The 72,089-nt window shown below is 32.1% G+C and overlaps 3 protein-coding genes and 1 long non-coding RNA gene across 4 annotated transcripts; all 4 read left to right on the plus strand.

Moving 5' to 3' along the window:
- The first annotated feature begins 9,964 nt into the window (after window positions 1–9,964).
- LOC111401722 (zinc finger CCCH domain-containing protein 43) lies at window positions 9,965–17,062 on the plus strand. Its single transcript, XM_023029589.1, has 6 exons — window positions 9,965–11,057; window positions 12,219–12,284; window positions 14,765–14,887; window positions 15,263–15,538; window positions 16,206–16,484; window positions 16,570–17,062. The coding sequence occupies exons 1-6, from the start codon at window positions 10,260–10,262 to the stop codon at window positions 16,696–16,698; spliced, it is 1,671 nt and encodes a 556-aa protein (XP_022885357.1). The 5' UTR covers window positions 9,965–10,259; the 3' UTR covers window positions 16,699–17,062.
- A 19,020-nt stretch (window positions 17,063–36,082) lies between these two features.
- On the plus strand, window positions 36,083–36,794 carry LOC111400491. Its single transcript, XM_023027904.1, has 2 exons — window positions 36,083–36,697; window positions 36,744–36,794. Exons 1-2 carry the CDS (start codon window positions 36,083–36,085, stop codon window positions 36,792–36,794), a joined length of 666 nt encoding a protein of 221 aa, XP_022883672.1.
- Window positions 36,795–48,036: 11,242 nt separating this feature from the next.
- LOC111400492 lies at window positions 48,037–49,492 on the plus strand. The gene is made up of 4 exons (XM_023027905.1): window positions 48,037–48,264; window positions 48,346–48,492; window positions 48,592–49,275; window positions 49,475–49,492. Exons 1-4 carry the CDS (start codon window positions 48,037–48,039, stop codon window positions 49,490–49,492), a joined length of 1,077 nt encoding a protein of 358 aa, XP_022883673.1.
- Window positions 49,493–49,810: 318 nt separating this feature from the next.
- On the plus strand, window positions 49,811–50,775 carry LOC111402711. Its single transcript, XR_002704338.1, has 3 exons — window positions 49,811–50,125; window positions 50,227–50,397; window positions 50,573–50,775. It is a non-coding gene; the product is annotated as an uncharacterized LOC111402711 (long non-coding RNA).
- The last annotated feature ends 21,314 nt before the right edge of the window (window positions 50,776–72,089 follow it).

The raw sequence follows: 72,089 nt of genomic DNA on the forward strand, positions 1-72,089 counted from the left end.
ACAAAATCAAAGTTAACATGAAATGGAACGATATGGAGTTATGAGATGAGTTTCTTTCATTGATAAAATTCAAACACATAGGGTCTATATACAGTAGTTGGAAAGGTATGCCAAATGATACAACCATACCAAGAGACACATCTTTTGAAATTTATTTTTATACATTAAGAGACACAATTATTGGTAATTAATCATACTCATACCAACTAGAATATTTTACAATATTCTATACAATTTTTCAACTCCAATTGGCCCCTATTATTTGAGAACATTATTTTTAGATTAGAGTTTTGTGTTATTTTATTTTATTTATTTTAAGGATGCATAGTTTATAAAAGAAGAATTTTTTTTAATTTACGTATAATATTATTTTATTAAAAAATATGTATTTAAAAAGAAGTGGATAAAAATGTATTATAATTTTAAGAGGAAATTAGGTTAAGTACGGCCCTAATCAAAGAGAATTGATTACTACCCTAAATTACAAATTTATTCAGTATTATCTTAATTAGCCGTAACTTCCATGTGAGATTAAAAGAAATCATATACAACCCCAACTAAGCATATACAACCCCAACTAAGCCCTTCTCAGTTTCGTATTTCCTTCAAGCTTGAGGACCTTTTCGTTTACTCGCCTTTGGAATCGATGTCGCCTCTAATTCTCTTAAGTGTGTTTGGACGTTGCTTGTTGCTGTTTGAGCGCCACCTGCTAAGATTGTGGTGCGGTTGTGTGCCGCCTTTACTTCTCTTAGGTTGTGGTGCGTAGTGCCTGTTGGTGTTTGGGTTGTGGGAGGGGGGGGTGTTGTTTGTGCGCTGCCTATACTTCAAAAAAAAAAAAGGTTGGGGGGGGGGGGGGTGTTTGTGCGCTGCCTATACTTTAAAAAAAATAAAAAAATAAAAATAAAAAAGGTTGAATCTCAATCTTGAGGGCTCCCACCGCCCCGTCTCTAGAGCTTTGTGAGAGAGGTAAATCGCGGGAGGTGCCCCAACAGGTCAGAGAACAAGAGCTGTCTGTACACTGCGCCTAGAATAAATTTAATTCCATGTCTCAGGAATCGAACTCCCACACTGTGGCTGCAAGCAAGGAGTCACTCCTGTCGTTTGCACCACTGGGCTATGCTCCAGGGAGCAACGCTGCCTATACTTCTCCTAGGCTGTTGGTGGTGTCAGGGGAGAATCTAGGACTTGGAGTGAGCACGGGTGGGCGGCCGGTTATCGTTGGTCACAATAAAATATTTCAAATTTAATATAACAATTATTTGTGCTAAAAATGAATATATATTATTTAGAGAAAAAAAACCTTTAAAGAAAAAGATTTAATCGAACAATCAATAACTAAAACACAATATGCAAAATATTAATTTAACTATTTATTGTTTAGAGAAATTACACTGATATTGTTCATATTATATTCACAAAAATCATGTCGTTTATTTGTGTGAAATCGAAACGTAATTTCAACTTACCGGAATGGATTTGAGAAGACAAATCAATAATTTACCGAGTCTGAATGTATGAATATGGATTCATTCATTTTTTACTTTTAAATAAAAGTAGAACGAACCTTGTAAAATAAACATGTAAATAAGTTTAATGATTTTTTGAAATCAAAGTGTAATAAAAGGAATCAGAAAATGAAGCGAGAAAATGCAAATGATGAATTTTTGGTTGAGGCAAGTGTTGGACACTTTGTCCTTAAGATGAATTTCCCCGCATCAGTGCTAACGATTCTCCGGGAATTATCTCCCAAGATACAACAATCACGTCGAGCCATAGGAACACTCCAAATGGCTTAGACCAATTAACTCAAATGGAGTTAGCTCTCTATCAAGACCATGATTTTGATGCAAATGTTTTATACAAAATCAAAGTTAACATGAAATGGAACGATATGGAGTTATGAGTTGAGTTTCTTTCATTGATAAAATTCAAACACATAGGGTCTATATACAGTAGTTGGAAAGGTATGCCAAATGATACAACCATACCAAGAGACACATCTTTTGAAATTTATTTTTATACATTAAGAGACACAATTATTGGTAATTAATCATACTCATACCAACTAGAATATTTTACAATATTCTATACAATTTTTCAATAATTTCAAGTATTAAGCAATTTACATTTGGCTTAATTTTACATTCATCAAATTAAAAATTTCACTTAAATAATCATATAAAATTGATCACAACTAACTTTCGATACATAATTCCAACATATATAATAGCATACTTATATATAAAAAAAAAATTTAGAGTGCATTTTGCAATCATTATGCAAAATGATAAAACATTCGTAGCTGTCCTATTTGACAGGACTTCTGTATTTTTGTTGAAGAGCTTCATTATCATAATTTGTGTTTAAAAATTAATATTGTTTCAAAAGGATTCTATTTTGTACTAGATTTTAGAGAAAGTCACATTTAATATGTTTTCTCTTTAAATTCTTCTAACTAGAAAAATAATGTTATTAAATTGGTTCAAAAGCAACTTTTGTGTCTCAAAACTCAAAAGTTCTTTTTTACTTCTCAACAAAAGCAATGCTAAATAGGTTCATGGATCATTTTAGGAAATTTTCAAATTTGAGATTTAGAGAGAGAGAGAGAGAGAGAGCAACTACAATTACTTGAGATTAAAGGCAAAATTTAATTGAGAACTTTATTTTCTGTAAAACTTCAATTCAATGAATCTTCATATTTCGTTCCAGCTTGGTTAGGTTAAAAAAATAGATTTTTAATATATTTTGATAAAAAAATAATGAAATTAATAATTGAAAAATTGTGACTCTCATCAAATATACAATTGAAAGGGAGTTTAAAGAAGAAATTTTTTTCTCTAAAAATTGGCATCACAATTTGCAGAACAATTATGCAATTGCCTCCAATTGGCCCCTATTATTTGAGAACATTATTTTTAGATTAGAGTTTTGTGTTATTTTATTTTATTTATTTTAAGGATGCATAGTTTATAAAAGAAGAATTTTTTTTAATTTACGTATAATATTATTTTATTAAAAAATATGTATTTAAAAAGAAGTGGATAAAAATGTATTATAATTTTAAGAGGAAATTAGGTTAAGTACGGCCCTAATCAAAGAGAATTGATTACTACCCTAAATTACAAATTTATTTATTATTATCTTAATTAGCCGTAACTTCCATGTGAGATTAAAAGAAATCATATACAACCCCAACTAAGCATATACAACCCCAACTAAGCCCTTCTCAGTTTCGTATTTCCTTCAAGCTTGAGGACTTTTTCGTTTACTCGCCTTTAAAAATAAAAAAATAAAAATAAAAAAGGTTGAATCTCAATCTTGAGGGCTCCCACCGCCCCGTCTCTAGAGCTTTGTGAGAGAGGTAAATCGCGGGAGGTGCCCCAACAGGTCAGAGAACAAGAGCTGTCTGTACACTGCGCCTAGAATAAATTTAATTCCATGTCTCAGGAATCGAACTCCCACACTGTGGCTGCAAGCAAGGAGTCACTCCTGTCGTTTGCACCACTGGGCTATGCTCCAGGGAGCAACGCTGCCTATACTTCTCCTAGGCTGTTGGTGGTGTCAGGGGAGAATCTAGGACTTGGAGTGAGCACGGGTGGGCGGCCGGTTATCGTTGGTCACAATAAAATATTTCAAATTTAATATAACAATTATTTGTGCTAAAAATGAATATATATTATTTCTGTGACAATTATGGTTTCAACCCAATAAGTGACATATTGGCCAAGAGTTGTATAATTCAAATGAGGGTCTAAGCTTCGAATCTTTTTAATTGCATCTAAACCTCTAAATTCTAAACTTGAACATATATAATTTTGTTACATTTAGTGTCACAAGTCAATGAGTACAATGATGGTCAAGGCTTCAACCAGCTTAAAGTGGGGTTAAGGGTTCGAATCCCTTCTCTTACATTAGTTTTAGGAAAAATTTGTTGAATCAAGAAAATAGCACTATAAAATGCTTTAAAGAAAAAATTGAACCCGAGACCTCATATTTGATAGTGAAAGTCTCAACTAGCAACGCTATAGGAGATTTTGGGAAGAAGGTGAATTATTAGATATATAATATAAATCTTTCACCTATCATCAACATAAAAAAAAAAAAGAGCTTCCGGCGGATCCAGCACGAGCGGCCGCTGGGGCTCGCCAGGTGCTGAATCCGCCACTGGGTGGTGTTGTGATAAATTTTTGTGACTTCGTATAATGCTTGAACCAAGAACCACAACACCTTTATTTTTATTGCTCTTTAGTTCATTAACAGCCGATGGCTTCTCATTTTCCATGTTCGTGCTCTTCTTATTTATAGATTCAAATTTAGGAGTAATGTTCCAATGGTTTAGCTTCTCAAGGATTTCTATCTTGGCCTTTCCAATCAGCATTTACGAAGTTCAGATTTAGACGACTCCTTTGTGCTTGTAGATTGGTGTGTAGTTGAAATAACTCTTTCGACTCTAAAAGACCAAGATTGCCCTTTAGATTTCCAAATGAAATTGTATGAGCCACTGCCTCTTTGCTCCCTCTCTTTAGACTCTCAAAAAATGGGCCTTGTGTGTAATTCTCATAGCTAAAGCTGTTGCACTTTTGGAACCTCTGCTGCAGCTTCTGACTAAATTGTGTTGTGTTAATGACTCCATATTGAATTAAGCATTTGACTAATTTGTCTATATATATATATATATATCATGTGATTATATATGAGATCGATCATTACTATACTGAATACATGAATGTTATCAATGTGTGAAATTTAATAATTTTACCGCTCTCATCTTAAATTAAACAAATAGATTGCAAAATTGTTATTATTTATAAACTTCTACCAACAGTCTTCACAAAATAAATTAGATACTAATTATTCAACAAATGTTTGTCACTTTTTTCAATTTCGTCACTTTTTGAGCGTTTGTGTCACTTTTTTTTTTGAATTTTGTCACTTTTTAAAATTCGCCACTTTTTTAATTTTCTATCAATTCTTTGAATTTTTGTCACCTTTTCTAGAAATTTTCACTTTTTTTTTGAATTTTTATCACTTTTTTTTAGTGAAAAACATCATTTTTTATTTTTGTTGAAGAGCTTCATTATCATAATTTGTGTTTAAAAATTAATATTGTTTCAAAAGGATTCTATTTTGTACTAGATTTTAGAGAAAGTCACATTTAATATGTTTTCTCTTTAAATTCTTCTAACTAGAAAAATAATGTTATTAAATTGGTTCAAAAGCAACTTTTGTGTCTCAAAACTCAAAAGTTCTTTTTTACTTCTCAACAAAAGCAATGCTAAATAGGTTCATGGATCATTTTAGGAAATTTTCAAATTTGAGATTTAGAGAGAGAGAGAGAGAGAGAGCAACTACAATTACTTGAGATTAAAGGCAAAATTTAATTGAGAACTTTATTTTCTGTAAAACTTCAATTCAATGAATCTTCATATTTCGTTCCAGCTTGGTTAGGTTAAAAAAATAGATTTTTAATATATTTTGATAAAAAAATAATGAAATTAATAATTGAAAAATTGTGACTCTCATCAAATATACAATTGAAAGGGAGTTTAAAGAAGAAATTTTTTTCTCTAAAAATTGGCATCACAATTTGCAGAACAATTATGCAATTGCCTCCAATTGGCCCCTATTATTTGAGAACATTATTTTTAGATTAGAGTTTTGTGTTATTTTATTTTATTTATTTTAAGGATGCATAGTTTATAAAAGAAGAATTTTTTTTAATTTACGTATAATATTATTTTATTAAAAAATATGTATTTAAAAAGAAGTGGATAAAAATGTATTATAATTTTAAGAGGAAATTAGGTTAAGTACGGCCCTAATCAAAGAGAATTGATTACTACCCTAAATTACAAATTTATTTATTATTATCTTAATTAGCCGTAACTTCCATGTGAGATTAAAAGAAATCATATACAACCCCAACTAAGCATATACAACCCCAACTAAGCCCTTCTCAGTTTCGTATTTCCTTCAAGCTTGAGGACCTTTTCGTTTACTCGCCTTTGGAATCGACGTCGCCTCTATTTCTCTTAAGTGTGTTTGGACGTTGCTTGTTGCTGTTTGAGCGCCACCTGCTAAGATTGTGGTGCGGTTGTGTGCCGCCTTTACTTCTCTTAGGTTGTGGTGCGTAGTGCCTGTTGGTGTTTTTGTTGTGGGAAGGAAGGGGGAGGGGGGGGGGGGGTGTTTGTGCGCTGCCTATACTTTAAAAAAAATAAAAAAATAAAAATAAAAAAGGTTGAATCTCAATCTTGAGGGCTCCCACCGCCCCGTCTCTAGAGCTTTGTGAGAGAGGTAAATCGCGGGAGGTGCCCCAACAGGCCAGAGAACAAGAGCTGTCTGTACAGTGCGCTTATAAGGAATCTAATTCCATGTCTCAGAAATCGAACCCCCACACTGTGGCTGCCATCAAGACGTGAGATAACCTCACTCCTGTCTTTTGCACCACTGGGCTATGCTCCAAGGAGCAACGCTGCCTATACTTCTCCTAGGTTGTTGGTGGTGTTGTAGTAAATTTTTGTGACTTCGTATAATGCTTGAACCAAGAATCACAACACTTTTATTTTTATTGCTCTTTAGTTCATTAACAGCTGATGGTTTCTCATTTTCCATGTTCGTGCTCTTCTTATTTATAGATTCTGTTTCGCGTGGGTTAGTCGCTAACAATTAAAAGGGATTAGACGATTGTGTAAGGGACAAATCTCTTGAGACAAAATCTCAAAAAGGGGTGTTCTTTTATTGGCGATGACTTTACAATTGGAAATTAAAAACAATGTGCCTTCAAGGGGCGCAAGCACACGAGTTACTGAAAGAAAAGTGTTTAAATCTAAAGCTAAGGAAATTAAAATTACATGTTCTCTGTTCGAGAGTTTTTGATTCGGTCCTTTGCTCTATGTTTTTTCTCCCTTTTATACTTCATGGACGATCTCTTTGTGATCAACCGCCTAAAAACCGCTTGATTGTCCTATAACTGCCCACTTTCCTCGTAATGGCCGACTTGTCATGAAAACTGCCTTCTTTTAACTGCTGCCATTACTCTTCGTCGTTCAACCGCTTTCGATTGAATTTCTTGAATCGTGGAACGTGATAGGGTTGCTTTAACAACTGTTTTGATAACTGCACTTCTTGATAACCACAACGCTTTATGTTTGTTAAAACCTTGGGCGACTTGAAGGTTTGGGCGAGAATAGAGTAACAGCTCTGGGCGACCAGATTGGTGTGTAGTTGAAATAACTCTTTCGACTCTAAAAGACCAAGATTGCCCTTTAGATTTCCAAATGAAATTGTATGAGCCACTGCCTCTTTGCTCCCTCTCTTTAGACTCTCAAAAAATGGGCCTTGTGTGTAATTCTCATAGCTAAAGCTGTTGCACTTTTGGAACCTCTGCTGCAGCTTCTGACTAAATTGTGTTGTGTTAATGACTCCATATTGAATTAAGCATTTGACTAATTTGTCTATATATATATATATATATCATGTGATTATATATGAGATCGATCAACTATACTGTGAATACATGAATGTTATCAATGTGTGAAATTTAATAATTTTACTGCTCTCATCTTAAATTAAACAAATAGATTGCAAAATTGTTATTATTTATAAACTTCTACCAACAGTCTTCACAAAATAAATTAGATACTAATTATTCAACAAATGTTTGTCACTTTTTTCAATTTCGTCACTTTTTGAGCGTTTGTGTCACTTTTTTTTTTGAATTTTGTCACTTTTTAAAATTCGCCACTTTTTTAATTTTCTATCAATTCTTTGAATTTTTGTCACCTTTTCTAGAAATTTTCACTTTTTTTTTGAATTTTTATCACTTTTTTTTAGTGAAAAACATCATTTTTTTAAAAATAAAAGTGACATTATATGTAATTTTTAATAAAAAAGTGATATTAAACTTTTAAAAGTGGCATTGTGTCACTTTTTTTAAAAGTGACAATTTTTTATAAAATAAGGATACATTGTGTCATTTTTTTAATTTTACACAATGCCCTTGTTTGAGTCTCATTCTTTTGATAAAAATGAATTTTTGAATAGTATATTGATGGAAAATATGTGGTTAAAAAATAATAAAGAATTTTGAATTTGTGTGTAATATTATTTTATTGAAGAATATGTGATTGAAATAATTTCAAAATATTGTTTAAAAATATTTTTTTTTAAAGAATGTGAATTAAACAGGGGTAATATTTTTACCTTATAAATTTTTTTTTCATACTTTCTTTCAAAAGATTCTAATTTTAAGGTATTTTAATGGGTTCGAGCCTTCTTCTCTTAGGTTGTGGTGCGTAGTGCCTGTTGGTGTTTGGGTTGTGGGAGGGGGGGGTGTTGTTTGTGCGCTGCCTATACTTCAAAAAAAAAAAAGGTTGAATCTCAATCTTGAGGGCTCCCACTGTCCTGTCTCTAGAGCTTTGTGAGAGAGGTAAATCGCGGGAGGTGCCCCAACAGGCCAGAGAACAAGAGCTGTCTGTACAGTGCGCTTATAAGGAATCTAATTCCATGTCTCAGAAATCGAACCCCCACACTGTGGCTGCCATCAAGACGTGAGATAACCTCACTCCTGTCTTTTGCACCACTGGGCTATGCTCCAAGGAGCAACGCTGCCTATACTTCTCCTAGGTTGTTGGTGGTGTTGTAGTAAATTTTTGTGACTTCGTATAATGCTTGAACCAAGAATCACAACACTTTTATTTTTATTGCTCTTTAGTTCATTAACAGCTGATGGTTTCTCATTTTCCATGTTCGTGCTCTTCTTATTTATAGATTCTGTTTCGCGTGGGTTAGTCGCTAACAATTAAAAGGGATTAGACGATTGTGTAAGGGACAAATCTCTTGAGACAAAATCTCAAAAAGGGGTGTTCTTTTATTGGCGATGACTTTACAATTGGAAATTAAAAACAATGTGCCTTCAAGGGGCGCAAGCACACGAGTTACTGAAAGAAAAGTGTTTAAATCTAAAGTTAAGGAAATTAAAATTACATGTTCTCTGTTCGAGAGTTTTTGATTCGGTCCTTTGCTCTATGTTTTTTCTCCCTTTTATACTTCATGGACGATCTCTTTGTGATCAACCGCCTAAAAACCGCTTGATTGTCCTATAACTGCCCACTTTCCTCGTAATGGCCGACTTGTCATGAAAACTGCCTTCTTTTAACTGCTGCCATTACTCTTCGTCGTTCAACCGCTTTCGATTGAATTTCTTGAATCGTGGAACGTGATAGGGTTGCTTTAACAACTGTTTTGATAACTGCACTTCTTGATAACCACAACGCTTTATGTTTGTTAAAACCTTGGGCGATTTGAAGGTTTGGGCGAGAATAGAGTAACAGCTCTGGGCGACCGTATGGCATTTCATTCGCTCAGATTCTGGGCGACTTGCAAACTTGAAGAGACTTAATAGAAAAATTTCCGGATCTAAGCTATTTCGTTTTATATGGTGACATTCAAGATGAAACCTTAATAGAATATCAAAGTCTAAAAATCAAACGCCAAGATTCTAAAGTTCAAGTGAGCTGTGAAATTTTGAGACTGGTGCTTTCAAATGAATCATCATCACTTAAGAAATATAAAAAAATAAAAATAAAAAATCAATAAATAAATTTTTGAATTACTTAAAAAATAATCATGTAAAAAATGTGGTAGCTTTGCGGTCCCCGAGGGACGAAGTCAAATGTCTTAGCTCTTGTTTGAGTCTCATTCTTTTGATAAAAATGAATTTTTGAATAGTATATTGATGGAAAATATGTGGTTAAAAAATAATAAAGAATTTTGAATTTGTGTGTAATATTATTTTATTGAAGAATATGTGATTGAAATAATTTCAAAATATTGTTTAAAAATATTTTTTTTTAAAGAATGTGAATTAAACAGGGGTAATATTTTTACCTTATAAATTTTTTTTTCATACTTTCTTTCAAAAGATTCTAATTTTAAGGTATTTTAATGGGTTCGAGCCTTGTTCCTTCACCGTCAAGTCAAATTACGAATCAAATTTCTTTTCTCAATAATTTTTTGCCAGAGAGAATTTTATAGTATACATTTATTCAGACATAGACTGGCAATAAATCAGGCTGACGGTCACGCAATAGTGTCTCCATTCACCCAGCTCAGCCGCTCTACGCCCCTGACCTCCGCGGCTCCGCCATAGCAAAAAGAAAAATCTATTTTAATCTTTACGAAGGAATAAAGTTTTCTTTTTGAGAAGAAAAAAGAATTTATATCGGTTTAATCCGAGACTGAAATGTGGACGAACCACCATGGGTTCAGCATCATCAGTTATTGAAAAGCCCCAAAATGGAAATCTAGGGTTAGGGCTTATGAACCCAGAATCGACTCCGATTGATCCGACCAGTGATCAGAGGGGTGTAAAGGATGTTTCTGATTCCGAAAATGCCCCTGTGGAGAGGAGTGATTTACCAAAGGGTATTGAAGAAGAGGTGAAGGAGAAGGCTGTTGAAGAGGAAGAGGTGAAACTGAGGGATACCATTGAGAGAGAGATTCATCAGCTGACTTTGGAGCGGGCCGAAATTGAGGCGGCCTGGAAGAAAGGTCCTGGGCTTAATGGTGATTTTAAGGAAGGGAATGAGATAAAAACCGTGAAAAATGAGAATGCTGATGAAGAAAAAGATGTAGAATTTACGGTAAAAAAGAAAAATGAGGCCGCCCAGGAGGAAAGTCATGGGCTTAATGGTGATTGTAAGGAAGGGAATGAGGTAAAGACCACGGAAAATGAGAATGCTGATGAAGAAAAAGAGGTAGAATATACGGTAAACGAGAACCGTGATGAAGAAAAAGATGGTCATGGTGTGCAGAATTGGAAGGAGGAAGATAGAAATGAAGGTTATGACGAGAATGAGAGTAGTGATGAAGAGGAGGGAGAAGGGGAGCCGGTGAAGGTGACGGTGAAGGGAGGGGGGAATAGTGAGTTTAAAACAAGGAGGTCTCAGTATCCGATGAGACCCGATGCAGAGGACTGTTCGTTTTATATGAAAACAGGGTCATGTAAATTCGGATCAGGTTGCAAGTATAATCACCGTCCCGGAAGAAAGAATCAGGTTTATACATACCTATAGATGCGTAAATTAGCTTGTGCATTAGAGTATGAGTGTTTTTTGCAAAAGGATTTGCTCTTTCGAATTTTTTTTCCATCAGTTTGTTTTGATTGAATGAAGCAGCTGTGATTTTTCTGTGAATAAATTGGTTAATACTTAACAGAATAGAAAGGTATGTCTAGATACTGTGTCTTTAATGTCTTGTTTTCTTGATATATTGATTGGACATAACGTGTCTAGATATTGTGATTTTTCGGTATAAGGGTTTGCTCGTAATTGAAGTTGACAAAAAATAACGAGTGACTTAGATAAGTCATTGCCGGTAAGACTTCAATAAAATATTTAGCATTTATAACCTGAGTTGATTTGAGTAATTGGAAGATAGAATCCAGTGCATATATATAGATGCATGCTCACACAAGTGGTCTCGAGTGCATGCATGTGTGTCATTTGATTGATCAGAAGTTGTTGAATTTCTTAGAATGTAGTAAGACGTGGTTGCTTTTTCAGTGCTTACGATGTATAATCTTCTTCTTCATTTTGATTTCTCTTTATTATATGTGTTCAGATACTAGATTGGTAAAAATGGATTCTTTTGCCACTGAAAATAATGACACCACTTTTTACTGGATAATGCCCCCGATTGCAATAAGTTTTGCGTTTAATAACTGTGTTTTTGAGATTGAGTTGGTAAAAGTATCTGCAATTGGATTGTGTGTTTGTTGACTGTTCCAGAAGTTAAAGATAAAATTTATATCAATAAATGTAAATTTTAAAGAATCATGAAATCTGTAGACATCTGCATGTTTGTATATTATATTATCGATCGAATGCTATGGTAAATTCCTTCTTGTCTTGCAGCATCTCGTTTTTATATACCCTAAACATGGTCTGTGATGCGCATGCTACAATGTTTCAAATATTTTGCATACTAGTGTCCTCTCCATTGTTGCAATATATGAATTGAAAATGAATTTGTTTCATTAACATTCATGTTTTTGTAACTAAAGATAATGACGTTGTTAACATTCATTGATTAATTAAATCTTCTCACTTATTATGGAATTTAGCATATTATTGTTATTTATTATGAAATCATGGAAATATTGAGGTTTACATTAACTTTGTATTTTCTTCTATTCATCTATCCATTTTCTTTTGAAGGATGTTAAGGAGAGACCAAATGGAGGGGAAGGAAACCCAGAAAGGGCTGGACAGATCGAATGCAAGGTCTTTATCAAATTTGTTGTTCTCTTTTGGGTTTTGGTCATAAAATATACTTATCTATGAATGCTTGTGATCTTATTCCCTTTAGGTAATTTTGTCGACATGCACTATAATATAGATTTGCCTGTTGTGGTTGCTTCTCAGTATCATCTTGACGTAATAATCATATGTAATTGGGAATTATTTGCATCAATGCAGAAAATCTAACCCTGCAAATAAGAGTATGTCTCGATATTTGAATATCTATTGTAAACAAAAAATGGACCAATGGAGTTAATTTTGACATTATTGCTTACTCTTCTGAAATATAAGAATGAAATAAGTGGATGCCTGAATGCTTTATTGGGGATAACTAATAAGTATGTTTGTTATTGATAAAAATTGAGTGAGGCTAGGTCTAAATAAAGTAGAAGAAAAATTGGATGCTGGAATTAAAGATAACCAAATAAGAAGAGTAGTAAAGATGAAGTGGGTAGTGAAGAGAAAATGGATCACCCACACAGGTTGAGCAAAATCGCTGAAGTCTTAAATTTTCTCACAGTATTTATAGATCTAAAAGACTTCTAAAAAAAACTAGGACTTTGAATAGAAATATTTTTAAGACTAAGAATTTCAAATAAAATTTAAATAGCAGCAAAACTCCAAACTGAAGATTCGTGGTCAAGAATTTAACTTAGATCTGAAATTTTCCAAAAATATTTTTACTCATAACCTTGATGAATATAAGAGAACATAAGTTAAGGGCTCTAAGACATAATATCTCCTAAATAATAAAATAATAGCTGTTTTACTGACATAAAACTTGGCATAAATTTCAGCCTAAGCTTCATCGCATATGCTCTACATCCTTCATGTTTCAAATTGAAATTTGGCATTATCCTTTAGTATATTATCTGCATCGTTTCTTACCTATACTTCCGGAAACTAGTATTCAAATTGAAGCTTGACAATGTAATAAATCTCAACATCTAATGTTGTCTCTCTCGAGGCTTGAAATATATGAACTCTTTTGACTTAATAAAATCCAATGTAAGAATTTAGTAGGGAACTCTCTCCTTGACAAGCTCGAACCTGTCCGCAATAGCACAATCACTTAGTCGATGGCCTTTCTGAATATCTGTCCTCCTATATAAATGTTAGAGATGATTCCTGCCTAATGAGCCCATTGTCCATGAAAACATTTACAAATGTTGAATACATAAGTATGAGCAAATAATTCTTGTCCATCCTTACACCTTGAATTTTTAATGAGGCGGTTCAACGTGAATTCGTTACACTGTTTGATGAATGAATAGGGCATGAATGTGAGTGGTGGGTGTTGAAGATATTTATAAATGCTAGTCAAAGTTGAACGTGCATTGCACATTATTCTAAAATACTTTATAAGTGATGTAAAAGTAATATTTGGTATCAATTTGTTGGAAAATGTGATGAGTCTCGGACGAATTAAAGAAAATAAAATTTAGCACAGAAATTTAAGAGAAGAAAATTTTACTCAAATTGTACTTTCAAAACTCAATTTTTATGATTCAAATTTTTTATAATGATGAAATACTATAAATGAACAATCTTTTTGTATTACATTAGATATATAAAAATTAATTGTTAATACATTAATTTAAACACCCATTAAAATTTCTAGATACATGAATATGAATAAATTCATTTATAATAACTCTAGATTCATGTAATTCAAGATTCATAAAGTGAAAATTCATTAAATTTAGATTAATGTGAATGTGTTAATTAATTGAGAATTAATAACACCAATTTTATAAATGACAATAATTTTATACTATTTATTATATATCAAAAAACGAAATGTAAGGTATTATTAAAATAATTGAATTATAGGGAGGTTAAAATCGTCAAAAAAATGATTCTCCATCAATGTGATATTTTAATATATTATAAATTAAATAAATTTCTCTCATCTCTAAGAACTCAAGCATTTAGATGATATGGTTCCACAACAACTAATCTATCGATCTATTGAGTGGGGATAGGTTTTGCGATTTCTATACTGCTAAGCACTTCAAATACAACTAAAAGATTGTTGCAGAAACAAGAACTAAGTTTCAGCCTAAGATTTTGATCCAATATCGTGTGTGTTTAAAGTATTAAATTTGAGCTTCTTTTGTTATTTTCTGTTTTGGACGTGCCTTTAATATTTTTCCTTTTTCGTTTTTACTTTGAAGAGTCTTTGGACAATGGGTATAACAAAGGTGCAAATATGTTCATTTTCTAAGGTTTTTCAGTTTTTGTCATTTTTCTCCTGTCTGTACTGGTTTCCTAGTTTTCCTTGGTGTTTTTTCCCCTGAAGGCGAAGCATGTTGTCCTTTCAAAAAGTAAAGCTCTTCATATCCAATTTTGTAATCAATTTAGATACTGCTTCGATGCGATGTGTTATTAAAGCTTAACTTCTGTGATTAACCACTGGTAGCTGTTTTATCTGATGCTACTTCTACTCGAACTATTGGCAGTATTACCTGACATCAGGGGGATGCAAGTATGGTAAGGCTTGTAAATACTATCATGGCACAAGGAAAAGTTCAATATCATCCCCTATTCTGGAGTTCAACTTTCTAGGTCTGCCAATTCGACCGGTATAGTCTCTTTGTACAGTACAAAATTTCTCTTATATATTTCAGTTTAAACTTTCTTTCAGTAATGTTTGGTTGGATTCAAATCTATAGATGCTTTCTCTAATTTAATTGAACAAAGGTGATTACTTTTGATGAAAAAAATAAACATTTGGACGTAACTTTTTTCTGTAGACAAGAAACAAGATTCCAGCCTAATTTGAAAGCAGTGCTGCAGTAACAACAAACTAAAGCTTATTCCTAATGAATTTGGGATAGGCTACATGAATTCTTTTTAGCCCATTCAACCAACTATCGTTTTCATAACTAAACAAATTTCTTTAGTGATTTATAAATCATTTAGTCTGCTGTTAAAAAAAAATGATTTTTTCGTCACAGGGAGAAACAAATTGTCCCTACTACATGCGCCATGGTTCCTGCAAGTATGGAACAAACTGCAGGTTTCATCATCCTGAACCTACGGAAGAGACTGAAGGTGACTCCCCATTTGAATATAGCAATGGTGGATCTCTTCCACCACAAGCTTTTTCCTCTTCACCCACCACTTCCTGGTCTTCACCAAGGGCATCGAATGAAACTGCACTTTTTGTACCATCAATGCTTCCTACAACCCAAGTTGTACCTTCTCCAAATCCAGAATGGAATGGATATCAGGTGTTTGTTATCTTTTCATTGTTTCAGATTACTTTATGGATCATTGTTGTAGATATTGTATTCTTTTAATTCTTTGTGTTGCATGTTTGTGGCACTTGAATATATATTCTTTCGTAGGCTACATTTTCAAGATTAGTCATAAAGTTGTTTCTTCTTCTAATTGTTATTGGATCTCAGTAAAACATGTTAGAGACAGAAGTAGACCGAAAATTAACACATGTGGTGGTTGCGAAGAGCAAGTTGCTTTGGACTTTCCATTGTACGTAGTAATGAACCAGAATAGAGAAAAAATATTCACGTATCAGACTCCAGGGAATAAAGCTTAGCTGCTACTTGTTGTATTCAACTTATGTGATAGTGAGTATTAAGAGATTGTGTCACTTCTATTTTGTCCATATGTCCTGATGCGTTTTTAACCTGCAACTAGATAACTTATACAGTTGACATAATGAAAACAATATTTGACATCGGAGATTTGATTGTTAATTGCAACACACTTGTAAGTGATGCTTTCATCTATCCTTTACCACTGTTGCCCTCCCCGTATCACGTTACCACACTATTCTACACGAAGTTTACTGGCCAATAAGTTAATTTCACTTCAAAGTGTCACTTATCAATGCTGCTTCTGCTCTCATTTGTTCCTTTTCTTTTTGGGTTAATTGAGGCTGCACCGTACCCAACATCAGAGAGGAGCTTACCTACACCTCCAGCATTTTCCATGAACAAGATACCGACTTCTATGAACTTCCCAATTCAACATCAACAGGAGATGGTAACCGAAGACTATCCGGAGCGTCCTGGCGAACCAGAATGCAGTTTCTTCTTAAAAACTGGAGATTGCAAATATAAGTCGAATTGCAAATTTCACCATCCAAAGAGACGCATATCGAAGCCAAAAGCAAACCAATTTTCTCTAAATGACAAAGGCCTTCCCCTTAGACCCGTAAGTTTATTTGTCTACAAGTTCATAGAGTATGTAATTACAATATTTATGTAATATGTGAAGAATGGAGATCTTCGTAATGCAGGATCAGCCCATTTGTACACGCTACTATCAGTATGGAATTTGCAAGTATGGACCCGGTTGCAAATTCGATCATCCTGCTAACTTTGCTGTCTCACAGCCACCTTATGAACGGCCTCCATTCAACTCTTGAACTCCTGATGGGGCGTGAATCATCACTCTGAGAGGAAATGGAATTGGTTCTTCAATGTAGCATTTTAAGATTATCGTTACATTTCCTCTAGTTTCTAGTCTAAAATGACCAGCAGTTGAACTAACTATCGAAGTTTCTGCTTGATTTCAGCATATATCTGAACCACAGGAGTTAGAGAGACGGGGGTTTATGTTTTATGATTGTTCTGTGTTATTTATAGAATTGTCATTATATTATGTACTTTCTAGGATTACAGGATAGAGCGCGGTTTTGGTGATGATTTCCTTCTTTATTTGATTGTCATTCCCCTGCGCATGTTTGGTTGGCAATACGAGTTTAAAAATGGACGGTATCATTTTTTTTTTTAATTATAATTTTTATCCAATTCTCTTTACCAAACATGTCATTAAATTTTGAATGGGCATTCTTGAGTTCTAGTAGAATTGGCATCAGGACAGCAGAGATTCACTAGTGGGTAACTGCTAAGGAATTTATACGCAGGAAACACACAGCACCTTGTACTAAGTACAAGGAAACGGATGAAATCTTGTGGGTAAATTTCATTCGCAGTAATATTACTCTCCAGTTCAATCAAATAATTGTGCTTTAATTTTATTTAATCAGATGATAAAATTTTAATTAGATTTTGATTAGGTAATTTCATCTAATTTATTTATTAAACCGAAGGAAATTTATGACATTTTAGTCAATAGATGATGTATGACATTTATTTCAATGAAATTATACTTATTTTATATATACTACCGTTATATTTTATAATCATCATTTTATTAAATGTCGTATCATCAATTATTATCAATGGAATTTCACAAAGTTGCATTCATTGGATGAAATTAAAATGTAAACTCAATTGCAATTACCATATTGAAACAGGGCACCACTTGACAGGCCAAAATTTTATAAGAAAAGTGGAAAATCAATTCCAACTTTGAGTTTTAAGGGTGTTTGATACCATTTTTTTCCCATGGAATTACATTTTCTAACTTTTCTTGGGAATTGAAGTTTTATTTGTCTTGAAGGAAAACCAAATTGGTTTTCCCGGTTTATTGTAGCACATTTTTTTTTTGGCAGTGGAAACAAATTCTAAAATTTATTGTAAAAAAATATTTCCCTTTAATTGACAATTTTCATGTAAAATAAGGCTAAACGAACACCCAAAGATAGATTTTTCTTGAATTTTTTTTTATTTGGTTTTGACAATGGAAACAAATTTCATTCCCAATACCAGTAAATTCTATCCCTTTAATTGACAATTTTCATGTAAAACAAAGCCAAACGGACATAAAAAAAAACTTTAATTAAACATTTTTCACGTGAAAAATTATATTAATTAAACACAATAATTTACAATTCCCAAGAAAACAATTTCCCATCAATTCATTTCCCTGGAATTCGTTTTCTTTCTATCCAAATTTCACTTTTGTAATCAAACGGACCCTAATATTAAAGTTAAGTTACCCAATAACTAAAATTGATATACAGTTACGCAATTGACTATAAAGTGAAAATACAAGCTATCGAGAATGAAATATACCCAAATATTGTAAACCCTACTATGCAAATCAGGTCTAACGGTGCCAACTGAACCAGTCTTTTGTCATTCGAGCTTTTATTCAAATTCGTTATATTTTAAGATTTTACAAGACAACACACATATAGATGACTTATAGAACCTGTATCAAGTACAAGACAAGAAGTCTAGTATTTGTCACCAGACCATAATATACAAGGAATGCCTCATTTCCGTAGACAACTTAGATTTGTTTCTCAGGATTAAGATTGCAGGAAAATTTTTGTACAAAAGTGTTCAAAATCATGATTTCAAGTTGCCACGTTTTCCTCAACTACCTACCAATGTGGACGGAAAATATGGAAAATAAATTATGGGATACTATGATAAAACTCGATTATAGTGGAGAATATAATTATACCCATTCCAAGATCATACATTCGAGCAAACTCCTTTACGGAATCCCAAAGCCCTAAGCTCCATGCCATAGTCTTCCCAAGTCACGAACATAATTAGAATAACCGGGTGAACAATTAGAAGGAAAAGAAAAAAAGTTCATTGTTGTTTAGTGCATTGTTCGCGAAATTATTTGTTTTGAATCAAAACCCACCGCAAGTGTACGATTCGTTAACAAGTAGTAAAATGGACTATAAGTCCAAGTATCGATCCCACGAGGATTGAGTTAGTTCAAATTAATCTAATATGACCTTAACCGAAACACGACAAGCAAATTGCGTTCTTATAATTTAACTAACAGACTGGAATCATTGATGCAATTATTGACTAAGGATTATACTAAGTTCAAAGTAAATTGGATGCAATTTAACTTAAATTTTTTATAAAATTAATGAATGTTCTAACTCACTAGGATCACGAATCCCCAAGCAATACTCGTTCAATAGTTATTTATGCAAATTTGACACCCAATTCCATAAAAGATGAATCGATATTCCTATTTTAATTAAGCAATCTCTCTCGAGCAATGCCAAACCTATCCCAATATATGATTCGACTATATTTCTATGACGAATACTAATATACCGACATGCATTATATTTCACGAATATCAATTAATTCACACAAGGCATAGAGGTATGTTTCTATCCTCTATCGGACCCTATGATGATTTATCCTATGTCGAACCTATTTTCCTTCTTTCGAATGCATAAAATAGGTCACCACATTCATATAATCACGTGCATAATAATTATATGACAATAAAAATGAAATAAATCAATCAATTTCGGAATTAGTGTTTACATACGTCAAAAATCCAAACCAATAATTAAACGTGGTATTACAAGGTTCATCGATCTCCTAGTAGTAATAAATTTATCCTAACATGTTAAAAAGAACAAAACTTAAAAGTATTTGAAGAAACGACATCACCCGAATCAATATTCGCTCCGATTTTCAAGTGGCGCGGTGTTTTTCTCTTGTTTTCTCCCTTGTTTGTTCTTCAAAATCTCCCAAAAACATGTACAAACGGCGTTCCCTTCGTTCTGGTCGAATTTTTGTATTTATAGAACCCTAAAGTTTTGTTTCCATAAGAGTTTCGGAAGAAAAAGGAAACCAAAATTTTCTTCAACCTTTTGTTCTATGCGACCGCATAGAGTAATCCTATGCAGTCGCATAGAAGGAATTTTCCACCCTTATTTTGTTTCGGTATGGTACTATGCGACCGCATAGAAGATAATACTATGCGGTCGCATAGTATTATCTACTATGGAGAAATTGCATTTTGGTCCTCCAACTTGCATCCTTCACTTCTTAGTATCTTCTCTTCATTCTTTTCATTTCATCACCCCACGGAATCGTGAATTTGGCAATTAGCTTAATTGATTTCTCGATTTGTTCATCGAGTCAACTTCTGGATATTTGCACTTTTGGTTCCTGAATTCTCACTTTGCGTCACTTTAGTCCTTTTTCGCGTCTTTCTCCTGAATTTCACCATGTTCATCGTTGTTTCCTACAATCCACAATTGTACAAGATTAAGTCACAATTCAATCATTTTGCTCATATTTAAGTCATGTTTGTGACCTAAATAAGTGTGTAAAAACACACTTATCAAACTCCCCAAATTTGAATTATTGTTTGTCCTCAAATAAGATAGTGACTTAATTATGAACAAACATGGCTTAATATCCTGTTGTGGCTTAGGATTGGGCTGAGTATTTAAAAATTTATCTGTGCAAACATGACATCAACCTCTACCTGTCAAATCATACTTGATGTGTGTGTGTAAATTCATGCTAACATATTGGGTTCATGATGAGTTTGAGTCCTGACCCCAAGTGGTCAAAAGTATCCTTGCTCGCTCGAGAGATGCACAACCCCCCAAACTTATTCTTTTCACTGAATTATCCCGAGGTTGTGTTTTAAAATTAGGAGTTTACATAGCTGTAGTCCTCTCCCTCTCGTAGTTTGGATTAATCTCACTATCACAAGTTTACATTTCAATAAGTGAAAGCTCCCCCAAATTTGATTGCTTTGACATTCAAGATTAAAAATAGGTTACTTGCCTCGCCTCAAAGGTATAGTTTCCTCAACCAAATGTCTAAGGGCTCTTCTTCATGTTATTGTCTCTCTTTATATATATATATATCATCTTCTCATTTGCTTTCTATATAACTCTGTTAGCGAGCTTTAGGCCGATGACTCCCAAACCAGTTGGTTTTAGGGCACCAGGTTTTAAACCCTTGCAGGCTTACTTGCTCGAGTTATAAAGGTTCGATCAGATGACTTTTTATTAACCTCTTTCCCTCTTGCTTTCTATACGACCTTTTTAGTGAGCTTTAGGCCGGTGATTCCCAAGCCTGTTGACCTTAGGGCACCAGATTTTGAAATATCCTTACAGGCTTACTTGCTCGAGTCATAAATGCATGAAAAGAAGTGTCTTATTCGCTCAAATTTATTTTATGCCCTTATTGTTCTAGACATTTAGTTTCCAAAACCAACCCCTAATTTAAAATTTTCACCTAATCTTCATCCCCACTGGACTAGGCAATCCACACAATAAATTTCATGCACGAAGCCTCCATTCATCTCAATGCTTTCCTATAATAGCTCAACTATCACCAAACTGTCTTTAGGTAGTTTATGGGTTAACTCAATAGAGGGTTATCATTTATTTTTTGTTTTTGTTTTTTACTTTACGCTCAAAATCCATTCATTCACCTAACATGTCAAGCATGAATAACGTGCATAGATAGTGTCAAGTGTTGCATCAACAAGTATCAGTTAGTCTAATTAACACCAAATCCAAAATTTTGCAGTTTCAACTAGTCCAATAATGACATCATAGCGAACGAGGTTATTAAGCCCACACAAGCATGCATGAAGAGAATTAAAACAGACTGAATAGAATGCAATTTTTTTTTTCATTCATCATGCATGCAATAATAAATAAATAAATAAAGTAATGATGAACATATATAAAGATGTGAAATAAATTATGTCACCCTCTCAAACTTAGTTAATACATTGTCCTCAATGTAAGATTAACAAAAGATTAATGACATAATTTTTAAAGACAAACTGAAGATGAAGAATCAAAATGGGATAAACTATACTCCCCTGATCAAAATGGTGGTTGGAAAGGAAAGTGGGGCCCGGTATCATCATTGCCAGGAGGAAAGAGAAGGCGAGACAAGATCTCCCTCAACAAGGTCGACTGCTGGGTCTGTTCCATCTGCATGGCCTGAACCTTCGTCTCCAAATTCCCTAGGCGGTCCCAAGACTCGTTCACCCGCCACTGTATACCATCCATCCGGCTAACGTACAAGCCCAGACGCCCATCAAAGGTACTCATCTGTCGGCGTGCTACGATGGATTCACTGCTGGCAGTGGATGCGAAGTTTCGTGCAGATGCCATATCTGTCTGCACCTGCTGCATTGTGGTAGTCAGTGCCCCAAAGGCTTGCTGAAGCTGCTGCATGTCTCGGTCGTGTCCAATCATAGTGTCAAACATTTGCTGCAATAACTGGGTGTCTACGTCAACTGGTGGTGGTGGACCTTGTGGCATTTCAAAGTCCGCAGCTTCTTGTCCCTCTGTACCCTGTTGCTGTCGCCGGCACTCGTTTTCCAATTTCTGCTGATGTTTAATCCGGGCACGATCCTGGGCCTCAAGTGTGAGGTGTTTGATAAAAGGACTAGGTTTCTTCGGTGCCTCCCCTGGCTGAACTTGTATGCCAGCTGCTCTACAAATTTCACTTATCAGGCTCGGGAATATCAGTGATGTGTGCCTGTCACCCCATGCACCTATAATGTGTATCTAATTGTAAATATATGTGGCCAAGTCAATTTTGTGCCCCGAACTAAGTGGTAAATAAAGCTTGCCTTCTGATCGGTGAATGTCGTCCAATGGGAGATCGGCTCGATATTGTGGCAGATGAATAACCAAAGGATGGTGATAGACGAAATGAGGTCAATCTGATACCAATCAGCGGTAGGGAGCGGCCAAGCATTTTCCCGTCCCAATAAAACTTCAGCCACTTCAACCCAGTTGAAATCGTGCGGGATTGGGACTACATTTGCCTAGGTGAGATGATAGTAGTCATGTATTACCTCAGGTGAAAACATGATCCATTTGCCTCTAACCCAAGTCTGATATAGATGGTCGGATCCCGGTATGTCTATTTCAGCATTGAAATTTGCATAGAATTCCCGCACCAAGTTTTCATAGACGAGGTGTGGTCTTTCAATCACCTTCTCCCACCTGTAGTTGTGGACGAGATAAACCAGTTCAAATCCCGGGAAATCATCTAATTTAACTGGTCTTTCTGGGATAACCGCCAATTCCCGGATAACATTGGCATAGCGGGCTGCTTGGTCGGAAGAAAGAAAATGCCTGACTCCCCCGTCGGGTTCCCTTATCCGGGCTGTGCCAGATGTGGAACCAACTTTCTCCTTTCCCTTTGATGTACGCTTTGGGGGTATCCTACAAAGTTAAAGATACACTAGTCAGTAAACAACATGAATAAAAACGATAGGGAAAATGAGGTAAGCGAGAAAAATAGTTTACACACTCCCCAAACTGCTTCAACAAGCATATCAAGTACCATGGTGTGTTCGTATCAAAATATGATAAAGAGGGATGTGTAAAGAGAATGCTGAGGTGAAGAATTGGAAAGATAGGCCATAACAAACACACATAAAAAAAAAAATCATATCCCTGACTGAGTGCGCATGTTCAGCCCCGGACATCGTCGAGAAATATCGATATTCCCCCGAGCAAGGTCCGGGCATATGAGAGTATTCAGTGAGATCTACCACATATTCAAATTTCAAAGCAAATAGACTTCGTTTGATATGGTAATGAATAGTGGAAAGTGTGGGACGTAAGGTGCCGTGACATGCCATGTGCTTATGTGTTGCAAGGTAGAAGTCATGTGATACACGATCGTTCGAGTGGTTGTGAATGTGTTAGCACGCAAATGTCAAGAAAACATGCTCAATAACGTCAAAGGAAGGTAAAAGAACAAGTTACACACAAACGTAGGTCCAAACAACCAAAATGAATCAAGTAAACTGATGATTAAGTGTGTAGGTTCGCCCCCGGACATCATTGGGAAGACTTGAAATTTTCCCGAGCAACCTCTGGGCATATGAAAGTATGTAATGTCGAGTGACACATATTCAAATTTTAAGCTCATTGGAAGTCATACGGGTACCGAATGCAAGGGACGAAATGGGTGCGATGAGGTGACGTGAACCTAACACGTGTGCCTTAATGTGTGAGTGGTTGGTGCGTGAGAGTGCCGAGCTCAATTTTGATGGCAATTCGGCGTCACATATATGGGAATGCATGTACTTGAAATGTCCAGTGCGGAATTGCGCAAAATGTACTTCACTTGTCACGTAGGCAATTCATCGAACACGTAGCATGCAAGATTGAAAAAGAACCTACACAATACCAAAGTGACAATGTTCCACCAATCCCCACACAACCCAAATGTAACATACACCAAACCAACGAAAAGTATTGCCCATCCTCCACAATTAGTTTTAAATAGCATATTCTCATGGCGAAACAAAATAGAGAAGACATGCATAGAAGGAGAAAAGAGGAACGTACCTAGACCTCGCACGGGATGCGTGGAATGTTGATTGATGGAGTAAAAGGGGTGGGTAGTCGAGTGAAGCTCGGCGTGTTGATATGTGTAGGAGAGTGGTGGTAATGGTGTAGGAGGAAATTAGGGGGGAAATGGGGAAGAATGTCTCGGTCATGGTTTAAAACCATGACCGAGATCTACTATGCGGCCGCATAGTACAAATCTATGCGGTCGCATAGTAAAAATAATATGGCCCCTTTTATTCTCGGTAACCATCTATGGGTCGCATAGACATTATGTCTATGCGATCGCATAGACACATTTTTTTTTATTTTTTTTAAAACACTGAAATGCAAAGAAAAAAAAATAGTTCCCTCATAAAATTTAAAGTATCATTATTTTTTTTATATTATTATTATTATTATTATTATTATTATTATTATTATTATTATTATTATTATTATTATTATTTTAAACGTAAACCGTGCTCCCAAACTCCCAACATCGTTTCAAACTCAACTACCGTGTGTGTAATGCCTAGGAAATTATGGGAATGAAAGTTCGATCCAAGTAAAATGCATGAACAACTGATGACCCTAAAAACAAATGCAAATACAGGAATGAAATAATTTTAAAAATAACGTGGAAAATAAACGAATAGAAGGATATAGTGGGTTGCCTCCCACTCAGTGCTAGTTTATAGTCGATAGCTCGACTATACCGTGTTGCTTCATTCTGACGGGCGAAGATGAACGATAGACTTTTCCTTTGAAAAATCGCCGCCCCAATAGTGTTTCAGACGCTGTCCATTGACTTTGAATCTCCCCTTGCTATCGTGAGTGATTTCAACTACCCCGTGGGGAAAAACCTGTGTAATAGTATACGGACCAGACCATCTTGATCGCAGTTTTCCTGGAAACAGTTTAAGCCTAGAGTTGTAGAGTAGCACTTTCTGCCCCACCATAAATTCTCGCATCTGAATGTGCATGTCATGCCATTTCTTGGTGCGCTCTTTGTAGATTCTTGAATTCTCGTAGGCTTCCATTCTGAGCTCATCCAACTCATTAAGTTGTAGGAAACTTTTTCATCTGTAGCCTTCAAATCTAGATTCAATTTCTTCATTGCCCAGTAAGCGTGATGTTCTATCTCAAGAGGTAAGTGGCATGCTTTTCCGAAAACCAGTGGATATGGTGACGTTCCTATAGGGGTCTTGAATGCAGTTCTATAGGCCCACAAGGCGTCGTCCAATTTCTTAGACCAATCCTTTCGTGATGAACTTACTGTGACTTCAAGTATTCGCTTTAATTGTCTATTGGACACTTCGACCTGTCCACTGGTCTGGGGATAATATGCAATGGCTATACGATGTTTAACGCCATATTTAGCCAACAATTGTTCGAATTGACGATTGCAGAAGTGTTTGCCTCCGTCACTGATTATAGCCCTTGGTGTTCCAAAGCGGGTAAAAATATGTTTCTTTAGAAACTCAATCACCACCTTCCCATCATTGGTAGGCAGTGCAATGGCCTCTACCTACTTTGATACGTAGTCCACAGTCACTAATATGTATTGATTAGAGAAGGATGGGGGAAATGGCCCCATGAAGTCGATCCCCCAAACGTCGAATAGTTCCACCTCTAGGACACTATTCAAAGGCATTTCATTTCTCCTGGATATATTTTAGGTGCGTTGACATCGGTTACACCTTTTTACGAATTCAAAAGCATCTTTAAATAGTATAGGCCAATAAAAACCGGATTGAAGGATCTTCGCTGCTGTTTTTGAAGCGCCAAAATGCCCTGCATATGTAGATGAATGACAATGTTCTAATATCAAAGGCACTTCTTCCCCGGCAATGGCGCCAAAAATTTGTTCGCGAAATTATTTGTTTCGAATCAAAACCCACCGCAAGTGTACGGTTCGTTAACAAGTAGTAAAATGGACTATAAATTCAAGTATCGATCCCACGAGGATTGAGTTAGTTCAAATTAATTTAATATGACCTTAACCGAAACACGACAAGCAAATTGCATTCTTATAATTTAACTAACAGAATGGAATCATTGATGCAATTATTGACTAAGGATTATACTAAGTTTAAAGTAAATTGGATGCAATTTAACCTAAATTTTTTACAAAATTAATGAATGTTCTAACTCACTAGGATCACGAATCCCCAAGCAATACTCGTTCAATAGTTATTTATGCAAATTTGACACCCAATTCCATAAAAGATGAATCGATATTCCTATTTTAATTTAGCAATCTCTTTCGAGCAATGCCAAACCTATCCCAATATATGATTCGACTATATTTCTATGACGAATACTAATATAACGACATGCATTATATTTCACGAATATCAATTAATTCACACAAGACATAGAGGTATATTTCTATCCTCTATCGGACCCTATGACGATTTATCCTATGTCGAACCTATTTTCCTTCTTTTGAATGCATAAAACAGATCACCACATTCATATAATCACGTGCACAATAATTATAAGACAATAAAAACGAAATAAATCAATCAATTCCGGAATTGGGGTTTACATATGTCAAAAATCCAAACCAATAATTAAACGTGGTATTACAAGGTTCATCGATCTCCTAGTAGTAATAAATTTAGCCTAATATGTTAAAAAGAACAAAACTTAAAAGTATTTGAAGAAACAACATCACCCGAATCAAGATTCGCTCCGATCTTCAATTGGCGCGATGATTTTTCTCTTGTTTTCTCCCTTGTTTGTTCTTCAAAATCTCCCAAAAAATGTACAAATGACGTCCCCTTCGTTCTGGTCGAGTTTTTGTATTTATAGAACCCTAAAATTTTGTTTCCATAAGAGTTTCGGAAGAAAAAGGAAACCAAAATTTTCTTCAACCTTTTGTTCTATGCGACCGCATAGAGTAATCCTATGCTGTCGCATAGAAGGAATTTTCCACCCTTATTTTGTTTCGGTATGGTACTATGAGACCGCATAGAAGATAATACTATGCGGTCGCATAGTATTATCTACTATGGAGAAATTGCATTTTGGTCCTCCAACTTGCATCCTTCACTTCTTAGCATCTTCTCTTCATTCTTTTCATTTCATCACCCCACGGAATCGTGAATTCGGCAATTAGCTTAATTGATTTCTCGATTTGTTCATCGAGTCAACTTCTGGATATTTGCACTTTTGGTCCCTGAATTCTCACTTTGCGTCACTTTAGTCCTTTTTCGGCATCTTTCTCCTGAATTTCACCCTGTTCATCGTTGTTTCCTACAATCCACATTTGTACAAGATTAAGTCACAATTCAATCATTTTGCTCGTATTTAAGTCATGTTTATGACCTAAATAAGTGAGTAAAAACACTCTTATCATGCATGTTTGACAAAGCTTATTATAAGCTTATCCACACATTCCATAGAATCCGCAATTTTTTATCCAATTATTATCCACAATTTTAGTACTGACCCATGGCTTATAATCTCATAAAAGTTTCGCCAAACTTGCTCTAAATTCCTTAAAAGGGCCAAACAATGCAATCAAAATAGATCATTTAAACCAAAAATGCAAGAGAATCATTCCAAATTGAAAACGAAAAGTGATGCGCTGCAACCATAGAACATGTGAAAGCATTCATCTCCATTTCTTCTGATGATAAAAAGATGAAAATTATTTAAGCAAAAGGGGAAAAAACTTATCTTTTACAAAATCATAAAAGAATCTTGATATTTGTTTGTGTATCATACTCATCCAAAATTCAAAGGAACCACTCAAAAATCAAGTTCCTATATTTCTTTTTCCCAGTAAGATGGAGTTTGAATACAATGTCATACTGAAATATCAAAAATCTCAAGCTCATTGTTGTCGATATTATCCCGCAAGTGGACGGATTGTAATAAGTAGTAAAGTGGACATTTTGAATCCTAATTATCGTTCGTACTCAATTTATTATTCCTAATTTCTATTTGATGAAAATAAACCAAAAAAAAAAAAAAGATTGAATGTGATTTTTAAATCTAACTACTAAAAATTTTGTGAATGCAATAGAAAATAAGTGAGAATACAAATAATGAATGGATATTAGGGCGGAACAAAATTACCTTTACTTCTAATATAGAGATTCATAAAATTAAAGTAGTGTTCAATCGAATTCTTCTATGGTATTCAATTTACCCATCTCGAGTTCTCATTGAACCTATTTAAATAATTCAACTCCATATCTCTATGTGAATCAATATTATTTAAACGAAATAATAGTTTTAAAAATTTTTATAGGACCGCAGCAATTAATATAGACATCTCTACACGTTATATTAATTTACCAATTTTAATATGTGGTCTAAACAAAAATTCACATCTCTATGTAATTATTGTTCACGAAATTATTGAATAATTGGCCAGAAACTTCAAAGCATGGAAAACATAATTAAAATCCACACAAAAAATATAAAAGAACAAAGAGTCTCAAACAAAATAAATAAAAGTCTCAAATAGATTACATTGTTCGCTCAAAAATTAAATTTAGCTGCACATATTAATGAGAGAAAAACAAGAAATTATCAAGAAATTCATCACCGGATTTGTAGTAAAGACGTAGAAGAAAAAGTAGAATTCTTGTACCAAGATCTCCTTCCCCTTCCAATCAATGTTTTAAATCTTCAATTGCTTGGTGTTTTCCTCCTTTGAATTTCTCTTTAGATTATCCAATTATGTTATCTTGCTTCTTAATGTATGAAGTATCCTCCAAAAGTATGAGAAATATGTATTTATAGGTGTCTCCTTCGTTTGTGTAAAAAGTAGGGTTTTATGAATTTCAAAATGGCCCAAAAACGCGCCCTAGACAATCCCGGCACAGCGCCTAAGTGCTAGGAGTCAGCACCTAAACCTAAGCGCCGCGAACAAATCACCAGTAACACCTAAGCGCTATGATTGAAGCGCCTAAGTGCTGATGCTAGCACCTAGGTGCTATGATTGTAGTGCCTAGGCACTGACTTTCAGGAAAACAATCAGAAACGTAGCGCTTGGGCGCTAGGGGATAGCACCTGGGCACTGTTGTCAGTTCGATCGCACTGTATAGCTATAGCTTTCAATCTTTTCATCATAACTTTTTCCCCTGATATCGAATTGAGGCGATTCAAAATGCATTGGAATGCTAACTCAAAGATCTACAACTTTGTTTCAGATATTATTTTCAAATTCGATCATTTTCTATTTCAAAAGTTGGTCTCAATATGAGTTTAAAAACGATGCATACATTTCTTCGGTTGGAACTTGATGTGTGATCATAATTTGATTATATTTCATCCCTTTGATGTCTTTCTTTATTCAATTGACTCCGAGAACTCTTGAATCTTCATTGTGAGTTCCAACACAACTTTTGAGTATTTACACTTTAATCCCCGAAACTTTGGATCTCTTACAACTTAACCCATTTTCTCCAATTTTGTCAACTTTTGCTTATTTGCTTCAATTTCTTGTACCGTCGTTGAATTTTACCTATTCAACACGAAATGCAATAATTTAGACCATAATTCATACGAGAAACAACTAAATATCATTATTTTAAAGTCTTGAATAAGTATATAAAATAAACTTATCACTCATAATTGTTTCAATTATCCGCTCTCTCAATGTCTGAATATGCATCTGAAGAAGAGAGAAAATATAATGAGAAAAGAGAGAGGCTGCCAAGAACTAAACACATTGTCAATAAATTGGAAAGCAATAAATAGAGGAAAAAAGAAAACCACCCCTATCATGTTCATCCGTTGCATGTGTTAGATTAATAACTTGTCAAAAGAAATAAGATTATTTGGTTCAATAATCATATTTAATCTTGTATGAAATTTTCAAAAGAAATAAGAGTAGCTCAGTAGATTCGTTCATGGACTTTTATGCTTACATACTAGAAACTTCAGGGAAGGGAGCAAAGATGACAACTCAAACAAGGAGAATACCTTCATAATCCTGGACTTGCTTTTGTGAATTTCTTTTTGTAATTATTACATTGGACAATTTCTTTCATGCATAGGAAAGGTCATAATCTTTACTCTCTTAAAAGAGAGGCTTTCTTTACTATTCATTCATGTCACACTGGTTTTCACACTTGCTCGATTTACATATCTGGTTTTGCTACAGTTGGTTGGTCCCCAAAATGAGCCACGTTTTCTTTTTGAGACCGCATAGTCTGCGTCTTCTTGCTTTTGTATTGTCTCACATCCACCCCCTCTCGTGAGGAATAATTAATGTAGTTGATTTTTTTGACTTATTGAAGTGTAGTTGATTTTGTTGACTTCTTGAAATCTGAAAATGTGCATTCCCGAGGTATATAGCAAAGTTATTAGATGATTGTCCTTTTTCCCACATAATTGAGATATCAAAAGTAACATTATACCCTCTATTTAATAAACAATTTGGCACAATTACCCTTCACTTTCTAACTACACACTAATTTCCATACCTATATTAATGTTAAGGGTGATATGGGAATTAAAAAATATAGTTGTCCAAACATTAATGAATGGGACCCACATTTGAAGTAAAATGTCGTGTGCATTTTATTTTTTTTCTTACCACATAAATTTCGCACAATACTCTTCTATCAATTCAATCCTTCTCTTTCTAAATTCTAGCCATTGTTTTGCACAACGAATTCTTCCCAAAATCTTGTTTTCTCTGAAAAAAAAAGGTCGTCCTTCTACCATTATTCGCTTTTGCCTTTAGCCTAATTCGTATTTTCTTGTCATCAATAGTGGAGAAGAAAATTCTAGAAGTTGCAACAATTATTTTGGGTATGTTCTTCTTATAATTTTTCTTTTTTGTGTATTTCTTTTTTTATTTTCTTACTATTTATTTAAGGTACGTAATTTTCCTTTGTTTGTAGATGAAAATCTATCTGGGTTCGTCTTCCTTTAGCTCCATATAAGGTATGTTCTCGTTTCTGTACATGCATGAAAATATATCTACGTTTACATATTCATGATTCATGAGGTTGAAGGTCATGAATTTTCGCCGTTTCGAAGCTGGTGAGGAATCAATTATCATCATTCATAGCCAACTTCAACAATTTCAAATCACTATTTCACTCCATTTTTCATTCACTGTAGAAGAAAATGAAATTGCACTGGACGCAAAAAAAAATGTTAATAGAGTGTGAAAATTATATAGATGTGTACATACACATTTACATACATACATGTTTACGTGTGTGAGGAGAGAGGATTACTTTTCTTCTTATAGAATATATTTTATTTAATTAGTATATAATAATAAAATAGTATCTGCCTTTACCATAAGAGAGGAGATTGTCCAAGTTATTGTTTATGTTTGGCACAATTTCACACGTAACCAGTTTCTTCCTTTAGTATGTAGACTAGAGATATTTTTTTCTTATTCTTATCTAATATGAAAATTATTTAAGTTGAAAACGCCTAACTTTGTATGAACTTTAAAAATTCTTTAAAATATATGTGTTGGGGACATGTAGATTTATATTAACTTTAAAGATGAATAAAATTTGAATTGAAGGCGCCGTGTAGTATTTAGTGCCATGCCTTGATTTTTTATAAATTGATAGATGACCGTGGTAGATAGAAGTCTTGTCTAAGTTAAATAGTTATAATGGAAGTGTATTTATAGGGAAATTTATTCTGTAGGTTGCTTTGAATTAGAATTTCGAATGTTCCAAGAGAGAAGCTAGAGTACCATACTTTTTTATTGAAAAAGATACTTTGTTAGAGCTTATTAAGGTAGAAATTCATAGATGGAAATCTTTTATTACTTGCTGCCTGAATTCTTTTGTGCATTTCCAGTCGTCCACTTATGAATTTATTAAGTTTATGATTGTTGATAAATTACTTACATTATAACTTTAGAAATAGATTGCATATGTAGGTTGATTGGGTGGAAGCAAAACCACTAAATTTATAGATGAAAAATATTTTCTTTTTAGAAGTCTTTATTTTCCTACTTTTCGGTAGTAGTATAGCAAAAACTTTTACAACATTACAATAGTATTTATGTTTTTTTAACAAAAACTATTAATTTTACAAGAATTATATAAAAATGTTAATCTTTTATTCCTGCTTTTACATCATATAAGTCTTATTAAAATTTTATTTCATCAATAGTTCAGTCAACAATGTTTATATTTATTGCTATTGCTTTGAAGTAAACAATTTTTTTATTAAACTTCAGCTTTATGCATGTTTTTAATGTTGTGAGAGTCTGGTTCACTTGTGTCTATCGAATATTTTTCCTATTGTGGAAACTTAGTAGTATTATTAATTTTTTAATTATTTCGTTCACTAAAATGAAAATTCTTTGCTTTCGTTAAACTAGAGGTGAAGATCTTTTCCCCATGGATTCTTCGAACATTGATAGTACTTCTCAAAATGCAACTGAATCGTATACTGCTTTCATTCGCCAACAACAAAACCAAAGACATGCGAATAGGAGGAATCGAATTCAAAGTCCAGGCGTTGATCGTCGTAAAAGAATAAATAATTCCACGTTGCATCCTAATTTTCAGGCTTCTACTTCAAATCAAGCACGTACTAATATTGTTCATTCTAAAGTACGAGGGATTTCTAACCTATTAAACATACCTACTAATGCATATGTATTACCGACATGGAACTATTGTGAACATTGTGGTGCGCGAAAATTTTACAGAGAAACTAAAGGGTTCTGTTGCTCTGATGGAAAAGTTAAACTTTATATGCCTGATTCACCAACTGAATTGTATAATTTATTTACTTCTAAAGAACCTGAATGCATGGAGTTTAAGAAAATTTCACGTGGATATAATAACCATTTTGCATTCACTTCATTTGGTGTAAAGTGCGATACAGACCTTTTTAGAGCATATAAAGGTATTTACACATTCAGAATTCAGGGACAAGTATATCATTATGTAAATCAACTTCTGCCGAAAAATAATTAGCCTTCTTATATGCAATTATATTTTTATGATACGAATAACGAAGTTGAAAATCGTATGAAAATTTCAGAAAATTTTGTTGAATCTACTTTGATCATTTTTATTGAAATCTTGAAAGTAAATCCGTATAGTAGATTCTTTAGGTCTTTAAGTAATATGACCAATTTGCACGACCATCAAATACAAATAAGATGCGATCCTGGACTTGATCAAAGAGTCTTCAATACTCCTTCAGCATCTCAAGTAGCCGTTGTATGGGTTGAGGATGATGACAATGCAAATATTCGTGTTCGTGATATTACTATATATGGTCATTCTGGTGATTCACATAAGGTTCACTATTATTATGGTTGTTATGATCCTTTGCAATACCCTTTACTTTTCCCATTTGGAGAACCTGGTTCGCATGAAGGTATTCAGAGATACAAAAAAACATATTTTAAAACTCAGAATTTACCCGATTGCGTAGCTTTTCCTAGAACAGTAAATTTTGCAACTGAAATCATTGCAAAAGAGGCTCAAGGTTTGCTATTAAACTTTTTTATATGTTTACTAATTCATATAAATTAAATGTTCCAAATGGGTGTAAGATGCATTTTTTTATCCTTATGCAGTATTCAATGGAATGAGGAAACGATCACAGGCTTCTTGCCGTGAGTACTATTCTTACAAGTTACAAATTAGGCCTTCTAGTAAGTCTGTGTTGCTTCATACTAGTAGACTTTTTCAACAATATGTTGTAGATATGTATGTTAAAACTGAAACTGCCAGATTAGACTATTTTCGTTGCAATCAGAAACAAATTCGTGCTGAACTTTATCATGGTATTGTGGATAGTGTTCAAAATGGGGAAACAAGAGGGTCAAAAATTGGAAAGAAGATTGTTCTACCACAAACTTTCACATGTGGGCCTAGAGATATGCTTAAAAGATATTTAGATGCAATGGTTATCGTCCAACGTTATGGAAAACCAGATATATTTCTAACTATAACATGTAATCCAAATTGACCAGAAATTATGCAAGAACTCAAACACAATGACGAAGTTCAAAATCGACCAGATTTAATTGCACGTATATTTAGAGCAAAATTGGAAGAGTTAAAGAACGATTTATACAAAGAAAATATTTTTGGTTCAGTTGTTGCTCATATATACATGATTGAATTTCAAAAAAGAGGGCTCCCTCATGCCCATTTATTGTTGATTTTCAATTCTGCCCATAAAATTTGTTGTGCTGAACAAGTTAATATGATAGTGTCATGTGAAATTCCCGATAAGAATAAATACTTGCATCTTCATTCTGTAATTGCAAAACACAATATGCATGGCCCTTGTGGAAACCTTAATCCAAAAAACGTATGTATGTTGGCAAGTAGTGGTTGTAAAAATAAATATCCTAAGGATTATTGTAACAGTACTATATTTGGTGATAATTCATATCCCTTGTATAGACGTCGTGATGATTGTATTTCTATTAAAGTAAGAGGCCAAATGTTAGATAATCGGTGGGTTGTACCATATAATCTTTATTTAAGTGCAAAATTTGACTGTCATATTAACGTTGAAGTATGTTCTTCTATTAAAGCAGTAAAATATTTGTACAAATATGTGTATAAAGGACATGATCGTATTAATTATTTCGTAGGCAGAAATGAAACAAATAAGGAAATTGATGAAATTTTTGCTTATCAATCTGCTAGATGGATATCTCCACCTGAAGCTATGTGGAGAATTTTTTCTTTTAATTTGTCAGAAATTTATCCTACTATTTACGCTTTACAACTTCATATTAAAGATCATCAGCACGTAACTTATAATAGTAAAGATGATTTATCTGTTATTGTTGGAAATGAGTATACGAGAAGAACAACGCTAACTGAATTTTTTCGGATGAATGAAGTAAATGAATTTGCTCGAACGCTATTGTATTGAGATTTTCCAACACATTTTGTGCGGAATGCAACTAGAAAAACTTGGACTCCCAGAAAACAACACATTGTTATAGGGCGAATCGTGACAGTTAATCCATCCGAAGGAGAACGATATTTCCTTCGTGTTCTTCTAAATCATATTAAAGGTCCAACATCATATGACAGTTTTAAAACTTTAAATGGAGTAACAGTCAATACATATCGAGAAGCAGCACTTTTACATGGTTTGTTAAAAGGAGACAACCATTGTGAAGAATGTCTATCTAAAGTCATTATTTACAAAATGCCCAGTTCTTTAAGACGTCTTTTTGCTACACTTCTTACACTTTGCAACCCTAATCATCCAAAGTTATTGTGGGATAGATATAAAGCCTATATGATTGATGATTATGTACATCGAAACATATGTGTTAAAGATGCTGAAATACAAGCTTTGGAAGACATCAATTCTATATTAGAATCGTCAGGAAAAAATGTAAATGATTATGGAATAGTTTCATTCTTTATAAATATAGATGAGACTCAAAGATTGGCAAGAATGATTGCAGAGGAAACAATGAGTTTTAATATTCAACGAGACTTTAATTGTGTAGAGAAATTTAATAAAGAACAACGATTTGCATATGATAAAGTTATGGAAAAAATAAAAAATGACTCAAGTGGTACTTTCTTCATTGATGGTCCAGGGGGGACGGGGAAGACTTTTTTTATACAAAGCACTTCTAACTGCTGTAAAAGGTCAACATTTCATTACTTTGGCAACAGCGTCCTCTGGAGTTGTTGCGTCTCTGTTACCTGGAGGTCACACAGCTCATTCAAGATTTAAAATTCCTTTAGAAACAATTGGTGAAGTGAATTGTTCTGTTAGCAAGCAATCAGCTTTAGGAATAATGTTGAAAATGTCTAGGTTAATAATTTAGGATGAAGCGCCTATGGTAAATCATTGCGCTATTGAAGCTGTAGACAGAATGCTTAGAGATATTACCGATTGTAACTTGCCTTTCGGTGGGAAAGTGATAGTTTTTGGAGGAGATTTTCGACAAGTTCTTCCAGTGGTACCGAGAGGGAAAAAAGATGATGTAATGAAAGCTAGCTTGGTCTTTTCAGACCTATGGGCTTCCTATTTACGTTTACCATTGGTTGAGAATATGAGGGCAAAATCAAATTCTATGTTCTGCACTTACTTACTCAGAATTGGTAATGGAACAGAAGAAGAACACACTTGTAAGTGCATTATGCTTCCGAATAGTATAATTCTACCATTTGAAGATGAAATCACATCTTTAAAAATTTTGATACATCATGTTTTTCCAAATAAACAGGCATATGTTGACAATTTACATAATATGATAAATAGAGTTATTCTTACACCTACGAATGAATGTGTTGATTATATTAACAAGATTTTACTCGAACAAATTCCCGGTGATTTTTCCACAGACTATAGTTTTGATGAAGCAATTGACAAATCGGAACAAAGCTTGCACGAAGATTTGTTGAATACTTTGACACCAAATGGTATTCCACCGCATGAATTGAAACTTAAGGTAAATTGTCCTGTAATGTTATTACGGAATATTAATCCTTCCGAAGGATTATGCAATGGAACACGCCTTACTTGTCGAAGATTTGAGAAAAACGTAATTCTTGCTGAAATTACAACTGGTGAGTATTGTGGGAAATATGTTTTCTTACCAAGGATCCCTTTCATACCTCTTCAAAGTGATCGAAACTCAATTCAATTTAAGAGAACTCAATTTCCAATTAGACCGTGTTTTGCAATGACAATAAATAAAGCACAAGGTCAAACACTTGATTTTGTCGGTCTATATCTTCCAGAACCAGTTTTCTGCTATGGTCAGCTATATGTAGCATTATCAAGAGCAACAACGAGCACATCTCTAAAAGTTTTATTGAAACCATCAAGTATGGACAACTCACATAATACATGTACTAAAAATGTTGTGTACAAGGAAATTCTTTCGTTTATACATTCATATACCTAAAATGTTTGAACAGGTATATTTTTTATCTTCGAGAAATTTTTATAATATGTTCTCGTACAATAGTTTCCTCAATTTTAAATACATGAAAAATTATGTCGTTACTATTTTTTTCATTCTTTGCATTTGCTATAAAAAAATTTCACAGGTTTCATTATCGGGAATGAAAAGTTCTTTTTAATTCTTTGCTACATGTGTACAATGGAATCACTAATGACAGCTTCAATTACAACCTGCGTTTGCAAAAGGTATGATTCAAATTTTTTAGTGTTAGTTTAATAGTTTGCCAGATCGATAACTAATTTACTTTAGTAATATTTCAAAATAAAAAGTAATTTCTCTATTTTTAGAATATATTTACCCTTAAGAGTTTCACATTGTCACATAAATATTCTTCCATCAGTTAAAATGTGCTCTTATGCCAATTATTACAATGTTCAACTTTGTCAAAAAAAAAAAAAAAATTAGTATAATTATGGATTTTATGGAAACTCAATTTCAGATTCCCTTATTATCAACTTCAAGTTGTTTCCCCTCATATATCTTATAGTCTTTCACATTTAAGATATATGTAATTTATACTATTTCTACTACCTCTTAAAAGAGGGGGTTTATATTACTGTTCATTTATATCACAGCCGTTTACACCCACTGTTCCACAACCGTTTCTTTCTACAGTTCACATTTTTTTTGAATAAATGAAACAGAATCTCCTTTCTTAATACTAAACAAAACTCTAGCTTGCTTTCTCAAAACTCTTGCCCTTGTTCTCAAACTTTGAGATTTTGCAACCCGACGGCTAAAGGAGAGATCCATTTGAAGTACACTTGAAATACACTGTCTATGTTCTTGGCAATGGAAGGAGGCTTTTTCTATTATTCAACTTTTGTTTACGGTAAGGGCCTAGCTCTTCTTCTTCTTCTTTTTTTCTTTTCGAGTTAGCGGAGGAAGGCGATAATGAAGAGTATAGGACGACGATGGTCACTGTAGTAAATGACAGAAGAATCGAAGGCTGTCAAACTTATTTGATAAAGAAGCACATATTAATAACGAAAAAGAAGAGGAAGAATGTTGTAGCCAATAATTTTCTTTTTTAGTTTAGTTTTCGGAAACCTTTTGAGTTGTTGATGAGGATTTAATTCAATTATGTTGATTTGTTATGGTGTTCTAAATCTTGATTGATTCAATTGGATTTCTAATCCTTTTGATTTTCTTTTAATAATCTAATTGATGTCAATTAGTTTGTGAGATAGATTTGTTAAAAATTAGTTTCTCTATGAATATTATAAATTCCCTAAATTTAAGTCTTAAATATAATTTGTCTGCCCTTTGTGCATCATACGTTCTGATTCTTGGACAGTTTTATGCTTCTGTATTCTATCAATAGGGAGACTAATGCTTGATTTTCCTTTTGAAGCTCATGGTTTATTGAAATCATTTTGCTGCTTCTGCTTCTTGCTGGTTCCACTTGTACACTAACGGAATTGCACTTTAATTGCTTATAAATGATGTGTAAAATACGATTTATGGCTTTGTCATCAGCTATTTATAATCTGATTTTTTGCTTTTATAATGAATTAGTCTAATACACTACTTTATGCAAGCTACCTAAAGCATTATCTTAATTTCTCTAGGTGTGGTTGCAAGATTAAATGCTCAACATGGTGTTAATTTAAGCACACCTACGTCTTTTAGCAATCTTGTTGCTGGAGGTAATAATAGTATGGACATGGGGGTAGTTGTTCGCTCTAGCAGACCTTTCGCAATGGTTGATGAAATTACAAAAGGATCTTCAGCAGCAGCAGATGGCTTACAGCTTGGAAATCAAATTGTAAAATTTGGGAATATGAAAATAGGCGAGAATTTGGTACAGAAGCTTACTACTGAAGCTCAGATAAATCAGAGCCATGCAATGCTTGTGGTAGTTATGGGGCAAGGTGTTTTCATAAATTTGACCATAAAACCCAACTCTTGGCAATGTCATGACCTACTTGGTACGTTACATTCTAATCATATTTTATATTTTTCCCTTTTTTTTAAACTATGTTTCAGTTGGTCAATAAATCTCATTTATGCAAGTGAATCATGAAATGTTCAATTCCAACAAATCATCTTGAACTAAAAATATGCTAATGTTATATATTTGAATTTTGTTGATTTTATACAATAAGATCAATAATACATAAGTTTCTTTTAATTTCGATAGTCCAATAATATTCCTTGTTCTAATTAAGTTTTACATAGAGATGGTTTGATGCTCTTTTAGAATTTAATGAACATTTTATGCTTTCCCTTTACTTCGTGCAACGTTAGGAAATATTTGAGTGAATTTAACATTATTCTTCTTGATAGAATATACAAAACTGGTGTGTGTACATTAACGCTTTCCTATTTAATCATCTAACTTTGTTCGGTGAACAAAAAATTTTGTGAGCAACTATTTTTATTATATATACATTACATATTTCTTTATCAATGCATGAATTGATTTTATGGGAAACTTAATAAAATTTTTTTTACTAATTTTATTATTAATCTAAATTCTAACCAACAATGTTATTTTTTCAGAGTAGGATTACAGTCATCCTATGTCTAAAGACAATTAATCTTACATGGTCGAAAATATATTCACTTTCAATGCTGATAAATATGCAAAGATGGAATTTGGATTGAATTATATGATGATATGTTTCCTTGCATTATGCTATATTGTTATGTTTCTTAGTATATGATATTTTCAATTTTTATTAATTGAATGATGAACATATGAAAAGATAAATTTTCAAGATGCTTATTCTTTACATTCCTACTCTTTTAAAAAATGGAATCTTACGTCTACTGTTCATCTAGGAAGCATTTTAAGTGTTTTCCATCGTATCTCCAAATCCATCTGGCAAAGTAATTCTTATACTAAGGGTCTAATAATTTTTTTTATACGATATATATTCTTCTCTAGCCAAAGACAATCTGCTACCGAAAACTTTAATTCATAATTCCATCTTAAAAAAAAAAAAAACATTAGCTAGCCCTAATTTCTCTTATTCTTCTGAATTATTGAAATTAATTCGAAATAATCTATAGGAATTGAAACATTTGTAAGTATAATTCGTGTACGGCATTTCTCTTTGAAATGTTATGTAATTTCAATTTATTATTTGTAGAATATTAGACACAGTATTAGTGAAATTTAGTGATCGCCGGTTCAGTATGTGTGAAGATCAATTTGGCTAATTTTCGCCTTGCCTTGTCACTATTATATCTAATTTAGCATTGACATTTTTTGACCTTTCTAGGTTTCTTCAAGTTAGAAATGACTTATATTCTTTGACAAATAAGAAGTTGATTATTGCAATAGATATTAAACCATACATATAAATTTTCTAAATATCTTCCAACTCTTTTCTATAATAGTTTGGACTGCTTTAGGTTTCATATAATCTTCATGTCATGCTTGATGTTGTCGCAAACAAGGGATAAGATCTGCTATCTTCATTCGTTCATGTCTCCAGTTAATATAACTTTAGATAAGAAATTAAGTCAATTATATCAAATATGTACTTTTTGATTTTTTGCATCCTTTTGTCTATGTTATTTTAACTCTGGTCCTTCCTAAATGAATGCATTATGGCAATTAATGCATGAACGTTGGACATCCTATATCTAATCTATTTATCGTCTTTTTTGTGGTAAGGTAAACCGACAATGAGAAGTTAGCTGATGATGAAGAGGAAACTAAGGGGAAGTACATCCATGGTGATGTATTCAAGTACTTGAAATACAAATTTTTGTTTATAATAAATGATGGTTCAACCTTAGTATCCTTTATTATATTTTCCAACGTCCTGGATTCGAAGTTTTCTATTTACTCTTTCACTTAATTAAAAACTAATGTTTTTCATACAATTCATACATTTTTCGACCATAAATTGAATTTTCTTCTTACTAATGTAATAAGTGAACACAATAGTTTTTCAAAATACATAAATCCAACAGAAAATAAAGAAAAAAAGACAAACAACAACGATAGTAACATTTAACCTGATAACACCTATGATAATATAAGTTAAGCTCCCCACAAATTCGTGAATAGATAAAATTACTTAATAAATAAAGTGAATAAATAAAGTTACTTACTAAATGTATTATGCATGAAGCACTTGTATTTGAAACATATGGATTAACAATCCTTCTTCCAATTTGTAAATCTAACATAATGTATTAAATTTTAGCAAATTATAAAGTAATATTTTTCAAAATCAACACGTGAACCAGTAAAAAACTAACACAGAAAACTACCAACTTTTTATAAAAGCCTTTTCAATTCTAAGTATATATCTACATGAAATAGATATTTTACAAATGACAAAAAATAGTACGTTACTTTCCACGCACAGCTTTTAAACGTATAAACCATCATCAATTGCATATATATATAGATATTATACAAATGAAAAAAAATAGTGCCAACTTTCCACGCAAAACTTTTTCATATAAACCATCATTAACTTTTTCTTTCACTTTAATTCTCATCCATACAAAAAGATATTTTACAGACGAAGAGTATGGTTGGATATTAAAACGAAGATTCTTCTACTCACGTTCTATCTATTAATATCTGCTTTCGACTAAATAATTTTATGTTACTTTTACTTTCCCCTTCAGCATCAAAATTCTACAACAGTATCGTAAACATCATACTCTTCAACTACAACTGCAAAAGTTTAAAAACTCCGTTTTCGTTTTCGTTTTCTTATTGGTAAGTTTTACATGTTACTATCGTTTTACTATAATTATCTTTTATTAATCCAAAAGAAGAACGTTAGATTATTTCATAAAAAACTTTTAGAATTAAAAAAATTGATATCATTTTTTTACGATAAATTTAACGTAATATTAACAACTGTAACTATTTGTGTAATAAATTTCTTCTTCACATAATCATAGGATATCAAGAATGGCCGCATTTTATAAACTTATCCCACAGATTTCCACTTTTGAGAAGAATTGGACTGCAAAAATCATAGTTGCAGGAAAACAAGCACCTAAAACTGCTCGAAATAACATTAGCCGCTACCAAAACTTTCTCTTAATGGATTTAGAGGTAAATATATATTTACGAATCTTCTTATTTCTATTCTAAATATTTGTTTTCGTAATATATTTATATAGAACTCATTTTTACATTTGAACAGGGTAACAAAGTTACTGCCATAATCTATGATACAAATATTACGGCCCTTGCAGATGAGCTAACACTAGGGAAAACATACATGTTATCAAATGCAACTGTAAAAGACAATATAAATGAGTTCAAAGGCTCGCTTGAAGACAAAGTTTGGACCATAACAGCAAAGACAAAGATAGAAGAACTTAAGGAAGATAATTTAAACCTTCTCTTCTCGAGATATGAACTCACAGCATTCAACAAACTTGAACGATACATGGATAGTAATGAAGAGATAAGTATGATCACAAACACATTAACTTATAGCCAATATAAATTTAGCTAACATTTTTCAATCGTTCTATTTATATTCATTTTATCATATACAAAATATGATATCAACACAACTTTTTTTTTGCAGGTGTTATAGGCGTTGTAATAGAAGTTTGTCAAAAAAGAATTATCCAAACCCAGTTTGGCACACAAGCCTGTCTTCAAGATGTTGTGCTGATAGATAAGTCTTTCCAGACGATCATATTAACAATGTGGGACACTTTTGTTGAAAATGAGTGCGTTACTATAATAGATAACATTGGAAGCAAACCAATCATCTGGGTGACTAATTTAAAAGTTTCTTCGTACAACGGTAAACAGAATAAAAAAATATTTTCTTTACATTTATATTTTAAGTAAAATGAACACTAAATTTATGATTGAAATTTTTTATTTTTTTAGGACTTACACTCTCTACAAAAGTGAACAGCACTTTTTTCATTAATCCTGCAATTGTAGCTGTCACAGACTACAAAGAATGGTTATCGAATAGAACTAACAAATTTCTTCTATTTTTCTAACTTTATAAATATCGGTAGTAAATCTCACACTTCATTGTTTGCTTTATTTATGCAGGATTCAAACAAACAAAGAAAAGCTTGACAAATTAATCCAAGATAAGCCATCTATTTATTAATGTTTTTTGACCAATACTAAAAAAATTTACGCTCTTTCTTATTACTATATATTTCTCATTTCGTATGCAGAAAAAATTTTATTGGGTCAAAGCGCAATGGAAAATTACTTCAATGAACCAAAAGTTTTGGTATATTGCATGTAACAATTGTAAGAAAACGTCAAGTGCAGACTTGGGACAAATTCATAAGTGTCGTTTCTGCAAATTTGAACATGCAAAAGCAATACCAAGGTAACATGTAATCTAAACCTATATTTAACTATTTATTAAAAATAACACTTCATTTAACAAAACTTACTATGTAATTTAATTAACTTCTCTATATAGGGTAACTGCTTTCGTACATATTGAAGACAACTCTGGAGGCTTGGATGCAACCATAATAGGAGAAATTGCAGAAACTTTATTGGAAGCAAATACTGTCCAAATTATGAACTATTTTGAAAAGGTTAACTCCAAATATTACTAAATTTTTAATAATTATTTGCATTTACTTCATCATATTAAATGAGTATAATTTTAATATTTCAGGACGTGGATACACAATGACAGATAATCAAGATTCTACAAACGCCGACGGAGTGCTTGCACCAAATGCAAAGAGGGCTCTCTTTCAAACTCGAGACCAAAAAACCGAAACTCGTTCCAAGACAAAAATGAAGACTGATAAACACGTTGAAGATGCTGATGTCCTTAGCTCTGGATAAAACCTCAACTCATGTTCGTTTTGTTTTGTTTGTTTTAGGACAATAGGCAATCTAACAGTGGCCACTTCTGTGATTCTACAAGCAAGCTAATCGATAAATCTCCAGTAGACTAATGAGTCTTCGGTTAAGATTCAATTATATGATTTTGGGTTTCCAAACAGAACAGGTTGCTTTAAATATTTTGGTATCTTTTTGTTGTTAGAAATGTAAATACTCACTCTGAAATCACAAAATTGTACTCGTACCATGCTTGACACTAATATATAAAACTTTTTTTGCTATCAATAAAGAGTAGTCGTCTAAAATATATATTTTATTTTATCTATTAGTTAAACATTATCTCCTCCTCAATTATGCTTAATCGAATACGTATCTCAAAAGACAAGTTTAATATACTTGCATTTTCCATTTTGTAATTTTTCAAATTAATTTTATATGTATACATATTTTTTTTACTTCCAATAGAGTTTACCTAGCTTTTAGATAAGATTTTAAACAATCTGTTTCATCTATATAGTTAATTATCTCGTTCAGTAAATATTCCCATAAGCTTACATCGACGATTACGTATAACTGTGCTCTTTATGCAAACTCTCTCTTTTATTTAAAAAAAACTAAATAATTTAACGAAATCAAGAACAAAAAGAAAATAATTGTTATTTAAAAAAGAACTAAATACTTTAACGAAATCAAGAACAAAAAGAAAATAATTGTAAGTAAGAAACGCAAAAAAAAAAGGGTTCTCCTAAATTTTTTTTATTAATTGAGTTAATTAGGATTAAAAATCAAAATAATAATAATAATAATAAATCAAATAATTTGAATTTACACACTCCAACTACTAATATTTACTTACCAACTATCAATATTAATTACCAACATATCTACCGACGTCTATCTACCAAAATAAACAAATCAAAACAATTTGCATTTTGAATATTTATTTCATTTTTTCTATATGAAATCCAGACATGAAAGCAAAAGAATAACTATATTTTCTTGGAAATGTTTTGAAATCCACACAGCTAAGTTCTTTATAAGTAAATAAATTATGTAGTTGCATCTGTAAGTCAAATATAAAAAGCTTAATTTGTCATAATTTTTCTCTTGATTGTTTTTTCATTTTCTTTTAACTGCATGCTTGTAAAAAAAACGAAATTGACTTATACTTTATTTTCAAATATGGATATCTAATTCATCAAGAAAAGACAACACATTCAAACTACTATCCAAACCTACCTATCCACATTTACTAACCAACATTCAAAATACTACCTACCCACATTTAACTACCCATATTCAACTATTTAACCATCCTTTCACTACCATTTCACACGTCTCAAAAATATTTTCTTTCAATTTTCAAAATTCTCAAAAGGAAACTAAGTTCAACTACCAGGAATAAAGGTAATCTTCTTTCCAATGAAAATAAATTTCGAATATATTTATCGTATAGAGAATATGTGGTTTATCAATTCTATTATATTAGGAAAATCATGCAAAATTATGTGTCACTTTTCTTTACTGCAAGTATTTAATCTGCATTATATACATGAATAGTATAACATACCATGTCTGTCACTGCATAGTGAAACGAATGAACGCATGCAATCCATCACTTCCACCATGTCTTGGGATAAGAAAAAATGTAGAGGAATTCAAAGAATATTTTGGATACAAATTCATCAGCCAACAAATTCTTCAATAATATGAATATCAAAGCTAAAATGAAACCTAAAACTTATTCATGCAAATCTCAATCATTTTCATTTGGCCAAAAAATATTGAATCTATCACTAGCTGTTGAACAGCTCCTCTTACTGAACCTCAAGTTTGTTAATATCTCGAAAAACATTTACTGAATCTCAAGTTTGTTAATATCTCGAAGAACATGAAAAATTTGAATTTAGAAAGCACGACTCCTTTGGCAGAATCACTCCAAGCTGCTCGGAGTGACCACGCTCCGGACTGCGCATAGATCACTTCGGGCTGCGCGGGGTGATCTTGGCGCCTTTATGCTCCGCGCTGCGCGAGAGATCACTCCGTGCGGAGTGTCCCTTTGAGACACTCCGCGCAGCGCGGAGTATCTCCAAAACGTTACAATAAAAAAAAATACATTATACCCAAAAATTTATTATTTATAAAATTAAAAACATTTTACAATAAATACAAATTATAATATAAAACTCATCTTTCATTATTTATAAAATTAAAAATATTTTACAATAAATACAAATTATTATATAACCAGTCATCTTAAAATTTTTCGTAACCCTTTTAATTTCATTAAATAATTATATTCGTTTCTTAACCGTTTTAATTTCATTAAATAATTATATTCTTTTCCAAAATTCGACTCAAAAATACATTTTTTATATTTAGAATTTTAATAACAAATTTCCATATTCAAGAATAAAATTTTACTTTCATTAAATAATAATATTCTTTTCCTAAATTCGACTCAAAAATACATTTTTTATATTTAGAATTTTAATATCAAATTTCCATATTCAAGAATAAAATAAAATGCGAGGGGTAAATATATTTTAACATTCCATGTTAAATATTTATTTTTAATCTTTTAATTATAACATTTAATTTCTCGAATTTAGTACTTCAAAAAATACAAATTTAACACATTTAATATAATTTCTTTTCTACGATCAACTACCACGTCTAATGTGAAAAATTTCAATTATCTATTAACATAAAAAAAATGTTTCTTTTACTTAATTAATTTTTTAATTACTATAATTCTCAATTACATTATACCATAATTTTTTTTTTATTAAAAACCCTTTCACAAAAAAATACAAATTTAGTTTCTCGAATTTAGTACTTCAAAAAAATACAAATTTAACACATTTAATATAATTTCTTTTCTACGATCAACTACCACATCTAATGTAAAAAATTTCAATTATCTATTAACATCAAAAAAAATTTCTTTTAATTAATTAATTTTTTAATTACTATAATTCTCAATTACATTATACCATTATTTTTTAATTAAAAACCCTTTCACAAAAATACATATCTTCATTTTTATTTATTTAAATTATACATATAAATTCATTTTATCTAAAGGTGAACATAATGAACTTAATCAAAATTTTCATTTTTCTATGTTTTATACACATATAGTTATTAACTATCATTTGATTTATTTTAACTTTCGTATAATTTTTGCTTTAAATATATTGCATAAATATTAAAGTTAACAAATTTTATTTATTCAAACTACATATCAATCATAGTACAAATTATGTTGTTTCGATTTATATATTGTACTATTATATTTCTAATATGAAACTGTAAAAATATCATAAAGTTTCATACAATTGTAACCAATTATCCTTTCCATCACAATATATATATACAGTTTCACATCAAACACAAAACACAATGGTTCAAATAGTATAGATATAATACTAATTTTTTTTTCATGAAGTTGCAGTTTCTAAAATGTTATTCATCATCATGAACAAAATTAGCCAATTTCTAAAAAATTATGTTAAATTAGCATATGAATAAATTTGTTGACTACTAAACAGTTTTTTATTACTTTTTGCAGATGTCACTAGAATACATATTATCTCCAAATCAATGGTTTTTTGCTACAATTACTCAATTTGCAAATCATCAATATTTTAAAGATTTTGTAGAACTTATAAATGCAGATGATCAAGCCTCTTTATTGTGCAGTTCATTCCATGGATTCATTTGTGGAAATATGAATAAGAAGCAAAACGACAAATTTAGCAGCAAGTTAACACATGAGTTCATAATGAGACTTATAAACTGTGGTAAAAATAACGAAGTTTGGGTACAACTAGACGATCGTGTAGCTCATTTTGGCATACAAGAATTTTGTCTCATAACTGGATTGCCATGTCATGAACCTACTATTGATCTAAATTTTAGTGATACTCGACTTAGAGATGAATACTTCGATGGTTCAAAACGAATAACTATGATAAGACTTTCTGAAGTATTTCATATATGTGAAGATTGAGAAGATAAATTTAAGTTGGGATTAGTTATGTTTGTCGAATGCGTTTTAAAACCAACTGGAAGACACATCGATTACAGAACTCTTGGAATGGTTGAACAGCTTGATGAATTTCTTATGTATCCATGCGGACGTAAGGCATATTTTGTTCTATTACATTCATTACAAGAATCACAGCTTGAAAGAATACGAAGAATGCAACAAAATAACCAAGCAGAATGTAAATATTCATTGCATGGTTATCCACTTGTATTCCAGGTATTTTTCTTACATTTATTCCCTATTCGATATAATTTAATCATGTAAAAATGTTAATATTCCTTTTTACTTATATTTCAGTATTGGATATACGAATCTTTTCCTAAAATTGGACGACAATTTGGTCACTGTATCTGTACAAGTTTAAAATGTCCACGAATACATAAATGGCAGCCTCAAATGGTATTAGCGGAAAATGTTATTAAAGAATTTTTAGCTACTGAAGAGGTATGTTCATTTCAGTATACAATTAAATATATGTTTTATTCTTTATAAATAAATTTTAGAGAATATGTCTGATATTTTATTACAATATTACAATTATAGATTACAGTAATTGCAACGTTAAATCCTACTGAAGCAGAATTGGAAACATTCTGGTATACAACTCTTTCACTGCCAATTGATAACCAACATTATACACTAGACAGCATTGTCAATGGTGAATTGGAAAATACAACAGAACAAATTCGAGCATATAACATACATCCACAAGAAACAACTGTACACAGTTCAAATAGAATTGAATCTACTTCTTCCGGTACTTCAGACTATGTAACTAAACAAGATATGGAACAGATGTTCAATGTACACAGACAAGATGTCTTTGGTTTCTACGACAGCTTGAAAACACAGATGATTCAAGAAGCAACAAAGCAAGAAGCTCAGTATCATACGATTCTTGAAAATCAACAAACTCTCTGTCAGACACTTCTTGACAATCAAAAACAATTTTTTGAAGTGCAGCAAAAAAATCAACAGGAACATTTTCAGGGCATACAATCTGACATGCATTCTTATGTGGATACCAGTTTCGGTTTAATGAAGTCTTACATTGATGAACAAAATCGAAATATGCAGAATCAGTTAACCAACTGGAAATCACATATGGAATCAATTGTAGCATCTGTACAACATGATTTGCCCCCTCCAACAAATCAAGCTGAATTTGAAATGCCTTCAACATCTGAACATGTAGAAGACATCGAAAGATCAACAAAAGAAAAAAAGGTAAGCAAAAAGAGACACAATCTCCATCACCAACGGCAACGAATACATTAGAAGATTATAACATCGACAAATACAAAAACATTAGAGAATGGATATCAGAAAATCCATCACAGTAAGATATTAAATTTAACTTCGTTAACTTAAATATTCTATTTCGTATTTTACTTATTTAATAACAATTTCATTTTTTCTTATATAGTGCATACTGGAAAGATGAAATCGGCAATCAATACGCAAGACATTCGCTGATAAATATAATAAATCAAATTAAAGATATAAATATTGTGGTAAGTCAACTTTAGAAATCTTAATTAATTTTACTTGTTATTAATATAGCTAATTAAAATTTTTTTTACTAGCATATTGATATAGAATTAAAGCTATTGCGAAGACTCATTCATGATACATCTTACTCGGTTTCCAAAGAATATGCAATCATGGACTTTCGATTCGAGAATGAATGTGTTCATTGGTACACAACGATCAAACAAGGAGCAACCGCTCCTGTGAATAATTTCCAGGCATTAGTGCAATACACAAAAGGAGAATTACCTACATTTGCTCGACCCTGGATAACATACAACTATTTATTGATTCCAGTCGCATATCCAGGCAACAGTTGGTTTATTTTTCTTGTTGATTTTGAAAAGTGGAAATTTCAAGTATATGATTGCAGCCACAACATTCATACACCAGATGCAATCAAGTTACGTGCAGCCCCAGTTTTGGATGTAGTACAATCATTATTAATAGCTACTGACATTTTCTTCGGGAAGCCAAATTTATGAAAACATAGAAATAAACGTATGAAATTGGAAATCATACCATATCTACCTTGTCAAAATAATGGGTAAGTATCTCAACAATTTACTTTAATATTTATTTTTTTATTCAATTTTATTTTACATTTATAGCATTACTATAAAATAACTTCAAACTATTTTTCTGTAGGCCAAACTCTGGAGTTCTTCTTCTCAAATACATTGAATGCTTCATTTTCGGATATCCATTAGAAGCAGTTTCAACTGAGAAAATACGTTTATACAAACGAAAAATTGTCACAGATATCTGTCAAAATGAATATTTTTTCCGTCCATATTTATCATAACCATAACAAAGAAGGTAACTTTTTTTTTTATAATGTCCCCATCATGTAAAGCAAAAGTTATAATAAGGTAAAAGCATTACCAAAATAAATGTCTATATTCATTAATTAATTCAATCTCAATTTTTTCTACATATACTTTATTCTTGTTTCTTTTTACTTCTGCTAATAGTTTTTCTCTTGCTTTAGTAGGTATGCCCTATCATGATTGATGTTGAAACCAAGAAGAAAAAGCTTTTCATCACCCATCATGTAAGTATCATGTATTCAAATATCAAGTATATCAAAGAATTGCCGTTTTAACAATTTCTTATCAATGTTTCATTTTCTTCCTTTTGTAATAACGCTATTAACTTTTGAAAGTGATCATTATAATCTCATTTGTATTTCAATTTTCTTTCTCTACATGCTTAATTCAACTTTTGAAAGTGATCATTATAATCCCATTTGTATTTCAATTTTCTTTCTATACAAGTTTAATTCAACGTGTTTTAAATACAATCATTATGCAAATAATTTATATATTCGTTAAATGTATTATCATTATTCAATAAAACGATTGAAACAATTGATCATATGAATTTTTATAGAATTTTTATCAACCCTCATAGTAATTTCTTTAGCAGTCTATATGTTTATAAGATTAAGTTAAATAATCTATAATAGTATAATTTATTTATTAACTACTGCAAATGAAATCGTAGAGAAATACTTCTTACCAACTCATTTAGGACAAATAAAAGCAAATCCATATTTATACTTCTCATTTTATACCTTAAATATAACTTTCTAATATATTTATGAACAGATATGCTACTGCACTTATTTTTGCTACTCATTGGGAAATGTCATAAACTTTGAGAATAATTACAGCACAAACGTTTCACATAATTTGCAAAAAATAATAATAACCAAGTTTTCATATACACTTAAAAAACCTATTTCACGCACAAAACAAAATTATTACTGCGAATTTGCCTTTTGAAAAGTATAACTACTATTTTCCATCTAAACAGCTCAAAAAAAATTCTACATGAAAATCTTTATTAGAGCATAATAAATGAAACAAGCCAAAAATAGTGAATTACAATAAAAATTCAATACTAATATAAATCACCACACTAATATCACCTTAAACAAAATTCAAGCCATGCATTGCATGGCCTGGAACTAGTTTCATAAAAGAAAATAACTATCCTACTTGTGCTTAAGATCCATAGTCTAACTAAAATTTGAACATAATGAAGCATCGTGATTAGGATTTTGACTTGTCGTACCCATTACAAAGTAAAGAAGAGGAAAAAGAGGGGTCCTTCAACTTTTAAACATTTAACCTCGAACAATCCCAGTTCAGCGTTGTGTCCCCTAACAGTAAAAGTTGGGCCAAACATATCTCCAGAAAAACGCCAGCAGTTTTTTCTCAAGAATATGTTACGCAAAAGATGACTTTCTCCTGCTTGTATCACAAATGAAACTCTGTAGTTTTGTATGCTGGGGCGTTGGGGGGGCGGGGGGTGAGGGATAAAAGAAAATTAAAATTAAACTTACCAGATATGCTCATCCATACGAGAAAATATATACAGTAGGAACTGTCATCTGCATTAAAAAGAGGAGATGAACGAGACAAATTTATGAAATAAGACACCAATAACAAACACGTTCAATTAACATCGCCAGTGGAAAAGCAATATTTATACCATTGTGCAAACATAGTGACCGACAGTACTGAAAAAGAAAGATAGCATTCTGAAGAAATAAAAAGTTGTCCAATCCTGTGCGCATCCCTGCTCAAAACTTGCTCTCCATTCCCTCCAGCCGCTTTGCCTTCAAACAAGGCAATTTGGTACAACCCAACATCTCTTCCCTTTCCAACATATAAGTTAAATCGAACAAAGCTGAATATATTCATAGTGAGTGATATTACCTGCCTCAGAGTGGAATTGAAACCTGCATGTTCAGAAAAATCAATGCAGCAAACTAATGAATATGCTAGACAACAGAGTTAAGAAAAAGTCGAGAGAGAACATAAAAATGACTCTAGTATTGCTGAGAGGTAACCTAACCAATACACAACAGATGCCGGATGGTGCTAATCAAGTTACAAAAAAATTATTGTTTTTAGTTGAGTTGGATAGATTTATGTCAGTAAGAGCAGAAAAAGGTGCAAACATGTTAAAGAGTCAATAGATGTATGTGCATATTATTTCTTGCAATAAAAAAAGGAAAGCCAACCAAGGGCGGACTCAGACCTTTAGTATTGTGGGGTTAAAATTTTAAAAATAATTTTTTTAATAAACAACATAATATCAATGAAATAAGTTAATATGTATTTTAACACTTTGAAAACGTCGTATAATTACATCGTTATTAATATTATTAAATAAATTTTGTTACTTGTATAGTTTTGTTTATCATTTTACTGAGCTAACATTAAGTAAAGTAAATTGAATATAGAAATTAAATGAATTGAAATAAAATTCAAGTTTAGTTCAGGAAATAAATGAAATTCAAATTTAAAGCAAATATGATTTGAAAATAATTCAAATTATATTTAATCCGTAACGACCCTAAAAAATTTACGTTATATTTCATGTAAGACTTCCGAATGAAACAATATAAATTATATGAAAAAATTTATCGTGCAAAAATAATAATTAATTGAACTTTTTAAAAGATAAAACGAGTTAGACGTCTTTTTTGAGGCGTACGTTTGATACATATTTAACTATTTTCGATATTCGTTTGGACCATTCGATATGAAAACGATGTAGTTTTCGAAACAAACTTTCACATGACATAGACGATTTGTGAATTCAGATAGCACATGATCGCAAACGAATTTTTAAAGTTAGGATATTATCGAAATTCTCAAAATACTAGTTTTAAACGGTCTATTTTAACATGTCATAACTTTTGCTATAATTGACCACTTCGCATGTCATTAATGAGTGAAAAACTAGACCATGAGCACTTCGAAATGATATTAAGAATGCAATATTTTGACTTCATTTGACATCCCGACGAGTGCATCAAAATAGATTGTTAAAAAAATAAATAAATAAATAGCAGGGGCAAAATTTTGTGGGGTCATTTGACCCCACATGACCCCATGTGGGTCCGCCCCTGAAGACAACAAAGAGTAAGGTATGTAACGGTTAGGCAAAATAAAAATGGGCATAAAATATTACTTTAGTAACTGTATTGACATCTCTCTTTCCTACAAAAGTGGGTGCATTCTGCTTATGTTATAAAAGAAAACTGATTATGTGACTATGATTATTCGTTCCATTAGATGTTATTTATTCTTCCACCATAATTTAAATGGATAGTTCTGTGACAGATTTTGATAATTAATAGCACAATTACAAGTACTGTATATCACCTTGGGAAAAAGTTTACTTGTGATATAAATCACCAGGTGTACTACTTAATCTCACATTGCCAAATGCTCTAACTGTGTCATTAAGCACCACTTAAGTCTACTTGATATTTTAGAGACGCCTTCAAAATTCTACTGAGCTAATATCATGAGAGGACACATGCGGAGGCTTCCATTGATTCCGTGATTAATTTAGGTAATTGCATGAATGCTTTATCCTTTTATTCCATGACATTATTATATAGATGTTTAAATATCACTTCTACTCAAACTCATCATATTTGAGAAACTTCACGGGCATACACTACCCTTACTGAGCTTTAGCTCACGCATTTAGTTCCTATCTCAAATTGAATAAGCCGGCAACATGGTGAGATAACTTCACAACTAAGGCTAGAAGGTGACTATAATATTAACACTCCAATCTGATGTAATATTTAGTCCTTGTTTGAGCCTCATTCTTTTGGAAAAAATACATTTTTTAACAGTGTTTTGACATCATTTCAACTACACATTCTTCAATAAAATAATGTTACACGCCAATTCAAAATTTTTCCTTATTTTTTAACCACACATTTCCGATCAATACACTATTCAAAAATTCATTCTTTCCAAAAAAATGGGGCTCAAACAAGGGCTTAATGTAGGTATTTTACAGTCCAAAAAACAACAAGCAACAACAGAAAATCAAAAAACACCAAAAAATTTTCCCTGTAGGCCTGGATATTCACCCACAAAGCGCTAATCACCACGTTGAACATCCACGTTAAGTGGTTATCACGCTAATCCACTAGAATCCAGCAAAATATCAAGTATTCAAGGATTACAATGCAGAAGATCCAAAGAATCTGGCCCTCAAACCCAAAAAACTCTCTTTTCTCTCTCAAAATCGATTACACCAGAGTATCTGAGACCAATTGCTCAACCAAAGAATAGAATCATCACAAACATATTGCAATTTACACTAAATTTCACCAAGAACATCTAGAAACAAGAAGATTCCAGACGAAAACCAAAATTTTTCAGAGAGAATGAACAGAGAACAAAACGAGAAAAAACCCTAGCATTATCTCAAACCACCTAGGCACAAATGAGAGAAGTCGAGGGATATAAAGGGTCACTAGCATCCAACGGTTGCCCCATCTCCATGTGGCATCTTCTCAAGCTTTAGACTTTAGTAACCAAATTCGTGTTTTGGTACTACGAGCATGCACATAAATGGGTAGCCAGGTCACATTCCATTAAAGGACCAAAAACATGGGCTGCATCATTGGGCTTAAAAAATGTCAAGCACCATTTAACAATCTCCACCTTGCTTGATATTTTTTGGTTTCATTGTGCATAGCAGTTAACTTTTCCTTTTGGTTTCATTCTCTCTATGTACATGCGAAAGAAACTTTAATAAGTAATAACATTTAGGAGATTTAAGCAATCCCTAATTTTATGTAAATGAAGTATTTTTGTTCCCATATCAGTGGACTACACTTAGTTGAAACCTTTTCAATTTTTATGATCTTTTTTTTTTATGATATCCCTTATGAAATGAAATTTCGCATCTATATATTTAGTTTTATCGTAAAAGCTGGGTTTTTACTAAGGTGTATAGTTGATTGAATGTCAGAAAACATAGTAACATTATTATCAGAAAAAAAATTTCATTTAACATATTTTTCAGCAAAATCCCTTCATTTACAGCATCTGTAACTGTAATATATTCAGCCTCTGTTGATGATAGAGCAACCAATTTTTGTAGCTGAGATTTCCAATTTTTACAGGCATCATTTAGAGTAAATACATATGCAGATGTTGACTTCCTATTATCACATTTACCAGAAAAGTCTGAATCAACAAAACTTTTAAGTTTTATTCTTGTTTTTCTTTTGCTGAACATTAATCCTAAGTGTGATGTCCCTTTTAAATACCTTAACAACCATTTCATGGCTTCCTAATGACATTCACCTAGATTACACGTGTATCTACTTAAGACTCTAACAAAAATTGTAACATCAGGTCTGGTACAAATCATGACATACATAATTGAGCCAACAACATTTGCATAAGGAACATTTTCCATCATATTTCTTTCTATTGCAGTTTTAGGGCATTGTTCTATAGAAAATTTAAAGTGACTGCCTAGAGATAATGTGACTTCTTTAGCTTCATTCATAGAAAATATGCATAATATTTTTGAAATATGTGATTGTTGAGTGAGAAACAAACTATGATCAGATTTATTTCTCTTAATCTCCATACCTAGCAAAAGGTAACATGATCAAGACCTCCATTTCCTTTATAATAAAACAAGGATCATACTCACTTCTATTGAAATCAAGCCCTTTAATAAAAGTGTCAAATCTGATATACCATTGCTTGGGGGCCTGCTTTAAGCCATAAAGTGATTTCTGCAAAAGGCACACACAGTTTTCTTTCCCCTTTTATTCAAAACCTTTTGGTTGGGTAATATAAATCTTTTCATCCAAATTTCCATAGAGAAAAACAGTTTTCACATCTAATTGTTCCAGTTTAAAATCAAAATTAAAGCAAGGGCAAGTAAAATTCTTATGGAGGTATACTTCAATACTAGAGAAAAGATTTCATTGTAGTCAATTTCCTCTCTTTGGTTAAAGCCTTTAACAACTAATATGGCCTTGAATCTAACATTTCCATCTTTTTTATCACCTTCATTTATCTTATAAACCCATTTGCAGTCAATGATCCTCTCTCCTTTAGGTTTATTAACCAAAGTCCAAGTCTTATTTTTAGTCAATGAGAGCATTTCATCTTCTATGGGTGAAAGCCAATGTTTTGCATATTTTCCTTTAATAGCCTCTTCATAAGTCTCCAACTTGTTGTCAAGTATTGCAAATGTATTAATTTTGTCATGTTCCAAACTTATTGTGAATCTTCCAAAACTATAACAATTAACTAATTATCTAATTGGTGGTTAACCAATTAAATAATGCAATGTGTATGCAAGATTAATCAAGAAACATGAGAATTAAACTAAACTACTATTCTTGAATTTAAAACAAATAAATAATAGGGTAATCTCATCCAATACAAAAAAATGATCTAGTCTAGCATGGTTTTAAATAAATTATAAAAAGTATAATGAAAAAATATCAACCGAATCATGAACGAAAGCAAAATATGTTGATCTTCAAGTCCAAAGTTGAATTCTTCAGTTTCTTGGTGTAATTAGTTTCAATTCCTAGCTAGGGCTTAATCTTCTTTATCGTAATATAGCAATTGGTCTCTTGTTCATGAAGAATATTATGATATTCTTGTGTATCTAAAGGCTAGAGAGAGTTTCCTTATGTGTAGCCTTTGTTTTGTATTTATGAGAGTCGGAAAATAGGTCAAAATCACGTCAAATTTGGGTTCAAAAAGAGTTTGAATCACGAAAGGAAACTGTTGATTCATCTACGAAAATAGCTTGCACGCATACTGTTGAGCCAAATGGCTGTCAGGTTGGCGAAAAAAATGTACCATCTGCATGTGCTTGTTCATGTCAATTTGTCCCTAAACAACTTTCAGTATTTTGATTATAAATCATAAGTTTCTTTCTCAATATTTGATTGAGGTGATTCGAGGTACATTGAAAAGATAACTCAAAGAGCTACAATACTTCTAGAAATTGAGATTTTCCAATTCAAACATTCCCTAGCTGAAAAATGGGTCTTAGTCTGAGGCTAAAATTTCAGAGCATAACTTTTTTGGCTAAAAAATGATTTGTAAAATACTTAAACTATATTTCATTGATTTGACCTCCAATTACATCCAATTGATCATATGTGATCTTCAATCATCATTTTATGGTTCAAACACCAACTATTAGATGTTTACAATTTAATCGTTGAACTTTGAATTTCTTTCGTTTTGCCAATTTTTTGTTCATTTCTTCCAATTTAACTCAAATTTTACATAGCAAACAAAACTAATATCTAATTAAGCCACAAGTGTATAAAAATACACTTGTCAAACTCCCCAAAACTTGGACGATTATTTATCCTCAAACAAATAAACTTTGACCTAAATAAAAGTTCTTTTTAGTATACATAATTAGATAATTTGTCTTTGGTTTCATGACTGAAATTTATGTATCAAAATATAAACTGCCCCAAAATTACATTGCTAAAATTAATTTCTACTAGTTTAATACAAAATTGACGTGTGTATATGTGTGAAAATTCATGTAAAGCATCATAAATTCAAGAAGTGATTCAAATCCTAACCCTCAATAGTCAAATTTATCATTTCGTTTCTCGTGAGATTCACATCCCAAACTCATTTTTTTCTCTCTCTCTCCAAAGTGATCTAATGTTAAGTTTATATACTACTTTTGACCCTTACCAGTTTGATTAGATCTTACTAATTGCAACTCGTTCCTTATTTTTTATTGCTTTAACTCCCAAGAATCAACTAAACTAATTACCCATCGTCAAATGTCTAATTCTCTAAAATAAGTCTTTGAGCCCTTTTATCGTTTTTGCTTTTTTCATCTTATGTACGAACATCTCTCCATTAATCTTTTCTAAATGACCTTTGTCCTGAGCTTTTGATCGATGACTTTAGGACACTCTGTTTTAAATACACTTGAAGACTTAATCACTCAAATCATAAATGTCAAGAAGAGACGTTTCATAATGAGACAATTTTTTTATTTTCTTTCTTTAATTTTCATGAATAATTAGTTCAATGTTCCTTATTAAACACTTATTTTCAAAAATCGATTCATAATTTAAGATTTTCACCTAATTTTCATCTTATTGACCTTAGACAATTTACACAAAATTTAACACATATAGAATCAACATTTATCACAATATCTCCCTACAACGGTTTAATCACCTCCAAACTATCCTAAGATTGATTTAAGGATGTATACTTTAGTACTTATTTGGATTTAGCATATAATGTCCTCTATTTTGTTTTTCAACATATTCAAAATTTAAATCAAATTAATTCTTCATAATGCATAACATTGTGGGCAAAAATACAATTTTCACATGAATAAGCATAAGTCAATCCTAATATATAACTTTTTCACAATTTAAAGTTTAACACATAATTTCAAATATATACATCATAGCTAGCAAATTTATTTGACCCACACAAAAATAAAAATAAAGTTGTTGCATATTATCGATTTTTCTGCATGCAAACAAGCAAAAAAAAAAAAATAGTAAAAAAATAAAATAAAAACTTGATGTTTTCTCACCCCCAAATTATAAAAGTCAATGCCCTCAATATCTAAAAATATAACAACTAATATACAAAAATTAAGGCCTGAGAAAGGTACTAAGTACTCCCCGAGTATACATCTAAAGGTGGTCGATCGATTGGACTAAAAGTACTAGATTACTTGCTATGTCTTTTTCCCTTATCCAATATGGTCAAGTGTAATGTTACTTCAAAAAAAAAAAAATCAATCATAAAATGATGCACTTTATAATAAGCTCTATCACTCCATAAAAGGAAATATGAGGATGATGATATTCTATACTACTAAAAAGAATAAAAATTCTAATCCTATATTCTAGAAAATGAAATAGATGAAAATCAGGTTGCCTTCCAATATACCCTTGTTTATAGTTTTTAAGTTGACTTTATTGTTTTGATTATTTATAGTAGCTTAAAAAGAGAGTTTACAGCCTTTCATCGGCTGCATTGATAGTTGTTTTTCAATTCATCTTTGAGCTTCCAGATTATAAAATTTTCATTGTTGTTCCGCCCTAGAATTACAACTTCTTCTTTCTTGTTCTTATTGCTTCCCCAATAATCTATCAATTTGCATTCATCAATGTTCGGTGGTTGCTTGAGTGGAGCATTCATGGTGAAACTTTATTGTTTTTCTCTTCCATCCCCTCTCAAGATAAATTCACAATTTTCAAAATCCATTAATATTTGTGCAGTTGATAAGGATGGTCTCCCCAAAATTAACGGCATGTTAAACATCTATATTAAGGATGATAATATCAACTAGAAAGAACAGATCACCAACTTTGATGAGCATAACCTCTACCACTGCATAAGGATGATTGAGTGTCCTACCAGCCAGCTTTAGGATTAGTAATGTTACTTTGGATCATCCAATCCCAATGCCTTGTAGATAGACAATTACATCAGATTAATACTTGCTCCATAATCAATTAAAGCATTTAAATCATTTTAATTTCATATAGAGTAAGGTACAGTAAAACTCCCTTGATCTTTTAGTTTAGGAGGGAGCACTATGCTCTTCTATTAAAGCTACTATTTTATCTACTAGCAAGCTTTCCTTTCTTGGTCAATATCTTTTTTATAAACTTAGTATAATTGGAAATCCATAGAATGCCATCAATGAAAGAACGTTGATATGAAGTTGTCTGAAGGCATCTAATAACTTCTTGAATTGTTTGTCCACCTTATTTTTCTACAACCTTTGAGGGAATGATACTAGAGGTGTGTGTTTATTGATAAGAATGGTTCTCGTAAGCTCTTGACTATTTATTTCTTGACTAACTTTTGTTGATTTTTCATGCTGACCTACTTGCTCCTCGCCATAGTAGGTATTTGATTTTCCTCTATCCTTTTTTCAGCAGTAATTTCTGACGGTTGAACTCCACTTCTAGTTGTAACGGCCTAAACATGTTCCTCTTTAGGTTGTCTTTGAAGCCTTCAAGGAAACGGACTAGGCGGAAAATAAGCCTAAATAGGAGCATGCTTGATTGATGATGTCGCTATAATTACATAATTCACAGCTTTAACTGGTAATACATGTTCCCGTGAGTTCTTTTCTGTATCACTTGATAGGATACCTTGTATTTTGTTGGTAATACAGCTGCTAATTGCCTCACATGAGATTTGAAATTTTTAATTGCAGTCTACTGGTTTTGAAAAATAGCTTGCTAGTTTTGGAAATTAGTCTGACTTTTTGGTAATGAATTGGGCCACTAATTCTTCCAACGATGACTTCTTCTCTTGTTATTACTAAAAACATGGTAGATTTCCCTAAATTTAAGATCACTGACCCTGATTATTAGCCTATGAGAAGTTATAATGCTTGCTCTATCCTGGATTATAGGTGTTGGAGTAAGGGTTGTTCTGCTGCCTCTATGAGTTCTGTGCATAACTTACCTTCTTAAGCTAATAAACATGCATGGAGACTAAAGGACAGCTTGCAATTATATGATCTACCCCCACAACCTCGCAGACTGGTGCTGATTGGTGCACCATGCTCACATTCTAAGTTAGTTTGTCCAGCTTCTTTGTTAGTACTTCCAACTGGGTTGCAAATGATGTAACTGCAACTATGTTGTGAATCCCTTCTATTTTTCTCAAAGTTTCCCTTTCAAATAGTTACATATATTGATTTTTTTGCAATTATTTCAAAAAGATCTAAGGCATTGTCTAAAAAAATATCTAATATTGATCTTCCCGCTAAAGCGTTGATCATGTTTCGGTATTCAGAATGCAAGCCTAAATAGAAGATATAGACCTTGGTGTTTTAAGGAATGTCTAGATTTGGACACCTTCTGAAGTAGTCCTTAAATCTATTCCATGCTTCTGAATAACTCTTGAGGTCCTTCTATTTGAAAGTATGTAGTTTATTTTTGATCAGATGAACTCGAGAAGGAATAAAGAATTTCAAAATGAATTTCTACACCATGTTGTTTCATGAAACAATACTCTTAGAAATTAGTAAATCTAGCTATTCTTGTGTTCCTTACTTTAAAATGTGAGAGAATAAGCATAGTCGAATAGCGTCAATAGACATACCTTCATGACTAATCATATCCCAAATCATCAAGAAAGCTTGAATATGTTCATGAAGATTTTCAATGGATTTCTAGAGAACCTGATGTCTTGATGATATTGAAACAAGTTGATAACGTCTGGTCAAATGTGGAAGTTGGTATGCCCAAAAAGTTGATACATAATAGTGGGTTGCATAGGAGTTGGGATGGGATTCACATAATCCCTAAAAGCTTTTCCACGGTTGGCAACTGCTCTTTGGGAATCTTGTTGTTCTAACGGATTTGGTGGTAACTGAATTTAATTTTGATTTTGATTTTCTGATATTTTTCTTGGTTCTCTCTTTTTTCTTTGTTCTAACTAATGGTAAAAGCTCGATTCCTCCATAATCTTGCATAAACTGTCCAAATATTAAAAGAGAGAGAGAGAGAGAGAGAGAGAGAGACTAGTTAATAGCCTAAAACAAAATAAAAGAAAATTCAAATTCTATATAAACTAATAAACTCAAATTAAATACTTTATTTTTCAACAAAGGTACCAAAAACTTGTTTTGTAAAATTTCGCAAAGGACGTGATTGTTGACAAGTAATAAATTTAGTGAGTTAAGAGTATCGTTCCACATAGTAAAAAAATTCAATTTAAATTACTAATTTTGTATAGAATTCAAATTATGTAAACAAAAAAAATATTTTAATTTGATTTTATTCTAAATTATCTAAGAAATCGATAAAAAGTATTTTTATATCAAATTATGAATATTATATTGGATTCAGAATCCACCTATTTTTATCTATTTCAATTATTGATTTGTAATCTAATATTGTTTATACGTTCTTGACAATCAATAAAACTAATAAATTTAACTTTATTTACAAAGAGAGATTAATTCTATCATAACCACGACCCGAATCTATTCTTAACCCGAATTTTAATGGTTAGAACGCATTAAATTTAGATTATCTATATGATTCAACAAGTGATAAATTTTAATCTTAACATATATTACAAATATATTAGTTTTCTTGCGTTCTAAATTTATTGTGGGTCTCCTAACACTACAACAAGTAATTAATTATCTAATTGATAGCCAATTAATTAAATAAAGCAACGAATATGCAAAATTAATTAAGAAAAGCAAGAATTAAACTAAACTACTAGTTTTGAATTTAAATCAAATAAACAATAGGATTCATCTCATCCAATACAAAAACGGATCTAGCATAGCATGATTGTAAATAAATTACAAGAAGAATAATGAAAAAAATCACCCGAATCGAGAAAGAAAGCAAAAGATGTTGATCTTCAAATTCAAAGCTGAATTCTTCAATTCTTTGATGTAATTAGCTTCAATTTTCTGCTAAGGCTTGATACTCTCCTAATATATGACAATTGGCCCCTGGTTCTTTAAGAATTTTATGATATTATTGCGTATCTATAGGCTGGAGAGAGTTTCCTTCATGTATAGCCCTTGTTTTGTATTTATAAGAGCAAAAAAAAAAAAAGGTCAAAATCATATCTAAGTTGGGATCAAAAAGAGTTTGAATCATAAAAGAAAATTGCCGATTCATCTATGAAATAGCCTGTGTGCACACAGGCATAACTACTGCATGTGTACCATTAAGCTAAATAGCTCTCGGATTGATGAAAACAATGTACTCCACGAGTGCTAGTTTACGTTTGTTCGTCCCTGAATGAATTTTGCTATTTTATTCATAACTTTCTCTCCTCATATCCAATTGAGATTATTCAAAAGTACGTTAAAAATATTATTCAAAAGTCTACATTTTTTTTAGAAATAGAAAATTTTCAGTTCAAATGTTTCTAATTGAAAAATGGGTCTCAATCTAAGATCAAAATTTTGGTGCATTACTTTTTCGGCTAATAATTGATTTGTGAAAATATTTCAACTATATTTCATTCATTTGACCTCCAATTGATCATATGTGATCTTCAATCAGTATTTTATGATCTGAATTAACTATTCGATATTTATACTTTGGTCCCCAAACTTTGAATTTCTTTTGTTTTAGCCCATTTTTTGTTCCTTTCTTCTAATTTCATCAATTTGCCTTGAATTCTACCTTACAAACAAAATTAACATCTAATTAAAATTGTTCTTATTTAATGGACCAAGTAACTGTATAAAATGCAATATAAATTAATATTTTTACTGTTGTGCCCCCACATACATAGATGCCTACAATTTTGGAGTTCTTAAAGAAAAACCAATAAGGCTAAAGGTTTGAAGGAAGAATCAAGAAGAATAACACAACTGAGTTTTTATGTAAAGCACCCTAAAGTAATTCCTAAAACACTTATGTATTTAATATTCAGCAATTTCTATCAAGAACTGTATAGTTTTTTAAATTTATGAATGTGTTAGTAAAGGGCATTGTTAGGATTATGTGATTTATTTTGTATTTAGATTGGATGATATTTTTTGTTTTTGACCAAAACTGTGGCCGTAGATTTTTCTGTGGAGATTATGTATTATTTTATTGAGTCATGTAACAAAAGAGGTGAATTACGACTGTGTTTTTCCATCTGATTTTAATTTTTGTAATAGAATTAGCCAATTAGGGTTTTTTGTTCTAGTGGTATTTCCGTTACAATTTTGATTAGGAAGACCAAGTTGCAATTTTGACTCGGAGAACCTGATAAGCAATATTCTCTTAAAGGACATGACTATACCATCTTCACAGATCAGAGGACCAAACTTTGATTTATTTATTTTTAATCTTGATTCGTTTTTCCAGTTTTGTTCGATATTTTTATTTATATTTTAACGTACGGTTAGTCGAAAGTTGATTACTTCTTTTTTTTTCTTAACATATTTTCTAAATAAATAGGTATAGCTTTATTGTTTTTCTTCAAATGCCGTTATTTCTCAACTACCACTATATGATAGTATCATCTACTACCATAGCACCAAAGATCATCCTTGATCCCTCCATACCAAAAATTTAGACTCGCTATTGTTTACAGAGACACAAATGCAACATTTGTGCCTAAAGAACAAACATACATTTATTATTACATATTTTCATTATCCCTTTGATTCTCTCAAGGGAAAAATCTATACAAATTGACAAAATTATTGATTAAAAATGTGATTCATTCAACTTTCATTTTGGTGAATGTCTTGCTTTCTATTTATTTAGAGAAATATAGTAGTAAATGGGCTGGTGTGGACTGATACGGTCCATAGCTAGTATGGCTCGTTCCTGGTTGGACTTCCTTATTAATGAAATATTGATCGAAAAAAATTCATAACTATCATACTTCAACAATACAATTTCAAAAATATTAAATTTATTGTTGTAAAAGGTAAGTTTATTAAGGTTTAGATGTGAATGACAATTATAACTCTACTGCTCTAGAAATTATTACTGTTATATCCCTAATTCAATCCTATAAATATAAGATTTTGGTTTTTAATAAAATACACATAAATCTATTGACTTCATTATGTTCTTTCCTCTTTTCTTCTATTTTATAACATGTTATCAGCATGAAAGCTTAATACTTCAAAATTTAGTGAAGGTAGTAATTTTTATAAACATAATTATCTATCATGTGTACCAAAATTAATTTGGTAACATGTGAATTCTATTTATACATACGCCTTAACTTGTGCTTTGTCCAATTCAAATCCAATATGTCTTTCATGGTACCAATCATAAACTGGAGGCTCCTTTGTCCACTACAATTGCATTAATTTATACCTCTTAATTTTACTTCTTGATTATGTGCCAGTCAATTGCATGAATTTCTGTAAATCCATTTATTTAAATCATATTCAGTTGCAATCATTAGATGCATAAGAATTTGTCTTTAATCCATGTTTTCATGTGTGGCATAACCTTTTGTTTTCAATTTTCGAATATGAGTTTGAGTCAATTTAGGTTAATTTGCGGTAGAAACAATTTGTACTTTGCTTTAATTCATGTATATGAATTATTAAATATTATTTGCTTTATAACACGTGTAGCATTAGATGTATTAAATCATGCAATTCTTTCTTTAATTTTTTATGGATGTAAAATATATTTTTATGGTGATTATTGAATATTTTTGTGTCTTAATCTAATTAAATATTTAGATGTTCTTTCATAAATTCAAATTTATAAATTATTATTTTGTTACTCCTGAAGTAGCACAATATTATGATTAATATTCCAGAAAAATATTAATAATAGATTTTTCTATTATAAATAGTTTGTTGTTGCTTCTGAAGCAGCACAACATTATAATTAATATTCTTGAAGGATATTACTTGCACTTGAAAAGTATAAATTATAATTTTTAATATTCTAAAAGAGTACTAACATATTGCTCTTGAAGAAGTAATAGTAAAATATAATGTGCTCTCAAAGTAGTACATGTTTAGAAGAATATATTATTTTAGCATTTATTCTTAAAGAAAAACACGTAACTTATGTTTATGTTGATATTATTAATTGATTAGCTATTATATGATATGATGTTTAATCATATTCTTCAAAATTAATTGTATTTTCTTTTACTTTATTGTGTAGTTAATCAAATGACAAACATCCCAAAACTCGAGTTTGCTGTACTTGATATATCTGACAAAAATTATCTATCATGAATACTCGATGTTTATATCCATCTTGTCTCAAAAGGTTTGGGAGAGAGAATAAAAGAAGAAAATAAAGTATCCCTGAAGGATCGTACTAAAGCACTCATCTTCCTTCGTTACTATCCTCACGATTGATTGAAAATTGAATTTCTCATTAAGAAAGATCTACAGGTTATTTAGAAAAAATTAACTGAGAGATTTGATCATCAAAGGACCATGGTCCTCCCCAAACCCCGCTATGAGTGGATGCAACTTCATTTGCATTTCAAAACTGTTAATGAATGCAATTCTGAATTGTTCAAAATATGGTTCAAAATTGATATTGTGTGGAGAAAAAATCACTGATGAAGATATGTTGGAGAAAACTTTTTCCACCTTTCACGTCTCGAATGTACTCCTGCTAGGGATGTCATGACCGTTCTGTTCGTTGGCAGCTCGGGCTTGTCAATCAAGCAGGGGGTTGAATCCCACGAGCCGAACCTGCTCAACTCGTTGAGCCCACGAGCGTGGTTCGTGGGCTAGTAAAAAAATATGCAAATTTACAAAAAAATAAATCAAAAAATGTGCAAATTTACCAAAAAAAATTTTAAAAATCACGAACTCGGGAGCGGCTCATGAGCCCACGAACTCATGGGTCGAGCCGAGCTCGTGGGTTAAAGGTCGGTTCGGCCCATTGCCATCCCTAGCTCCTGCAGTAGCAATATCGCGAGCATGGTTTTAAAAAGTACTTAGAACTTATATTTTGCCTACGTGTTGCTGAACAGAATAATGAGCTATTGATGAAAATTCATGTGTTACGTCAAACTGGTTCTGTACCATTACCTGAAAAAAATGATACTGCATTGTCTGAAGTAAGTGCAATATCAAGACAATGACGTGGACATGGATGTGGATGTGGCCATGCACATGAAATAAATCATGGACGAAATAATCAACAAAGTTATCGACAATAAGGCAACAATTTCAAAAGGCACAAAGCAAATGAAAGTAAGACATCCAAAAAGGTACACAAAGAAAGTTGCTTTACATATGAAATGAAAGGGCATTGGACACGTACCTATTGTACAGCAAAACACCTTGTAGATCTCTATCAAAAATCAATCAAGAGGAATGGAAAAGTGGAGACAAATTTCGCTGATTATACTGGTCCAATTGATGTGAATTATTTGGATGTCTCCGATTTCTTTGTTGATCCAAATGAAAATATTGTCTATTTGATTGTGGGTGGTGTGTTGGAAGACATATATTAGTTTTTCTATGTTTCTAGTATTTCCCTTTATTTTATAAATTTAGTTTGAAATATAATTTTACTTTTTCGCAAAAATTTTGAATTTTATTATGCATCGTTAATTTCACAGTATTAATTATTTTTATCATTTTAAATTTTAATCCAAGTTTTTTAAATATATTTATTTTTTTATATTGATAGATTCATGATGTATTGTCAAGACACCTGCTTAATTGATAGTGCAACTACACATATCATTCTTCAAGATAAAAATATTTTTTGGACTTAATATTAGAATAAAATAATGTCGAATATTTTTGTATAACTTCGTTTGTATCTGGTCAGAAACAGATAATAGAAAATTTTCATGCACTCCCATCTGGCATGTATTATACATTTATAAAAATGGTTGAATCAAATAATGTCATGAACCAGAAGTTCGTTGACCCAAAAAGTTTTATACTTTGGCACGATCGACTTGGACATACAGGGGCTATAATGATGCGTCAAATAATAAACAACTCAAATGGATATCCTTTAAAGAACCAGAAGATTCTTTTACCAAATGATTATGCATGTGTAGTTTATTCATAAGGCAAGTTAGTCATTAGACCTTCTACTACAAATGTTAATATTGAATCTCCAACTTTCTTGAAAAAATTCACGGAGATATATGTGGGCTAATACACCCACCATGTAGACCATTTCGTGATTTTATGGTATTAATTGATTTTTCTACTAAATGGTCACACGTTTGCCTACTTTCCACTAGGAATGTAGCCTTTGCTAGACTACTTGCTCAAATTATAAGATTACGAACACAATTTCTCAATTACTCAATTAAAACTATTCACCTTAATAATGCTGGTGAATTTAGATCACAAGCATTCGATGATTATTGTATGTCAATTGAAATTATAATTGAGCATTCAGTTGCACATGTCTATACACAAAATGATTTAGTGGAGTCGTTTATTAAACATCTACAACTTATTGTTAGACCATTACTTATAAAAATAAAACTCCCAGTTTCTGTTTGGGGTAATGATATATTACATGCTGCATCATTGGTTCGTATTAGACCAACTACCTATTATTAATATTCACCTTTGCAACTGGCATTTGATCATGAACCTGATTTACTCACCTAAGGATTTTTGGTTGTACAGTCCAAGTTCCTATTTCACCCTCACAATGTACTACAATGGGTACCCAATGAAGATTTGGGATTTATGTGGGTTTTGGTTAACCATCAATCATTAGGTGTTTTGAGCTTTTAACGGGTGATTTATTTACTACACGTTTTGCAGATTGCTATTTTGATGAAATGACTTTTCCAACTTTGGAAAGGAAAGAACTACATCCTGAACAACAAGGTAAAATTACTTGGAATAAAATAACTCTATCCCACTTTGATCCCCGTAGCAATCAATGTGTGCAAGAGGTTGAAAAAATTATTCATTTGCAAAGAGTTGCAAATTAATTACTAATATATTTGTTGACACAAGAAAAGTGATGAAGTCATATATTCCAGCAGAAGATATACCAGCAAAAATTGATGTTCCTGTAGGATAATCTGCTGTAATAAATGAATCTCAAATATTCCAAAAGTGGGGTTGACCGTTGGTTCAAAAGACTCCGTACCTCGAAAAAGAAAGGTACAGAAGAAAAATCAACCAAAAACTTTAGAAGAAGAAACATTCGAAAAGATTGATCAATCAATTATTGAAAATATGATTCTTAAAGAACCACAAGTCTGCGAAAACAATGAGATTTCAATAAATTATATGTTATCTCATAAACTATGAAAACTGAATAATATTGTTATGGACAATATTTTCATCTTTAATGTGGTTCTTGATATTATGCAAAAATGAGGATCTTGAACCATAGTCAGTTAAAGATTGTCAAAATAAAAATGATTGGTCAAAATGAAAAGAAGTCATACCGGTGGAATTGAATTCTTTAGAGAAACGAAAAGTGTTTGGACCTGTAGTTCGAACACTTGAAAATGTAATCCATGTTGGATGCAAATGGATTTTGTACGAAAGAGAAATGAAAATAATAAATTTACAAGGTACAAAGCTCAACTAATAGCTCAAGATTGCCCACAAAGACCAGGAATTGATTACAAGGAAACATACTCTCCTGTAATGGACACCATCACTTTTAGATTCTTAATTAGTTTGACTGTGTCAAAAAAGCTTGATATTCGCCTTATGGATGGAGTAACTGCATATTTGTATGTATTAAAATAATCCGAATTTGGTATAATTTTCTTAGCGAATACTTATTGAAGGATGGTTATAATAATGACAATGTCTGTCCATGTATTTTTATAAAGAAAACAGATATTGGATTTGCAATTGTTGCAGTTTATATTGATGATTTAAATTTAATTGAAATTTTGAAAGAGCTCAACAAAACTACTAATTATTTAAAAAATAAATTTGAGATGAAGGATTTAGAAAAAATCAAATTTTGTCTCGGATTGCAGATTGAACATTTCATAAGTGGATTATTTGTTCACCAATCTACGTATACAAAAAAAGTTTTAAAACATTTTTATATGGATAATGCACATCGATTGATATCATCTATGGTTGTTCGATCTAGGGCTGGACATGGTCCGGTTCGGTTCAGTTCTAACGAGAATCGAACCGACCCGAAATTTTTGGGTATTTAGTAAGTGGAACTGTCGGGTCCAAATTTAATTACGGAACCGTTCGAGTTCGGTTCCATTCGGTTCAGTCCAGTTTGGTTCTATTCAATTTTGTATTATAATTAAAATTTTTAATATATACAAAGTTACGTTAATTTAATTAATGATATGTTCAATATTAGCTCTTACAAAATAACGTAGTTCAATTTTATATGTTTCACGTTTCTCTTTGCTGAATTCTTCATAAATTTGATTATTAAAATTACAAAAAGAGAAAGATAGCGAGCTCAAAATAATTAAGAGAGATGTTGTAGAGCTTTAATTCGATTTTCTCCGGTAGAAACGACACTACAGTAGAATAACAAATTTGGATAAAATTGAGGTCAATTTGATTAAGTTGATTTTGAACTGAAAATTAGAAATAAGAAAATCATATTTTGTGGTTTGAAGGTAACAAATTTATTTAGAAAAAATAAAATAATTTTACTTATTTAAAATAAATTAATTAAAAAATTACGGAGATTCGGTTCTTCGGGTCTTAGCCTAAAATCGAGAACCGAACCATACCCATCGGTTCTTGATTCAAATACCCGTTCAGGGTATTTAACTTGAGAAGAACCGTCGGTTCGGTTCGGGTTCGGGAGTTTTGTCCAGCCCTAGTTCGATCACTTGATGTGAAAAATGATTCATTTCGTCCACTTGAAGATGGAGAAAATATTCTTGGTCCTGAAGTACCAAATCTTAGTGCAATTGGAGCATTAACTTATCTTGCAAGTTGCACTCGATCCGACATAGATAGTCCAACAATGTTGTGTGAAGACAATATAACTTGTATTGAACAACTCAAAGGAGGCTATATTAAAGGTGACAGAACGGAGCATATTTTTCCAAAATTCTTTCATACACATGAGCTTCAAAAGAATAGCGACATCGATATTCAACAAATTCGCTCAAGTGACAATGTGGCCGATTTATTCACAAAAGCACTGTCAACATCTATATTCAAGAAATTAGTTCATGAGATTGGAATTCATCGACTCAAAAATCTTTATTGATCAACATCAGGGAGAGTAGCTGTACCCTTTTTCCTTCACTTAGTTTTTATCCCACCGAGTTTTTCTAGCAAGTTTTTGTTAGGAAAATGTTGTGATTGGCAATCTGTGACCAAAAGGACTAATTTGTCGAGTTTGTAAAGTCAAGGACCAATTTGTCAATGTCTAAAAGTTCAGGGACTTGTGTTACAATTTCGCAATAATTAATGTATAGGTCTAGGGTAAAGTTAGATGCTTTGAAGATGAAAACGGCGCAAGATTGGTGCTAGAGTTTCGCCATGACCTCGCTCGAGCCTAAATAACAGAACCTACGTCGCTGGAGTTTCGCCACCACTTCGCTCAAGCGAGAGTGCGTCGCTAGAGTTTCGCCGGCACTTCGCTTGAGCGACAGTGTCATCCGGCGTTTGGTAATTTTCCTTCCTCGCGAATTTTAAACGCTCCATACTGCCAAAAACGACCTACTATATAAACAAAAATTCCGCTTTTCATTAACAACTTTTAGCAAAGCACATAGCACAATATTTTCCTCTCTACCAAAGGATCAATTGCAAAACTCTTCACCATATGATTCATTGAAAAAAAAAAACATCAAACACCTTTTCAAACAAAACACCTATAAAAAATCATCACTACTTCCAGAAGATCAGTTGATTGAAGATCTGGGAAGGAGTTTGATTGAAGAACTGGAGTTCTTGTTAATTCACGAGAAATAGAAGAAATACAAGGCTGGGATTTTGGCGCAGATCTGCAGAATCCAGGAGAGCTTTGGTTGATACAGTAAGGAGGTCAGAGTGTTGTTAGATACAATCATGTCTGGCGTACTGTAAGTTGGAGTCTTCTATAGTGAATCCCTACTGGCTTGTGCCCGGAGTTTTTACCCAGTTGGGTTTTCTCCATCAACAATTTTTGTGTTATTTATTGCTTTCTGTCAATTTCAATTCAACCGGCAATTCAACATAGGTAGTTAAATCATGTGAATGAATCTGGACAACGTTTAATTTATATGACTTGTTGCATAACTTAATTAAATTCTTGAATTTCGCATAGA

This window comes from Olea europaea, chromosome 10 (genome assembly GCF_002742605.1).
Source record: "Olea europaea var. sylvestris chromosome 10, O_europaea_v1, whole genome shotgun sequence".
Lineage (NCBI taxonomy): Eukaryota > Viridiplantae > Streptophyta > Magnoliopsida > Lamiales > Oleaceae > Olea > Olea europaea.

Bases quoted from the DNA above. Each gene is read 5' to 3' on its own strand.
- LOC111401722 (XM_023029589.1), top strand. From the start codon at position 10,260: ATGGGTTCAGCATCATCAGTTATTGAAAAGCCCCAAAATGGAAATCTA. The intron at 14,888-15,262 runs GTATAGTCTCTT...TTTTCGTCACAG, and splicing joins TAGGTCTGCCAATTCGACCG to GGAGAAACAAATTGTCCCTA. The intron at 16,485-16,569 runs GTAAGTTTATTT...TTCGTAATGCAG, and splicing joins AAGGCCTTCCCCTTAGACCC to GATCAGCCCATTTGTACACG.
- LOC111400491 (XM_023027904.1), top strand. From the start codon at position 36,083: ATGGTAAATCATTGCGCTATTGAAGCTGTAGACAGAATGCTTAGAGAT. The intron at 36,698-36,743 runs GTAAATTGTCCT...ATCCTTCCGAAG, and splicing joins CGCATGAATTGAAACTTAAG to GATTATGCAATGGAACACGC.
- LOC111400492 (XM_023027905.1), top strand. From the start codon at position 48,037: ATGTTTGTCGAATGCGTTTTAAAACCAACTGGAAGACACATCGATTAC. The intron at 48,265-48,345 runs GTATTTTTCTTA...CTTATATTTCAG, and splicing joins GTTATCCACTTGTATTCCAG to TATTGGATATACGAATCTTT. The intron at 48,493-48,591 runs GTATGTTCATTT...TTACAATTATAG, and splicing joins AATTTTTAGCTACTGAAGAG to ATTACAGTAATTGCAACGTT.